The sequence below is a fragment of the Rhinopithecus roxellana genome, chromosome 13 (assembly GCF_007565055.1).
Source record: "Rhinopithecus roxellana isolate Shanxi Qingling chromosome 13, ASM756505v1, whole genome shotgun sequence".
Taxonomy (NCBI): Eukaryota; Metazoa; Chordata; class Mammalia; order Primates; family Cercopithecidae; genus Rhinopithecus; species Rhinopithecus roxellana.
In genome coordinates this window covers 79,688,646-79,745,817 of record NC_044561.1, presented here as the reverse complement: position 1 = coordinate 79,745,817, position 57,172 = coordinate 79,688,646, and the positions used below count along the sequence as shown (strand labels likewise).

At 44.5% G+C, this 57,172-nt stretch overlaps 2 protein-coding genes across 3 annotated transcripts; both read left to right on the top strand.

Annotated features, from left to right (window-relative positions):
• The first annotated feature begins 20,302 nt into the window (after window positions 1-20,302).
• On the top strand, window positions 20,303-23,653 carry LOC104666921 (cystatin-12). The gene is made up of 3 exons (XM_010369079.2): window positions 20,303-20,497; window positions 22,443-22,553; window positions 23,612-23,653. The coding sequence occupies exons 1-3, from the start codon at window positions 20,303-20,305 to the stop codon at window positions 23,651-23,653; spliced, it is 348 nt and encodes a 115-aa protein (XP_010367381.2).
• Window positions 23,654-34,546: 10,893 nt separating this feature from the next.
• On the top strand, window positions 34,547-39,468 carry CST8 (cystatin 8). Of its 2 annotated transcripts, none has more exons than XM_010369078.2 (4): window positions 34,547-34,627; window positions 34,969-35,342; window positions 36,414-36,527; window positions 39,282-39,468. In XM_010369078.2, the coding sequence occupies exons 2-4, from the start codon at window positions 35,112-35,114 to the stop codon at window positions 39,363-39,365; spliced, it is 429 nt and encodes a 142-aa protein (XP_010367380.1). In that variant the 5' UTR covers window positions 34,547-34,627; window positions 34,969-35,111; the 3' UTR covers window positions 39,366-39,468. The 2 variants fall into 2 exon arrangements, with proteins under 2 accessions (XP_010367380.1, XP_010367379.1); XM_010369077.2 differs by having other exon boundaries at window positions 34,561-34,786; window positions 39,282-39,463.
• Window positions 39,469-57,172: the final 17,704 nt, after the last annotated feature.

Genomic DNA, 57,172 nt, shown 5'->3' with positions numbered 1-57,172 from the left:
GCATTTCCTCTTGGTTGATCTCGCCAGTGGCCCGTGGGTTCTCTTCCTGTCGCCCACTCGCCCTCCTGGCCCTGCATGGGGAGGTAAGCAGTGTGAAGAACACCACGTCCTCCAGCCCTCTTGATCTTGTCTTTTTTCCCCTCTGCTTTTTCTTCTTGTTATTCCCTTCCCACTCCCCTGCAGGCTGGAATACAAGCTCTTCTCCAAGCCCAAACCTTGACCTCTTCCTCTGTATTCATAATTCTTAACCTTAGCAGATGTAAGAATCCCCTTTGAGAAGCTAATGGAAGCTGTGGCCCACTCCCCCGAAGACAGAGAATGTGCCCCTTAATGGGGAACAGGCTTCACTTGGAAATGTCATCAAGTGTGGCTTTGTCCTTACTTCCTAGTGTTCCTTTGCATGGACTCGGCCATGCTTTTTGTCCCCTGTGACTTTTCAAGTGACTCCCAGACAATATACACAGTCTCAATCCAGTTATTGAAATGCTAGTTTTTGGAGATGGTCAAAACTTTGAACATGATTTAAAGTTGCACTTCTCCCTCCTGGAGACTTGCATTTGGGGAGGAGTGCTTGCTTCTTTCTCTTTTTCCCTATGTACCACATGTCCTCTACCTCTTCCATCTCACCATGGTTTTTAGGGCCCCTCTGTGTCAGAACAAGCAGAGGAGGAAGATGTAGAGGACTGGAAAATTCCTACTTAACTGCAGCTGCTGTGCTTGCCAGCCTTGGCAGAATTTTAAAACTGGCTGTTCTGGGGTCCCTTCCTGCCTCTGCCCAGCCTCCATTGCTAGCAGCCCCTCCTCTGCAGCTACCCTGGCAGCTGTGCTCATTTCCTGTGTTGCTACTTACTAACAACAGTGATTTAAAGCAGCACCCTTTGATTATCTTGCAATTCTGGAGGTTACCAGCCATTCAATCAAGGTATTGGCTGGGTCGCATTCCCTCTGGAGGCCCTAGGGGAGAATCTGATTTTTCTACTTGGCTTATGGCCCCTTCCTCCATCATCAAAGCCAGCACAGAGTCTCTTCAGTTCTCTCTGACCTCTAGTTATCCCAGCATGTCTCCTTCTCTGACTCTCTATCTCCCTCTTCTAAGGACCCTTGTGATTGATTACATAGGGCCTCTTCAGATAATCTCACATCTTAAGATCCTTAACTTAATCACATCTGCAAAGTCACTTTTGCCCACAAGGTAACAAGTTCACAGGTTCTGGGTTTAGGATGTGGACATCTCGGGTGGGGTGTTATTCTGCCTGTCATGGCAGCACAGAGGCTCTCCGTTCTGGCTGCCGGTTGCTCTTGCCTCATCCAAGACTGCTCTGGTTCTTTTGGCTGAGGTATGTGGAGCCCTGTTGACATCCCTACCACCTCAGTTCCTTCTCTGCTCTGGACCATCTCAACCTAGCTGCTTCTTGGCTGCCTGGCCAGAAAAGCAGGAAGTCAGTCACCACTAGCTTGGGCGAGGGTCAGGTAGATCACCTCCCTCAGTACTTCCTCTGTTCCCGACTCCTGGACATTTCATTTTCTCAACATGGGTGAGCAATTCAGGTGGCTTCTCTATCCACTATGAAAAATTTTACGTTCTTCTCTGACACCTGATTTTGAAACTTGTCCTAATAAAAAATTCCATTTAACCTTCAGTAACATTTACATAAAATGTTGCATATGACTTTAGGGAGGTCACAGGCCCCTGAATCCAATCCCTTGGCATGGGATTTTACATGTATATATATATGATTCTTTTTAGAGGCTAGTCAAGTGAAGCAGTGGGAGTGGAGAAAGAACAAAGGAATCCGTAAATGGTTGTGATCAATAAGTTGTAAATACCATTGTACTTGCACCAGCCTTGATGCTATTGTAGGAACCCCTTTCCTACAATCTCAGTTACCAACAATTTAGCCACATTTAATGCTCCTATAGATGTGACTTTCATGTAGTTAACTTCATTCCAAGTTCCCTTTTTGAAGTGTAATTCTATATTGCTACCTGTTTGCTGCAAATTCATTTGAAAGTCCCACTATAAACTGAATCTCCTCCAGCCAAAGAAGGGCTCATTGTCCTCAAGCCCTTCCACCGCCTCTCTGGGGTACCCCATTTTGTCTCTTTGGAGCCCCAGAGTCAGCTGCCAAGTCCCACAAATTCTCCAGTCATGTCTCAGTTCCACATCCCATCCCCTATGGCTTCTTCTCAGTAACATGGATCCATGGGTCCATGGGTTAATTGCTAGGAGACATCCATCCACAGATGCAATACTGTAGCATGTTTATCTTCCAAAAAAATCTTTCTGACTTTGCACATCCTACCAAGAGTTGGTTAAGATGCTAACATTAAAAATAGAATGGACTGTCATTTGCAGCTGTCAGAAAGACTTCCTCTCAACCTGATATAGAATACTCAGACTGCAGTTTGCATATATTTGCCGAAGTTCCTGCAGCCACAGGCATAGAGTTGCTCTGCAGGAAGATGTTATCTGGCCACCAAACTGTCATCTCACATAGATGAACATGCTGAGGAACTCGCTGGTTTCTAAAATTTTCCATGCACTCTTCAACTCCAGTGGCTTTGTAAGTTTTCAGGTTGCAATCAATGAATGTTCCTGCTCTGCTAAAGCTTCTTCACTGTTCCCCATAGCTCAGGTGGATGTGTCTCCTTGCATGCTGATTCTCGCTTGCTATTGTTACCTCAGCTTTCATGTTTCATGAAAACTGTTCTCCCGGCCAAGTTGAATGAATGCAGCTCCTTGGACTCAGAGAGGATTGAGTGGGCAATTAATCAGGAGGGTGCTGGTCTCCAGGAGAACCAGCAAATATCACTGAATTATGGTGAGGATGAGAAAGGCACATTTATCAGTACTGGCCCCAGGAAGGAAGGCTCCTGGACCATTGGAGGTGGCCCCAGTTTCCTTTGAGACTTTGGTTAAGATGGGTTTTGTTTTGTGGGTCTGGGGTCAGCCAGAGGAGTTGGAATTGCTGGGCCTCAGAGGAGAGGCTGAGCTCTTACCAGAGATTCCTCTTCCTCACCTTCCTTAGACCCATGTGGCCTCTTCTCTCCATCAAAGTGGGGTCAACATTTAAGAGATGTAGGTTTTTAGGAGTCCAAGATCATGAGCTTCCTGGGGCAGCCGAATTCCCTCCTACAAAGTCTCCAGCATATGTGCTGTAGCTCGGTCTTCGTAGGGGATTCCCCTCTGCTGAGCACTGTTGCCCTTTTCTTCCTTTTATTAACAGCTGCTCATATTCCTGGACTCTGCTGAAGAAGCAATCTCCTCCAAGAAGCGCCTTCTGATTGCCTGCGCCACCCTCTGCCCAGGCTAACATGGATGCTACTGCTCTCTGGCCACACTTCTATCAAAACATGCAAGCTGTTCTCTTTCCATTGCTCTTCGGCTCTGCCTCTGGAACCTCACTTTGAATCCCTCGGGACAACAAAGTCAGACTGGCTGGACTCACATCTGGCTCCACCATTGACCAGCTGGGTGGCTGTGGGCAAGTTACTTATATTCAGTGTGCCTCAGTCTTCTCACCTGCAAAATGGGTATAAAATAGTTCCCATTCATGCTAATGAAATGAGATAATCCAGGCAAAGAGCTTATAAAGGTTTTCAAAAAGTGTTCAATTATTATTGTTGTTGTTATCATTGTTATTTTCTGTATTTCTGACAAGTAGTGCAGTTCTTGATGTTGAATGAACCGCTGACAATGTTCACACACACACAAACACACAGACACACCCACCTGCCCAAGTGTTAAACTTTGGTTCTCTCCTCTGACTCATTCTTTGTGCCCAGTCCATCATAAGGTCCCATTGGGTCGTTCTTCAGAACACCTGTCAAAAACCACTGGCATGGTGCAGGATTTAGTTTTATTCACAACTGTATCTCCGGGGCCTGACACAAAATCATTGCTGAAAAACATGTTGGATGAGTGAAAGCATGAACACATGGATGATTGAATGAATAAAATCCTTTTCCCCGTACACTGCATTTCCACAGCTGCCTTCCAGCCCAGTCTTCACTGACTCCATCCAGACTCATGTAATATCCTGACCATTCCTGCGCTATCCACTCTGGTCTCTCCCTGCACAACGCAGCTAGTTTTATACCACTGCTGCGAGGTCTTCAGCTGGTTCCCAGTGGACTAGCAAATAAGGAACAAACTCACAAGACAACTAGTGTTTATAGCATCACTTTTGTTTATACTTCCCCAATTTGCACTTCTGCCAACATTAGATGGGAATGCCTTTTCCACAAACCCTGCTGGCCTCCCCAAGTCCCTTATAAACACCTAAAATGCATTTATACTGTTCTGGGAACAAATATAATAGGATCCTGCTTCACAGTTCAGAAGGCAAATGGTGGCTGCTTAACAGCTGAGCTTCCCCAAATGCCCTCACCAACAGGAAGTTGGGCTCCTTCTCCGGATTTAGCCAGGGTTCCCTTGTAGCGTCAGTAGGATCCAGAGGTCATAGGGAGCCTGTCCTGGCTGCCAGAGGAACATTCAGAAGTGTCCCTTGTACTTGTTGATTCCATCTGGAATTTGTGTTGGTGAAAGGAATGCCCTGGGGATTGAACTATGTATTTATTTATCTATTTATTTTGCAGATGGGTATCTAGTTTTACCTGCCCCATTTGTTGAATAGTCATCTTTCACTTTTTAATTCATAAATTTTGTAATCATGGGGCTGTCAATCGAGGAAAATGGCACGACAAGTCTCAATCATTTTTGGAGATTTATTTGCCAAAGTTAAGGACGCACCTGGGAGACAGGTGCCTTTCTCTGAAGATGATTTTGAGGGCTCGAAATTTAAAGGGGAAAAGGTGGGATATTGAGAAGCCCACAGTTTTCACAGAAACAAAAGGCACATAAAAAATGTCAGGAATCCACATTTTACTTAAGATAACACAGACAAAATGGGGTAGGGGAACAGTCAGATACACCCTGTGAAAGGAAATTAAATTTTGGGACCCCAGACTCATTTAGCCAAAGGGAAAAGTCAAGCTGGGAACTGGGTCATGCAAACCTGCCTCCACCTTTTGGTTCCTAAATAAGATGAATACAAGATGAAAGGCTACCCGCCTCCCCTGTATTCTTCCCACAAGGAAATTCCTGGTGAGGTATTAAAACTTCACAAACGTCATTGTTATCTTATTTTTAGAAATTGCCATAGCCACCCCAACATTCAGCAACCACCAGTCTGATCAGTCAGCAGCCATCAACATCAAGGCAAAACCCTCCACCAGCAGAAAGATTATGACTCACTGAAGGCACAGATTGTTAGGATTTTTAGCAATAAATCATTTTTAATTAAGGTATGTTGTTTTTCATACATGATTCTATTACACACTGAATAGACTAAGATATAGTATAAACATAACTTTTATATGCACTGGGAAACCCCAAAAAAATGGTGTGACTCACTTTATCACAATATTCACTTTATTGCGGTGGTCTAAAATGAAATGCCCAATGTCTCCGAGGTATGTCTATGTAAGAAATTGCAAAACATATCTACAGTGATTACACCATTTTGCATTCTGACTGGCAGTGAATCAGAGAACCAGTTTATCCACATTCTCTCCAGCATTTGTTGTTATCACTATTTTTTATTTTAGCTGTGTGGTATCTCATCATGGTTTTAATCAGCATTTGTCCAAGGACTAATGACATGGAGCCTATTCGCTAATAACTAGTGATCTTTTCATATGTTTATTTACTATGTGTTTATCTTTGGTAAAGTATTCATGTCTTTTTGTCCATTTATTAATTGGTGTGTTTGTTTTTTTACTATTGAGTTTTTGAGGTTATTTATTTTTTCTGGTTACAATTTTTTATATATGTGATTTGAAAATATTGTTTTTCAGTTTGTAGCTTGTCTTTTCATTTAACAGTGTCTTTGTTAGAGCAAAACTTTAAATTTTCATGAAGCTCAATTTATCTTCTTTCTTCCAGGGGTATATGCACAGGTTTGTTTTGTAGGTCAAGTTGTGTCATGAGATTTTTTTGTAAAGATTATTTCATTGCCCAGGTATTAAGTCTAGTACCCTTTAGTTAGTTTTGCCTAATCCTCTTTTTCCTCCTACCCGCCACCTTCCAATAGGCCCCAGTGTGGTTTGTTTCCCTCTATGTGTCCATGTGTTCTCATCATTTAGCTCCCACTTATAAGTGAGAACATGTGGTATTTGGTTTTCTGTTTCTGCATTAGTTTGCTAAGAATAATGGCCTCCAGCTTCATCCATGCCCCTGAAAGGATATGATCTTATTCTTTTTTATGGCTGCCTAGTGTTCCATGGTATATGTGTGCTACATTTTCTTTATTTAGTCTATCATTGACAGACATTTAGGTTGATTCCATGTCTTTGCTATTGTGAATAGTGTTGCAGTGAACATATGCATGCATGTGTCTTTGTAATAGAACAATCTGTATTTCTTTGGGTACATACCCAATAATGGGATTGCTAGGTCAAATGGTACTTTTGTCTTTGGGACTTTGAGGAATCACCACACTGTTTTCCACAATGGTTGAACTAATTTGTATTTCCACTAATAGTATATAAGTGTTCTTTTTCTTCTCCATAACCTTGCCAGCATCTGTTATTTTTAAAATTTTTAATAATAGCCTTCCTGATTGGTGTGAGATGGCATCTCATTGTGGTTTTAATTTGCATTTCTCTAATGATAAGTGATGTTGACCTTTTTTCAAATGCTTGTTGGCTGCATGTATGTCTTCTTTTGAAAAGTGTCTGTTCATGTCTTTTGTCCATTTTTTAACGGGGTTGTTTGTTTTTGCTTGTAAATTTGTTTAAGTTCCTTATAGATGCTGGATATTAGACCTTTGTTAGATGCATGGCTTGCAAACTCCATTCTGTAGGTTGTCTGCTCACTCTGTTGATAGTTTCTTTTGGTGTACTGAAGCTCTTTAGTTTAATTAGATCCCATTTGTCAATTTCTGCTTTTGTTGCAATTGCTTTTGGTGTCTTTGTCATGAAATCTTTGCCCATGCCTATGTCCTAAATGGTGTTGCCTAGGTTGTCTTCCGGGTTTTTATAGTTTTGAGTTTTACATTTAAATATTTAATTCATCCTGAGTTAATTTTTGTATATAATGTAAGAAAGGGGTCCAGTTTCAGTCTTCTGCATATGGCTAGCCAGTTATCCCAACATCATTTATTGAATAGAAAATCCTTTCCCCATTGCTTGTTTTTGTCAGGTTTTTCAAAAGTCAGACAGTTGTAGGCATGTGGCCTTATTTCTGGCTTCTCTATTCTGTTCCATTGGTATGTGTGTATGTTTTTGTACCATGCTGTTTTGGTTACAGTAGCCCTGTAGTATGGTTTGAAGTCAGGTAGCATGATACCTCCAGCTTCATTATTTTTGCTTAGGATTGCCATGGCCATTTAGGTTCTTCTTTTGGTTCTATACAAATATTAAAATAGTTTTTTTTTCAGTTCTGTGAAGAATGTCAGTGGTAGTTTAATAGGAATAGCATTGAATCTATAAATTGCTTTTTAACAATATTTATTTTAACAATATTGATTCTTCCTATCCATGAGCATGGAATGTTTTTCCATTTGTTTATGTCATCTCTGATTTCTTTGAGCAGTGTCTTGTAGTTCTCTTTGTAAAGATATTTTACTTCCCTAGTTATCTGTATTCCTAGGTATTTTATTCTTTTTGTGGCAATTGTGAATGGGAGTACATTCCTGATTTGACTCTTGGTTTGACTGTTGTTGACGTATAGAAATGTTACTAATTTTTGCACATTGATTTTATATCCTGAGACATCATTTTTATGACTCCCTAACATAAAATGAGAGATATGTAATCTTTTTAAAAAGGATCATGCTTTTGGTGTCATGTCTAAAAATTCTAACTTCATGCCATGAATATTCTGCTCTAAAACTATTATAGTTTTATATTTTTATCTATGATTCAATTTTGAGTTAATTCTTGTATAATGCACATATGATGAAATTTAGTTTTAGATTCATTTCTATTGCATATAGAAGTTCAATGGTTCCAATACCATTTATTGAAAAGATTGTTCTTTATACATTGAATTGCCTCTACACCAATGCCAGAAGTGAGTTGGCTACCAGTTGGTCTATTTTTGGCTATTCTGTTCTATTCTATGTTTTGACTGTTCTATTCTGTTCTTACATATGTGTCCATCACCTTATAAATACCACCATCCTCTAGTTCTATAGGATTTGAGGTAGACTATTGGGATTCTCATAACATGACACATATAATCATACATATTTCTGTATGCAAATAGGGAGATATATGCATACAGTTGGGTGATATTTTTATTCATTTTATTCATTTGACAATCTCTTTTACTTTAGATCACTTATATTTAATGTAGTGATTGATATGCTTGAATTTTAGGTCTACTATCTAGAGGCCCATGCAGTTCCTCAGCATATGAACCCTAGGAACAGCTTTAGCTATCATATCTGTCTTCTCTAGCATCCATGTTCCCTTCTAGCAAGGTTCCCTAAGACACTCACAGAGTGTTTTGTCAGCTGCCAGGAAGAAAATTTCTATTATTTTTTCACATGGTGAAATAACTGTGCTGATGCTTGATCCTGTTTCTGATTATAGATCAGTGATGGAAGAAAAGGCATTTTGTTTGTTTGTTTCTCTCCAGATCTACTTTTCAGAGCTCGCAAAATGATGAAATATTCTAACGCCAGATGGCTACTCTGCTGTGTTTTGCTGGTTTCAGTGGTTCTCTGGGAATGATGGCTCTCAAATGTGATACAAGAATTGGACCCCCAAAGAGAGATATTTTGGACAGTTGAACTCTGCAGAAGTCTAGCAGGCAGAGGCATAGCTTCCAGAGTGGCTAACATTAGCCCCTTGTGCTCTTAGGCAGAACAAATGCTCCAAAAGGAGGCAGTAATCCTCAGGTCAGCTGGGAGACCAGAGGAGACCAAGCAGGTCAGCAGTGGGGATGTGGGGGAAGGGGTGCTCTTCCCTTCCACTCCCTCCTCTACTGCCAGATTGGGCACCAGAAGACAATGCCAAAGGACACATTATAGGGAGCAACTTGCCTTCAAATCATAAGCTTTCTCTTTTGTGATTCTGAATTCTCCTGAGTGCCTAATTTTTTGATTGTGGTAAAATGTGTATAACATAAAATTTGCCATTTTAAGCATTTTAAAGTGTACAGTTCAGTGATGTTAAGTACATTCATCCATGTGCAACCCTCACCGCCATCCATCTCTAGAACTCTTTTCATGTTGTAAAACTGAAACTCTATACTCATTAAACAATAACACCTCATTCTTCTCTCCCTCAGCCCCTGGCAACCCCTAGTCTACTTTCTGTCTCTGTGAATTTGATTAGTCTAGATATCTCATATGAGTGGAATCACGTAGTGTTTGTCCTTTTGTTACTGGCTTATTTCACTTAGGTAACCTCCTCAAGGTTCACCCATGTTGTAATATGTGACGGGATTTTCTTTTTAATGGCTGAATAATATTCCATTGTATGGAAATGTTACATTTTCTTTATTCATTCATTCATCCATGGACACTTTGGCTGCTTCCACCTGCCAGCTATTGTGGACAATGCTGCTGTGAACACGAGTATGTGGATATATGCTCAATTCTGAATCTCTGATTTTGCACCTTTTGTAATGAAGCAATCCCAAGAGAGGGTTGAAGAACCTTAATGGCAGGAGCTCTGAGCAGGCAGCTCTCTACTCTGCCCATGAGTCTCTAAAGGATCCTCCAGGTATATGAGCCTGTCCCTAGGGGCCTGACCAACTTCTTGGTTAATAAGAAAAATTTTGCCAAGACTGCAGATGACCGCAGAAGCAGCAGCTCAACTCAGCATGTGCCTGTCAGCTTTTTGATGCTTAAATCCTTCAGCCTTGGGACCCAGCATGGTCTCCATGGTGAGGACTCAGTGGCAGATGCTACTCACTGCCCTTTGGAGAGACACTGTGGTAATAGACACTTGCCTTGATGTAGGAAAGTTTCATCTCTGTCCTGCCTGACTTGGAGCAAGACCTAAAGTGGAGGGCACCAGGGGCAGAAAGGGGATGAAAGGTCTTGACTTTCAAAGCTGCTTGGGAAGATGCATTTTCTCTGCTTCAATTGAGGGGACAAAAATTAAAGTTCAGTGCCTGTTAAGGAAGAAGACTATGGTAAATATCCCAGGATTTCAGGTGAAACCATGACAGGCCACATCTTAGGAGTCAAAGTGAACTGGAAATAGACCATTTGAAGAAGCCCAGATTTTAATCTTTGAACCGAAAGAAAATAATGAATAATCTCGAATGCTATAGTCAGTAAAAATACTCGTCAAAAATGAAAGCAAAATAAAGACATTTTCAGAACATCAAAAAAGAAAAAAAACTCAAAAATTTAAAAGATGAAAATGGTTCAGAGTGTGTTCTTTGTTTACGGTAAACAACTATAATAAAAATAGTTAAAAATAATTTTAATAACTCTAGCTGTAAATTTAACAGTGTATTTAAAAACAATTCATGGATTAAAAAGTCACAAAATAAATAAAAAATTCTTTGAATTGAAAGATAATAACCATATGACACATCAACATTTCTGAGACATTGCCAAAGAAGGGCTTAGAGGGAAATTTATAGTCTTAAACCCATATATTAGCAATATTTTGGGGACACCTAGAAGAGAGAGGATGGAGACTTGGCTGAATCCCTAGGATAGGGGGTCCCAAAGAAGTAAAATTTTTTTAGAGAAAAGTCAGCTTTTGGAAAAAGTTACATGATATATCAACAAGATCCAATTAAAAATAAATACTAAAGAGAGATTTTTGGCGGTAAAGGAAAATGATCCCAGGTGGAAGCAAAGTAATGCTGAAGGAATGGGGCACAGAAGAATGGTAAATATAATTGATAAATCCACATGAATACTAAATGTATAAAACCACAGTAATATTGTTTTGCAGGCTATCAAATATGTAGAATTTAAGTACGTGACAACAATAACATACAAGGTAGAAGGGGGACAAACGGGTAATAGTGCCCTAAGGTTTCCCCACCATCTTTGCAGTGGTAAAGGTACTAATTTATGGTAGACTCAATTAAGTCAACGATACTCATTATGATCACTAAAGTTACCACTAAAAGAAGAGGTAAAGAAAGGATAACTTGGTTGGGCACAGTGACTCATGCCTGTAATCCCAACACTGTGGGCCAAGGCTGGTGGATCACTTGAGGCCAGGAGATCAAGACCAGCCAAGTCAACATGGTGAAACCCTGTTGCTACTAAAAATATATAATTAGCTGGACAGAGTGGCTCACATCTGTAGTCCCAGCTACTTGGGAGGCTGAGGCACGAGAATTACTTGAACCCAGAAGGCTGCAGTGAGCTGAGACTGCACCACTACACTCCAGCCTGGGCGACAGAGCGAAACTCCATCTCAAAAAAAGAAAAGAAAAAAGGGGAGGATAACTAAAAGCCACTGAGGAGAAGAAATTGAATAAAACAAGAAACAGGGACAAATGAAATGAATAGAAAACAAATAGCAATATGGTAGCTTTGAACCCAAACATATGCTAATATTAGTCATTAGTAACTAATAATATGAGTAATTATAAATGGAATAAGCATTCCAAATAAGATGCTTAGACTGATTTAAAAAACAATTTCCTGCTTATAAAGGCACATATTAATTAAGACATCACATTAGAATAACAATATGGATGAAGATATTCAAGTAAATAAGAATCAAAGCAATGCTAGATGTTTTTACGTCTCTGACATCAGACTTCAGAGCAAGTGGCATTACTCAGCATAAACTGATACATTTTATAATGATAAAATGGTCAGCCACCAAGAAAGTGTAACAATTCTACTTGTATAAGCACTTGATGACATAGTCTGAAAATAAATAAAGCGACAATTGTCAGAAAGAAATAGATAAATTCACAATCATAATCATCATGAGAAATTTTAACATACCCCTCAGTAACTGGCAGAAAAGGAGACCAAAACCTAAACCAAAACCAAACCAAACCAAACTCAATGAAACAAGACAAAGTAAAAAGACTGAATATGGCCAGGACCGGTGGCTCACACCTGTAATCTCAGCACTTTGGGAGGCCGAATTGGGCGAATTACCTGAGGCCAGGAGTTTGAGACCAGCCTGGCCAACATGGCGAAAACCTGTCTACTAAAAATACAAAAGCATGGTGGTACACATCTGTAATCCCAGCTCCTCGGGAGGCTGAGGTATAAGAATTGCTTGAACTCAGGAGACAGAGGTTGCAGTGAGCTGAAATCGTGCCACTGTACTCCAGCCTGGGTGACAGAGTGAGACTCTGCCTCAAAAAATAAAAAATAAAAAAAAGAGTAAATATATAAAAAGTTTCAACAGAATGGACTTACTGATGTATATAAATATCTAACTTTATATCTATAAAATGCAGAATACATATTCTTTTCAGCTGCATATATTGATAGAACATTGGTTATTCTTGACAAAAAATAACTCAAATATTTCAAAGAAGGGAGATAATGAAATGGTGTTTTCTAACTGTAGTGGACTTGAGTTAGAAGTTGATAAGAAAAAAGATAACTAGAAAATCAACTATGGTTGGAAATTAAACAATACAGCTATAATAGCCCACAGGTTAAAAAAAATGTCATAGTGGAAATTAGAACTGGTTTCAAAATGAGGGAAAACCAATAATCAGCCTGGGAGGATGAAGCCAGTTGCACCTTCTGATGGAGGAAGGTCTGGCAGCAAGGAAAATGGACTCTTATAGACATCCCCCTTGCACCCTGCCGAGCCCCACTGGCCACACACTCTGGGCTCCCCTGGGCCCAGCTGGCGATGTGGGCTCCAGCCAAAGTCACAGGGCAGGCCTAGCAACTGCTTCCACTCTTCAGGAACTGGCTCACCAGAGGTCTCAGAGATTTCTTGGTACCTGGTGAGCCTTACCTGCACTACGTGAGGGCAAGCCAGGTGGGCTGGAGACCTCCACTAGGTCTTCTCAGGGCTGGGCTGCAGCTGGAGGAGGCTTTCCTGAAAAGGTGTAGGCAGCAGTCTTGTTGCACACATTCCTGCGAGTCCAAGGTTATGTGACCTCATGCTCTGCCTTGTTTGGAAATAACAGACAGACTCTGTGGGGGAGTGGAGAGAGGCACTGGATAAGGTGCTGCTCAAAGGGAGGTGCTCAACAGCTCAGGGCCCCTGGTGGACAGGGCTGTGTGGGACCCAGAGCTGAGAAGGGTGTCACCAGCAGCAGCTGCCTCCACTCCTCCACCCGGTGTCCCTGGCCCCCAGTGCGGACGCTGAGGATAGCCATGTGGTGGAAGGTGACCCTGCTTGTGGCACTCATTGTGCTGAGCACCCATATCTGGACCATTCAAAAAGAATTCATAGACATCAGTATTTTATGACCTCAAAAGAGCTTGCTGTGGCTTGGTTCAATGAGGACATTATGGAAGAGTACATGTACAGGTTGCTGGAGGTACAGCGAGCCCAGCAGAAGGTGGGTGCCATTTCCAGAACACTCTTCTCCAGCTGAATAGCCTAGAGCCAGGGGTGATGGCAGCAGGGGCTCACATGGGGGGGGGGGTCCCACGTCTGTACCACACTTCTGAAGACAGGGCTCAGGGAACCCTTCCTCCTGTGGAGGGCACACAGCCTTCCTGATCTTTACCCATTTCCTTGGCCATCTGCCCCTTCCTTGGGTTGCATCTCCATCCATGGACCCTGGGAGGCTGCAGGAACCCTGGGCACAGGGGGTTATGCTGCTGCCCAGCCACAGTGCCCAGGGGGGACTTCACGCCAGCCCAGGAGGGGAGAATGCAAGGAGGGGCAGGGCATATGTGAGTGTTCTTGGTGTGTATGGGAATATGAGTATGTGAGTGTGTTATTGATATATGTAAAAACATGAACGTGCTATTGGTGTGTATCAAGGAGTGCATGTGAGTGTGTTGGTGTGTTGGGGCATGAATGTATGAGTGTGTTAATGAGGGCTGGGCATGAGTGTATGTTGGTGTGTGTCAGGCATGACTATGAATGTGTAGGTGTGTGTCAGGGCATGAGCGTGTGAGGGTGTTGGGCATGAGTATACGTTTTTGGTATGTGTTGGGCATGCATCTGTGTTGTGTGTGTAGGGGCCTGAGTGTGAGTGTGTTGGTGTGTGTTGGGCATGCATGTGTGAGTGTGTTGTGTGTTGGGCATGAGGGTGAGTGTGTTCTGTGTATAGGGGCATGAATGTGTGAGTGTAAGTGTGTTGGTCATGGGTGTGAGTGTGTTGTGTGTGTTGCATATGAATGTGAGTGTGTTGGCGTGTGTTGGGCATGAGTGTGTGTGTTAAACATGAATGTATGTTGTTGGTGTTTGTTGGGCATGAGTGCATGTTTTTGGCAGGTGTTGGGCATGAGTGTGCGAGTGTGTTGTGTGTATAGGGCATGAGTGTGAGTGTGTTGTGTGTGTTGGTCATGAGTGTGAGTGTGTTGTCTGTATAGGGGCATGAGTGTGTGTTGTTAGTTTGTGCCAGGGCATAGCTGGGTATCATCTCATCCCCAACATGGATTGCTGAGCCCCTGACTGGGTCAGGTTTCTTGATCATTTCTAGGCTGTCCAGTGAGACCTGTGCCCTAGCCTGCCCAGACTTCCTGTCTGGATTGGTTTTCTCTCTACGTTTGGGTATTTCTTGAGTTTCATGGACTTCTGCATAAAGGAATGGAAATAACTTTTAATCATTTCTTATAGAAGCCTAAGAAACATTCACAACAGCATGGTGCAGCTCTGCATTCACCTCGATGAAAACTGGCAAGGTAGACAGTTACGAGCAGTCAGCACCCACATGAAGCAGAATAGTGCCATCCCCCAGAACCCCCTCTGTGATCCCATCTAGATTCTATCCCTGCAAGGAGTCCTGCTGATCTAGTTTCTAATCCCAGGCATTAGTCTCCCCCATTTCTCACTCTGCGTAAAAGGAACCACCCAGTGTGAGCCCTCTGTGTGTGGCTGAGGCTCAGGTGTAAGGCGGAGGCAGTGTATTGTCAGGTGTGGCTGCGGCATGCGCAGGCTTACTGCTGCATAGGATTTGATTGTGTGAGTGTGTCATACCCTATATGTTTATCACTGTCAATTTGACTGTCAGGCATTAGCCATTGGGAATATTCCAGTGTGTATCTGAAGTGCACTTAGTGGACTCTCTTCTATTGACCTGCAGAGAGATTGTACATGGCCCTGTCTAGCCCTATTTATATGACACGCACATGACAACCTTTTATCCACTTTCCTACTTGTTTCTCTGCCTTTTTAAAAAATTCATGAAAAGAAAATACTTAGCAATTGTTTGTATAATTTCTTCTTGACAAACGTGCACAATGATATTTTTAACAGACTTGGAAATGGGCCTCACAATTTGTAAAAACTATGATGAAGACGTTGACAATTGACCATTGCAAGAAGGCTCAGGAGAGAAAAAGGTTTGAGAATAAAATCAACCCCAAAGCGTCATGAATCTCTCAGGAATGGATAATAATATCAAGGTGGGCCTTTGCGAGGAGGCTTAGAAAGGTCATCAGAGGTGATCCTGGGGCAGAATGAGGGTCCCTGGCCCTCTCCCACCTGGTGTCAGGGCTCCCTCAGTGAAGTCAGAAGGCTGGCATGTAAGCAGACAGAGCCTGGCCTCAGTGCCAGGGAGAGCCCTCTGCCTACAGCATGGTTGGCTGGACATAGCAGGCACCTGCAGATTCTACATGGCCTCTGTCCCCGGACGAAGCTCTCACTTTGCTTCCCAGCCCTGTGCCTTCCTAAGACCCTCGAGATCCAGGCAGATGATGTTCTCCCTGTGGTCCTCACTCTTCTTTTGTTCTTGGGGATTGGAGGACTGTCTAGTTTCTCTGGTCGCTCAACCTGTCCCTCTAGTTCCTGTGTGGTAAGGATGTGTCCTAGTCAGTCTGAGTTCTGTCACCATCCTCCCATGACCCATACATGATCCATAAGAGTTCAGAACTTGAGGATGCCCTGAATCAGAGTTACAGGAGCAGCAGGGCTGGTCTTGCCCTTCCATCTGTAGCCTTGCTGTCAACTGTTGTGCTCAGTTGGTGGTCACCCAGAGGGACCATCCCTTGGGAAGTCCGTTCTCTCCTCCAGAACATACAGGATGAGAGCTGTTCATCCAGCATCATGGGTGCTAGGGAGATTGTGAGTGGACAGGATGCTTCAGGGGTCAGGTGATGGCCCAACCAGGCATGCTTTCAGGAATCCCCAGGCTCAGGTGTGAGCATTCAGCCACCTGCGTCTCTTGTCCTGGTGGAGGCTTGGGCATTTCAAGTGCCATTCCTGGGTGACTGTTTTTGTTTTTCATTTTTTTTGTAGGTTTTAAATACATCTTGACCCCCTACTACATGCTAAATGCTCTCAATGCATTACATTTTTCTGATTTGTATGTTATATTTATTTTTTTTCAAGTGCACTGCACATTTGTCATGGATGCCTGACCTTGGTTTTCCCAGTTCAACCTCCTAAACATCACCTGTAATGTGGAAACAGGTAGTGGCAGAGCCCCTGATTTTTCACAGCAGAAGTCATCTCTTCCTCTACAGTATGAAAGTTTGTAGTTCTAGGCCTATGCTGCACTAGCAGAATTAAAGGCATCTTAGCTACTTCTGGGTCTGTGAATAGTTTTGCACTCTTTCCTATTATTTATTTGCCACGGATGTTGCTGGCAGTGATAAGCAAGGGAGAATTCATTATCATCGTTACCTTGGCTGCAGGTGCAGAGTGCTGAATAAACAAAACTCCCCAGTTGACTTGAGGCAGTTCATGTAGGATCCCTCTGCCAGTTGGTTGGTGTATCCATCCATCCATCCATCCATCCATCCATCCATCCATCCATCCATCCATCTGTTCCTTCATTTATTCATGCACTCATTCATTCACTCATTCTTCCATTTCTCTATGCCATCAACCATCTACTCAAAAGGAATGCAGACAATTTTGTTAACCACACATGACCCTTCTGTTTCCATCTCAGGAACAGGCTCACAGAGGGTGGCTCTTCTGCAGAGGGGCCAAGCCCAGGCCCAGGGGTCAGAGACGATCACTGAAGCTGACATGAGGCTCTGCCCTCTGTGGACACTGAGGGATGTCTTCTTTAGGGTTCAGATGACAGCTCAGAGGATGACAGCTCCAGTCCCCATGTCCCCCATGCCCCATCTGGTGCATATGTTCCCCAGCTGGGACTCAGCCCGGCCTTCATGTCTGTCGGCACCACTCACTGCCCCTGGGAGAGGCACCGTGGTGACAGACACCCATCCTGATGAGCAAGCTTCTCTGCTGGGGTCTTGGTAGGGGAGCAGCCTTGGAGGGGCAGAGAAATGAGGGTCTGGGGGGAGGGGGGTACATGGATGGGCCAGAAAGGCAATGCAAAGCCCTCTGGAGGAGTCTTTCAGACCTGAAGTGCTCCTCTATCCTAGGTTTTGGGGACTTTGATTTGAATATTTCTTGGTAGGAAGTCTGCGTTTTTCCTGTCTGGCTCATTCCCATGAATTTGCCATAAGGGTTGATGGGACAGAATTTTCAGAAACAGCTCTGGGAAGCTCCATCTATCACGGTAAAAAGATGAGGCAGCTTTGGTCCTTTGATCCACCTGTGTGCAGGATTTGTAACATCCCCTCACAATTTGAGAGGACATATTTATATCACCAAGAATGTGTCTGTGTGGTCAACGAAACCAATCTATTGCTGACCCTTGGTTTTGAGTGCACTCAGGCTGCAAGGGGTGGAGCCCTTGTTGATGGACCTCATGCCCACTGTTCTAGACAAGCACAGTGGGTTCTGGTCAGCATTGCTCACTGACGGAAGCACCTTTACCTTCAATTCCCAGTTCACAAGGAAGGCCTGGTGTCCTGCTCTTTTTCAATTTAAAGTTATAATTTGAGGTCAGATGCAACTAAGTGCACCAGGCAGCATTCAGTGTTCATGCCGCACTCTTTAGCATTTGGGCTCAGATGCTGGGTTATTTGAAAGTTTCCTCCGATGATTCTCATGAGCCTCTAGTTGGGCACCTTGGTGAAAATAGGCATGACCAGTTCTGACTATGGCCTCTCTCTCTTCCGATTTTATGAAATTAGAAACATGGACTTTTGGGAACTAAAGGGCACAGTTTTGCTCAATTATTGAATTTACAACAGTTCTGTGGTGCCCACTCTTAACACAGCCTAAAAGTATATAAAGAAACACACTGCAGGGCTAGAAGAAAAACCAGCAGCCCCATCATCCTCATGGGAACGTTTCAGGGACCTCTCTTAAGAACTGCAGAACCCACCAAGTAAAACTCAGAAGAGGCTCAAGAAATTTAAGAGTTCACTAAACATATTTGATCTTTGTTATACAGAATATCACCCAACAACTGGAGAACATTCATTTTTTTCACCTGATAGAATATTTATCACAATTGAACATATTCTTAATGAATTTCAATCACATAGAATATGTTCTCTGTGAAATTTAGGTAGAAATTAAGGACAGAAATATTTGAAAATTCAGCTACACGCCTGTAAAGAACACATGGACTAAAGAAGTAATCCCAGTGCAGATTAGGCTGTACTTTTAAAATACTGGAACTGAAACCTGAGTAGCAAACTTATGGGATGCTGCTGATGCCATGCTCTGAGGGTTGCCTCCAGATCTGGAAATGCACATGCTAGAGAATGAACAGGATGCAACTGATGACCTCCCCTTCAATGTCAAGAATCAAAGAAATGTAAACTGAACTGGTGAAAAAGAAAGAAGAAAAAAAGAAGAAAATCATAGCAAAAAGGCATAGGTGAGTGAAAGAGAAAGCAAAGACTGACAGAAAGGATCAACAGTTAATTTTTTGAAGGTCTAATAAAATATCTAACCCTGGGTAAGGGAGAGCTGGAATTGGAGAAAGTGATCACAGCCCACACCAGCAGTGAGGAGGGGCCTCAGGACAGATCCTGCCAACCTCGGAAGACAACAATGAGACATTTTAATCAGCCTGCTGGCAGGAATGGCAAAGATGAGCAAGAACTGGGAGCTGTAGCTTCCCTGACAGGAGGACACATGGGGGTTCAGGCACACTTTGAGCATGATCAACCTGACAGGGCCACTGTGCTCCTCAGGCCCCCACTGTCGGCCACTTTCAGGTCAGTGCTGTGTGGAAGTGCACCTGAGCCTCTGTGTTTCCTCCCATTGAGAAGCTGCAAGAAGGTGGTCATAATTGTGTTCATCATTCTGGCCACATTCTCATCTCTTCCTGTGTCAGCCCCAGTCCTGCCCTTACTACCGGTCCCCAAGGCAGTGGCCCAAGCTCTGAGACATTTTTTGAGATCATCAATCTACATACCACATAGCCAAGGTAGGGTCAGTTGCTCCAGCACAGGCCCCCTTGTGCACGTTGGTGCATTCAGATGCGGTGCAGGCACCTCCATAACCTCCCAACCTGCTCATCCCCTGGCCCTGTTTACCTCCCAGAGGCTTCCCCAGGAGTCAGATAGAGCTCGGATCAGTTCCCCTCAGGACAGTCTGACACGGTGGCTCAGTGCGTGCCCAGGGGACTACAAAGAGGCAGCGCTGGGTGAGAACACATATTGGCCAGTGCTCCCAGGGCTTCTCCCAGCCCCTGGCCCCGTCTCATGTTCATGGTTGCCTTCCACACCCATCCTAGCAGGGCTCTAGCCTTGTATTTGGCTTCTTTCTGGCCCCTGTGCTGAGAGCAAGTATTGCAAGGCCACAGAGCAGGAGGGGGACGTGGCAAGTTGGTTAGCAGGTGCCAGAGAGGGTGGAGAGGATGATCCCAGCCCCCAAAGCTGGTCCCTCCCCACTGTACCCTCCCGAGGCTCCCTGAGGTCATGGACTGCAGCCAGGGTCACAGGCAGACATGGCTCTTCCCTTAACTGCTCAGGACTCAGTGCCCATTATTATTCCTAAGTGTTCCCATCACTCTGCCAGTCCTGCAATGCAGCCCCGTGAAGGCAAGGCAGGTGGGCTTGAGACCTCCTCCCCAGTCTTATCAGGGCTGGGCCAGGGCCAGAGGAGGTGGCCCTGAAAATGTGAGGGCTTGTGTGTAGCGTGCATGCCTGTGGGTCCAAGGCTATGTGACCTTCTGCTGGCCTTCAGTTTGGAGATAGTGGGAAGAACGCTGTGGAGGAGTGGAAAGAGGCACTGGACAGAAGTACTAGTCAAAGGGAGGCTCAGCAGCTCAGGGCCTCTGTTGGGCAGTGCTGCGGGGGGTCAGAGCTGGGAAAGGTGTCACCAGCGGTGGTGGCCACCTCCCCCTCCACTGAGTTGGCCTCCAGTGCCAACTCTGGAGACAGCCATGCAGTGGAAGCTGCCCCTGCTTGTGGGGCTCATCGTGCTGGGAACCCATGTCTGTAGCTGCAAATTTGTAGACATCGATAAGAACTTAAAGGATTTCGCCAGTGCTGTGGAGTATGCTGTGTTTCAATTCAATGAGGACCAGGAAGATGAGTTTGCCTACAAGTTTCTGCAGGTCCACCGGAGCCAGCGCAAGGTGAGCAGCTGCTGTCTCTCCCCATGAACCGTACATTCCCCGGTGCCAGGCCAGGGCTGGGTGGATCCTTGGTCTGCAGGAAAGAGCAATGGCATTCCAAATTCTGAATGCATATAATTTAAATATAAGGTATCATTAGGAGAGCTCCAGCTTTCTATTTTGCTTCCTTAGTGAGGGTAGCCCCTGCAAACAGGGCATGGGTGCAAGCGTGTTGCCTTGTGTTGGGCATGAGTGTGTGTGTTGATGTGTGTCAGGCCATAGATGTGAGTGTGTAGTTGGTGTGTTGGGGCATAAGAGTGTGTTTGTGTTGGTATATTGGGACATGAGTGTGTGTGTGACTATGCAGTTGGTGTTTGTTGGGCATGAGCATGTGAGCATGTTGGTGTCAGAGCATGGGTATCTGTGTTGGTGTGTGCTGAGGCATGAGTGTGTGTGTGTTGGGTTTTGGGGCATGAGTGTGTGTGTTGGTGTGTGCTGGGGCATGAGTGCGTGTGTGTTGGGGTATGAGTGTGTGTGAGTGTGTTGGTGTGTGTTGGGGCATGAGTGTGTGTGAGTGTGTTGTGTTTTGGGGCATGAGTGTGTGTGTGTGTTGGGGCAGGAGTGCATGTATGTTGAGTGTTGGGACATGAGTGTGTGTGTTGTTGGTGAGTGTTGGGGCATGAGTGTGTGTGTTGGGGCATGACTGGGAGTGAGTTGGTGTATATTAGGGTATGAATGTGTGTGTTGATGTGTTGGAGCATGAGTGTGTGAGTGTGTAGGTCATGTGTGTTGGGGCATGAGTGTGTGTGAGTGTGTTGATGTGTTGGAGCATGAGTGTGTGAGTGTGTAGGTCATGTGTGTTGGGGCATGAGTGTGTGTGAGTGTGTTGATGTGTTGGAGCATGTGTGCGTGTGTAGAGGCATGAGTGGGTATCATTGTCACCTGCATGGATTGCTATCCCCAAGGGATGTCTGCTTTCTAGACAACTTTCAGGAGAGATGTGAGTTCCAGCCTGGGAAGATTTCCTGGTTGGATTTGATTTCTTTCTCTCTGGGTGCTTCCTGAGTTTTATGAACCTCTATTTACAGAAATGACCATAACTTTTAATAACTTTTTATAGCACCCTAATAAACATACTGAAAAACAACCTTAATATTTATTTCAATTAATATTCTCAAGTACTTTTGTGCGGTCTTTACTCACATAAAGGACACAACAGTGCAGCCCCCAGGACTCCCCACCCCAGGTTACCATCTAGATCTATCTCCCAAGGGATAGTGCCATTCTGTTTACACTGCCTGCACTGCTGTGTAGGATTCAATCTTGTGATGGTCCACACCCTGTGTATTCATTGTCCTGTCAATATGACTGCCAGGTATTAGACATCAAGAAGAGTACTACAGGAAAGACTCTAGTGCAGGCTTTAAGTATAGTGAATGGATATCTGTTTTTGTAAAAAAAAAAAAAAAAAAAAAAAAAAAATGGAGAATTAAGAGAAAAATTTGATCAAGCCTGTAATCCCAGCACTTTGGGAGGCCGAGACGGGCAGATCATGAGGTCAGGAGATCGAGACCATCCTGGCTAACACGGTGAAACCCTGTCTCTACTAAAAAAATACAAAAATCTAGCCGGGCGAGGTGGCGGGCGCCTGTAGTCCCAGCTACTCCGGAGGCTGAGGCAGGAGAATGGCGTGAACCCGGGAGGCGGAGCTTGCAGTGAGCTGAGATCCGGCCACTGCACTCCAGCCCGGGCGACAGAACGAGACTCCGTCTCAAACAAAAAAAAAAAAAAAAAAAAAAAAAAAAAAAAAGAGAAAAATTTGAAACAAGAAACTTGAAATAAAAAATAAGAGAAGAAAGATTGCACAGGATATGTATATCTTTATTCACATGAATATTAACATTCACCTCTTCTGGCAACTTTTCTATTTGATTCTGTTTTTCTCATTCCAATTTCTTCTTGACAGAGATTGACGTTCATATATTTAATGGACTTGGAGATGGGGCGTACAGTTTGTAAGAAACATGATGAAGACATTGACAATTGCCCATTGCAAGAAGGCACAGAAGAGAAAATGGTTTGAGAATAAAATGAACCCAAATCATGAATCTCTCAGGAATAAAAAATAATGTCAAGGCAGGCCTTTGGGGGGAGGCTTAGGAAAGGCATCTGGGGTGATCCTAGGGCAGAATGAGGGTCCCTGGCCCTCTCCCACCTGGTGTCAGGGCTCCCTTAGTGAAGGCAGAAGGCAGGCATTTATTTGACAGACAGAGCTTGGCCCTCAATGTCAGGGAGAGCCCTCAGCCCACAGCCCAGCTGGCTGGACACAGGTACCTGCAGATTCCGCAAGGCCTATGTCTCTGGATGGAGCCCTCACTTTGGGTGCCAGCCCTGTACCTTCCTGAGACCCTCAAGATCCAGGCAGACAGTGTTCTCCCTGTGGCCCTCACTCTTCTTTTACTCATGTTCTTGGGGACTGGAGGACTGTCTAGTTTCTCTCGTCACCCAACCTGTCCCTCTAGTTCCTGTGTGGTAAGAATGTGTCCTGGTCAGTCTGAGTTCTGACACCATCCTTCTATGACCCACACGTGATTGATGGGATCCTGGAGCTTGAGGGTGCCCTGAATCAGCGTTACAGGATCAGTGGGGCTGATCTCACCCTCCAACCCCCAGCCTCATGGGCAGCCTCCCTTTGGGGTGGGTTTACAGCTGCTGTTCAGTTGGTGGGTGACTGGCAGGGCCATTCCTTTAGTAAGCCCATGGTTTCCCCCAGAGCACACAGGGTGGAGGCAGCTTATCCACCCTCATGTGCTCTTTGGAGGCTGTGAGTGGACATGATGTTTCAGGGGTCAGATGATGACTCAACCAGGCATCCCTTCGGAAATCCTCAGGCTCAGGTGGGAGGATTAAACCACCTGTGCCCGTTGTCCTGGTAGAGCCTTAGGCATTTCAAGCCCTGTTCCTGGGTGACTGCTTTTGCTTTTTATTGACTTATTTTTGTATTTTTAAATATATTTTGACCCCCTATTGCATGCTAGATGCTCTCAATGCTTACGTTTTCTAATTTGAGTCTTACAATTTTTTTTTCAGGTGCGCTGCACTTTTATAGTGGATGTTCGACCTTGGTTTTCCCAGTTCAGCCTCCTGAAAAGCACCTGTGTGGAGAGAAGGTGGTGACAGAGTCCATGGTTTTTTGCAGCAGAAGTCCGCTCTTCCTCCAAAGTGTGACAATCTGTAGTCCTAGATCTGTGCTGCCTGGCAGAATTAAAGGCATTTCAAAGCACTTCCTGAGTCCCTGAGCAGTTTTCTCTCTCCTATACTGTTTATAAGCCATTGATAAGCAATGGTGAATTTATTATCATCATTATTACTTTGGTTGCAGGTGTAGAGTGTTAAATAAATCAAACTCCTTGGTTGATTTGAGGCAGTTACTGTAGGGTTCCCACCAGTTGGTTTGTGTGCTCATCCATCCGTCCATTAATTCTTCTATTCCCTTTCTCCCTCCCTCCCTCCCTCCCTCCCTCCCTCCCTCCCTCCCTCCCTCCCTCCCTCCCTCCCTTCCGTCCTTCCTTCTTTCCTTCCTTCCTTCTCCAGTTTCTCTATGCTCTTATCCATCTACTCAAAGGAATGCAGAACATTTTGTTAGCCACATGTGTCCCCTCTGTTTCCATCTCAGGGACAGGCTCACAGTGTGTGGCCCTTCAGCAGAGGGGTCAGGCCCAGACCCAGGGGTCAGAGGAGGTCACTGAAGCTGATAGGAAGCTCTACCCTCTGCAGACACCGAGGGCTGCATGAATCACAACTCAGAAGATGGCAGCTCCAGTCTGCATGTCCCCACCTGATCCTGATACCTGTGTTACCCGTCTGGGACCCAGCCAGGGCTTCATAGCTGTCAGCATCACTCACTGCCCCTGGGAGAAGCACTGTGGTGACAGACACCCATCCTGATGAGCACGCCTCTCTGCTGGGGTCTTGGTGGGGGATCAACCTTGGAGGGGCAGAGAGATGAGGGGATCGTGTGGTGGGCGGACATGCGTTGGACAAAGAGACAGTGCAACAGTTTCTGGAGGAGTCTTTCCGAACAGAAAGGCTAGGAAGTCTTTACTCCTCCATCCTTCGTTTGGGGGGTGATTTGAATATTTCTTGGTAAGAAGTCTGCCTTTTTCCTGGCTGGCTCATTTGCATGAATTTGCCATAAGGGCTTATGGGACAGAATTTTCAGAAACAGCTTTGGGTAGCTCCATCTGTCATGGCAAAAAGATGGGGCAGCTTTGGTCCTTTAACCAATTTCTGTGCAGGATTTGTGTGCAACATGCTTCCACAATTTGATAGGGCATATTTATATTACCAAAGGTGTGTCTGCATGGTTAGCAAAACCAATCTGTTGCTGGCCCTTGGCTTTGAGAGCACTCAGGCGGGGAGGGGTGGAGCCCTTGTTTATGGACCCCAGGCCTACTGTTCCGGACAAGCACAACCACACCCTCCCTGAGCTCCGGTCAGCATTGTTCACTGATGGATGCACCTTTACCTTCAATTCCAAGTTTACAAGGAAGGCCTGGCATCCTGCTCTTTTTCACAATATGCCAGTTGTTTTCTCCCTTGATCCACAAAAAATCCCACTGGTTTCATTTTATATTTCTCTTAGGGATCAAGCATCACCACTATTTCTAGAGCAACAGAAAATTTGGGCCTAAATCGGAAATACATGAAGTCCTCAGGTGTTCAGTGCTTGGGGCCATGGCTGTGAAGTGGTTCTTTAAGGTACTCCAGTATTTTAGAAATCGTGTTTACTGCAGTTTAGTATTTTGTCCATGGTCTGTATTCTTTAGTTCCGGCTCTCACAGAAATTAAAAACATGGCCCCATTGCAGATTTCACTGAGTTGGTGGTGTCCAGTAGTCATGAGCTAAGTAAGCAGCTTTGATAGGGTTAGTAAATTTTGTGCCTGCCACTCTTGTTAGTTATATCATGACCTCAAATTAGTAGAGTTTTGAATAATGTGTCAATATCCAAGATCAGCCAGAAGAATCCACGAGTCTGTCTTGTGTCCTGGAGAAATCTCTCTGGATTTGGCTCAGTCATTAAGTGGCCTGAATAAGTAGGAAGTAAAAATTTATTTGAAAGTTATAGTACACAAAATTGACACATATTTCTAAATTCTAGATCTCTGTCAAACCCTGAATGTTTTCTACATCTTATTGGGTGGCATGTTTTGAAGCAGCAGGGCTCTTTGGAATGCATTTGCTGAGACCCCTCCTAAAATTAGGACTTAATTGAAACCTCAGCATTGGAGTGAGGGAGTCTGAAGAGAAAGACAGGAGAGCTATGGCCCCACACACCTGACACTGTAAAATACGGTCACTGAAATCATCTCCTTTAACCCTCACCACAGCCCCCTCCCCATCTTCATATTAGGGCACCGAGCTACTCTTGTGGTTAATTACTGGGATTTTCTGAAATTGAACTCAGGGCCAAACGAGTTCACTACCCATATCACCAACTGCCCTTCTAACTCTTGAGTTTCCAACCACACGGATCCACAGGCATTCAGCAAAGAACAAATCAAAGGCTTAGGAACACTTGCAACTGCCACTTATCTCCTTTTTCTGATGTTTCCCAAATGTTATTTTTTTCAAAACAAAATCACCCACTACAAATCTGCTATCATTTATTTCCTTTCTCCTGTCAGCCCAGGAATGCAATCAGCGGATCAAAGTAACAAATCTATCTGTCATGAAGAACAGCTTGTCTGGTCTCCAGTCATGCTATACTCATCTTTTGCCCCATCTGCACTCTGAGCTCCACAGACCCTGAATGGCCTCCTCCCATTCCTCTTCCAGCCTCCTGGCAGCACCCCACTTGAAGAGTTCTGCTGCTTTTTAAATGATGATACCCATTATCTCTGTAATGGTCTATATTTTACACAGACATGTCCCAGGCTTACATCCTGTGAGTTGCTAGAAAAATCTAAAATGCCGTCTAAATCATACATAACCTCAAATTAGTTCTATATTTTAAAATGTATTTTAAAATATAAAATATATTTTATATTTTCTATATTTTAAAAATACAGTCTGTAATTGATTGGAAATGCGAAAAAAGGCTGGTCTTTCAAAACAGATTTTGAGAAACACAGGACGTTCTATTGGCTATGAGGTTTATCTTCACACTGATTTTCTGTTCTACATATTAATTCAGACATGGCCAATGTCTTTGTCTACACTGTCATGTATCTATTGACTTCTTATGTCTTCTGTGGATCAGAAATCCTTAATTTTATAATTTTTAATGTGGGGCGTGGCATTTTATACTAAACATTTTTAGAGTACTCTTCAAGTCTTTTCCTCTCTGCTTATTTTTTGTCTTCTTGACCTAAAAATTTTTGGCTTCAGAACTATCAAATAAAATGTTGGTCACTTATCTTTTTTTCTCTGCAGTTCTCTTATTTTTTGCTAGATATTTGTTAGACTACAATGATGATATATAAATGTTTTGATGACTGTATTTTCTTGTCCTATTTTTTCCTTTGTTTATTTTTGTTCCTGTATTAGTTTTCTATGCTATATAACAAATAACCACAACATTAGAAGATTATTTATTATTTGAGTTTCTCAGTTTCTGTGGGTCAGACTTATCTGGGTCCTGTGATCAGAGTCTCATAATGCTGAAATCAAGTTGTCAGTCAAGACTGTGGACTCGTCTGAGGCTTGGGGTCCTCCTCTAAGCTCATATGAGTTTATTTTAGGATTCTCAATTCTATTCCATTGATCTCTCTATATAACCTTATGTTGGTACCATACCATTTTGATGACTGTAGCTTTATAGTAAGTTTTGAGTCTGGAAAGTATGAGTCCTCCAACTTTGTTCTTTTTCAAGATTGTTTTTCATAGTCTGGGTTTCCTGCATTTTCTTGGGTGGATGGGTCCATGGAGTTCCCCAATCTGTCATCCTGAAAGTAGAACTCTTCTCTAGATTCTCCTTTAAGGACTCACTGGTTAGGTAAGGTCCATGCAGGGAAATATGCCTTTATATTTTCTCAGAGCAACGGATTGGAGACTTTAATTACATCTATGAAATAGTGTCACCTTTGCCGTATAACCTAACCTAATCCCAGCAATGATATTCCATTATATTTCTATGTCCCACCCACAATCAAGGGGAGGAGATTATACAGAGAGTGTATCCCTGAGGGGATATCTTGGTTCTTTCTTTTTTTTTTTTTTTAAGATTTCTATCTACCACCGTTTCTTATTACTTTATTTTTTGCTTTCAGTTCTGTTTTGCCATAGATTAAGATTGATAGTCTAATTTTTTTTGGTTCAAATTTGTCCAAACATTTTTCCAACATTTTTTGAAAAAACATTTTGGGCATCTTTTTGTTTTGATAGTCTTTTATAGACACTATGCTGTGGGTCTTTTTCAAAAATCCAATCTGTGAGTCTCAATATTTTATTTACTGAGGTATTTTTATTACTGTTATACTAGATATCTTCTCTGTTATTTTCAAGCCTTTCTGTTTACTGTATTTTCTCATTTTGTGTTTGTACACCCTCCTACTGATGTGCCTTTGGATGGATAAGCTGAAGTTCCTTCTGCTTATTCGACTCTGTTTCTGTTCCTGTGGTTACTGCTCACTTAGCTTCAGGACCATTTTCATGCTCATTTCCCCTGTGGCCTCCAGTTTCTGTCAAGATGGTGAACTAGCACAGGCTGCTGGCTTCTTTCTGAAATCAATGTTAGAGAGACTACAGAAACGAGAAGGAAACTTAAATTCTAGTGACCATCAAAGAATAACAAAACAAAATCTATGTGAGACTCCTGAGTGACTAGAGGCTACAGATTGGCTCTTGTTTTGAAGCAATTTTTCACCATCGAAACTGGCAGCAAATTCTAAGACTGCAGGTACCAGGGCCCCAGGAAAGAACAGGACAGTGCAAGATTCCTTTCAGTAACAGGAGTTGATGACAACCATTGGGGTCAAAAGTCTATTTTCAGGGAGTTTCATGGCCCATCCCAAATCTCCTGGTATGGTGGTATGAACGGTTGAGACTATTCGAATGTTGAGGAGGGGTAAATATATTTTGCATGTAGAGCTTGTAAGTGTGATTGAGGATCTTGGAATGGGGAGATTATCCTGGATTATCTGGGCAGTTCCAATGTAACACACAGGTCCTAATAAGAGGGAAGCAGGAGTGTCAGAATCAGAGTCAGAGATAGAGATGTGATGGCAGAAGCAGCAGAGAGTGAGAGAGGGAGAGCAAGCGAGAGAGGTTTGAATATACTCCACACCTGGCTTTGAACATAGAGGAAGGGACTGTGTTAGTCCAGGTTCTCCAGAGATAGAGAATCAATAGCATATTTATATATTTATTGAGGGCTCTGGCTCACACAATTATAGAGGCTGAGAAATTCCATGACCAACCACCTGCAAGCTGGTGAAGCAGAAATGCTGGTGGTGTAATTCAGACCGAGTCCGAAAACCTTCTTTCTGAAATTACTGCTAGAGACACTACAGAAGTTGATGGTGGTGTCTGAGCCTGAAGGCCTAAGAACCAAGAGCTCTGATATTTGACGACAAGAGAAGATGATGCTCCAGCCCAAACAGGGAGAATGCATTTGCCCTTCCTTCACCTTTCTGGTTTATTCTGGCTCTTAACGGATTGAAAGATGCCCATCCACACTGGTGAGGGCAGATCTTTTTTTGCTCTGTCACCCATTCAAATTCTAATGTCTTGCAGAAATGTCCTTATAGACATACCCTCACAGAAATAATGTTTTACCAGCTATCTGGACATTCCTCAGCCCGGTCAAATTGGCATATAATGTTAACCATCAGAGACCAGGAGCTGAGAAATGTAGTCAGCCTCCAGAAACTGGAGGGGCAAGGAAATGCACTTTCCTTTAGAGCTTCCAAAAGAAATACAGCCCTGCCCACACCTTGATTTTAACCCAGTGAAAGCCAGTTTGGACTTCTGACCTGCAGAACTGTGAGATCATACATTTGTGCTCTTTGAAGCCACCAGATTTGTGGTAAGTTGTTACAGCAGCCACAGGAAATGAATGCAAGTGGATTCCAATTTTGGAAGACTGTCAAAATTGCTTTATTAAAAGCATTTTTTAAAGTTATTCTTTTTTATTTTTAATTTTTTAAACTTCATTTTATTTTGGAGGGTACATGTAAAAGTTTGTTATATAGGTAAACTTGTGTCACGGGAGTTTGTTGTACAGATTATTTAATCATCCATACATTAAGCCCAGTGCCCAATAGTTATCTTTTCTGGTTCTCTCCTTCCTCTCACCCTCTACCCTCAAGTAGGCCCCAGTGTCTGTTGTTCCCTTCTTTGTCTTTGTAAGTTCTTATCATTTAGCTTCCACTTATAAGTGGGAACATGCAGTATTTGGTTTTCTGTTTCTATGTTTGTTTGCTAAGAATAATAGCCTTCAGTTCCATCCATGTTCCCACAAAAGACATAATCTTGTTTTGTATTTTTTATGGCTGCATAGTATTCCATGGTGTATATGTACCACATTTTCTTTATCTAATCTGTCATTGATAGGCATTTAGGTTGAGACCATGTTTTTACCACTCTGTAGAGTGCTGCAATGAACATTTGCATGCATGTGTCTTTATGATAGAATTATTTATATTACTTTGAGTATATACCCAGTAATGGGGTAACTGAGTCAAATGGTAATTCTGCTTTTAGCTCCTTGAGTAATCATCATATGCTTTCCACTGTGGTTAAACTAATTTACACTCCTACCAACCCTGTATAAATGTTGCCTTTTCTCCACAACCTCGCCAGCATAGGTTATTTCTTGACTTTTTAGGAGTAGCCATTCTAACTGGTGTGAGATGGTGTCTCATTGTAGTTTTGATTGGCATTTCTCTAGTGATTAGTGATATTGACCTTTTTTTCATATGCTTGTTGGTCACATGTATGCCATCTTTTGAAAAGTGTCTGTTCATGTCCTTTGCCCACTTTTTTAATGGGGTCATTTGTTTTTCTCTTGTAAATTTAAACAAAGTTCTTTATAGATTCTGGATATTAGATCTTTGTCAGATGCATAGTTTGCATATATTTTCTCCCATTCTGTAGGTTGTCTGTTTACTCTGTTGATAGTTTATTTTTACTGTGCAGAAGCTTTTTAGTTTAATCAGTACAATTTGTCAATTTCTGGCTTGTTGCAATTGCTTTTGGCATCTTCACCATGAAATCTTTGCCAAAGCCTATGTCCAGATGGTATTTTCTGGGTTATCTTCCAGGGTTTCTATAGTTGTAGGTTTTACACTTAAGTCCTTAATGCATCTTGAATTCTTTTGTGTAAATGGTGGAAGGAAGGAGTACAGCTTCAATTTTCTGCATATAGCTAGCCAGTTATAGCACCATTTATTGAATAGGAAGCTCTTCCTCCATTGCTTGTTTTTGTCAACTTTATCAAAGATCAGATGGTGGTAGGTGTATGGCTTTATTTCTGGACTCTCTATTCTTCTCAATTGGTCTATGTGCCTGTTTTCGTACCAGTAACATGCTGTTTTAGTTACTGTAGCCTTGTAATATGCTTTGAAGTCAGGTAACTTGATTCCTCCAGGTTTGTTCTTCCCACTTAGCATTGCCTTGACTATTTGAGCTGAATTTTGGTTTCATATAAGTTTTAAAATTGTTTTTCTAATTCTGTGAAGAATGGCATTGGTAATTCGAGAGGAATAACCCTGGATCTGTAAAGTGCTTTGGGCAGTATGACCGTTTTAATGATATTAATTCTTCCTATCCATGAGCACGGAATATTTTTCCATATGGTTGTGTCATCTCTGATTTTTTTGAGCAGCGTTTTGTAATTCTTGTTGTAAAGATCTTTCACCTTTCTGGTTAGCTGTATTCCTAGATATTTTATTCTTTTTGTGGCAATTGTGAATGGGATTGCCTTTCTGATTTGACTCTTGGTTTGGCTGTTGTTGTTGTATAGGAATGCCAGTGATTTTTGTAAGTTGATTTTGTGTCCTGAAACTTTGCTGTAGTTGTTAATTAGCTGAAGGAGCTTTTGGGCCAAGGCTATGGGGTTTTCTGCCTTTTGCAGTGGCAAGTTTAAACCTCGAGGACACTATCCTAGGTGAAATAAGTGAGATGCAGAAAGACAAGTACTGCATGATCTCCCTCATATGTGGACTCTAATAAAAAGTCGAATTCATAGAAAGAGAACAGAATGGTGATTACCAAGGGTTTAGGGGTGAGGAGAGAGGGAGATATTGGTCAACTGGTACAAACATTCAACTGTAAGAGGAACGAGTTCTGGAGACCTCATGTGCAGCATGGTGACTATAGTTAATAATAATGTATTGTATACTTGAAGTTCACTGAGGGAGTAGATCGCAGGTGTTCTCACCATAAAAAAAAAAAAGGTAACTATATGAGGAGATGAATATGTTAATTAGCTTGATTGTGGTAATCATTTTGCTATCTGTCTATTTCAGCATCACATGTGCACCCTATAAATAACTTTTTATTTGTTAATTATACTTCAATAAAGCTGGAAACAAACAAAAACCCTGCAACTACTGCTCCCCAAAAGACCATAGACATCTCAAAATGAAAGAAAACTAAAAAATGGAAATATTTGAAGAAATTATAGAGATACATTTCCTAAAATTAGAGGAAGACAAAAGACCTCAGGTATAAAGATTTGGTATCAATAAGCTCTGCTACATAAGAAACAGCCTCAAAACTGATAGCATGCAGCGGTGAGGATTTACCCTCCTTGAAAAGTGTGCAAAGCAACAGGAGCAGCTCTCTGAATATGTTCAGAGAAAGCCCAAATCAAAAATTTCTAAGCAATATCCACATGATGGTGTGTGTGTGCATGTGTGTGTGCATGTGAGTGTGCATTCTTGTGAAAGCCAGAGGAGCATGAAAGTGTTAGGGGTATATTATTTGGATCTTTTACCTAGTTATCAACCACCACTACATACTTCTCCAAAGTCTAAAACCTAGAAATACTGCTTTGCTTCAGTGAATGTGTGTGTATCAGTCAGCTGTTGGCCCAGAAGTGCTGCATAACAAACCACCCCTACCCTGTAGCTAACCACAGTGAGCCTTCATTTTCAGGCACATAGGTCTACAGGCTGACTGCCCCTTGTCTGGTCCAGGAGGCTTGGCTTTACTTCAGGGTGTCACAGCTGGTCTCACCAAGGGGAAGTCTGCTCTACATGCATCCTGGGGCCCAGATCAGGTGCTCCTAGACTCAGTGAGTCTCTATGAAAACATGGTTAACCCTGACCAATAATACAAATAGTACAAATCAAATCAATGGAACATAATCGTCTATCCCATGAAGAAAGGCTTGACTGAAGGCAAAGATATGAAGAAGCAGGGATTGTCACAGGTCAATACTTCTCTAATCAAACTGGGATCTGAATATTAGCAGCATTTGGATCACATGGGGAGCTAGTTAGAAATGCAGAATCTAGGCCTTGCCTCAGACCCACAAACTCAGCACCTGCCTTTTAACAGGAGTCCCGGGTGGTTCATGTGCACATTAATATCAGGAAGTTGCAGATCCACTACACCGATTTTCAAACTTGGCTGCAGATTGGAACCCCTGGGGAACTTTAAAAACAGCTGGCTTCCTGGACCCTGTTCCAGAGATTCCGATTTTATCAGTGAGGTATGCCCTGGTGTTTTAAATCTTCATCAGTACCTTTAACACACAGCAGGATTCGAAAATCATGAATACGTAATTAGGAAGTGATGAACATTTTGGCAATAAATAATACATTTAAATTTGCCTGAAACTTTGTATCAATTTTCCATCTAATCTTTTATTACACAAAAGTACTTGTGTAACATCATGAAGATATTAGAAAGGGATTGTTTGCTGCAATAGTGTTTGTAACAGCTGAAAATGAGAAACATCTGAATAATCCACTCATAGGGAAAAAGTTTAAATACAGCATAATGCATTTGCACTCTGCAATGCTTTGCCACTTGCCTGACAGATTCCTGCCTATATGTATTTTCTGTATGTTGCCCTGGCTCATAGAACCCATTGATCTTTGAAGCCTAGGAAGAATGCTCGTCTCTCTGCCTCACCAGGAACTTTCTGGACACTGATTTGGGATTTTCACAGAAAAGCAGAAGCTATGAGAGCTTAACAGGTGCATGCCCCCCTCCTCCCACTAAGGGCCAGGCCTGGGCATCAGAGTGGGCCATGTGACCCTCACCCTGGCAGGACAGGGCAGGGGGGTACTGTTGGCCCAAATCAAGGGAGTTCAGAGGCCAGGCATTCAGGAAGCCGGACCCATTGGCACAGGTGAGCAGAAGACGCCAGAGGGGCCCTGTATTAGTCAGGGTTCTTTTAAAGTGACAGAATGAATAGGATATACATATATATATGTATATACATGCATATATGTGTATATATAGTTAATACTTAATAAACTCCCCTTTTTATATATATATATAAACAATATATGTATAAAATATATATATATATATAAGAGAGTTTATTAACTATTAACTTACATGCTCACAAGGCCCCACTATAGGCTGTCTGCCAAACTGAGGAGCAAGGGGAGCCAGTCCGAGTCCCAAAACTGAAGAACTTGAAGTCTGATGTTCGAGGGCAGGAAGTATGTAGCATGGGAGATAGATGTAGACTGGGAGGCTAGACCCGTCATCTCTCCTTTTCACGTTTTTCTGCCTGTTTTATGTTCGCTGGCAGCTGATTAGATTGTGCCCACCAGATTAAGGGTGGGTCTGCCTTTCCCAGCCCACTGACTCAAATTGTTAATCTCTTTTGGAAACACCCTCACAGACACACCCAGGATCAATACTTTGTGTCCTTCAATCAAATCAAGTTGACACACAGTATTAACCATTGCAGGCCCCCGACTCTGAGGGCAGAGCAGGAGGCATTTGCCCGCTCTCTGTGCCCCTGTGAGAGCTGTTTAGACCAAAGGCCTGAGGCTGGCAAGTGGGAAGTGTCCTCACTGGGACAGGACACAGGTGCTGAATTACATCACAAAGCGTAACCTCCCTGCAGGGCGTGGACTCAGAAGGGCAAGAGAGACTGGAGACCAGGACCCACAGAGATCCTTGACTGGGCCACACGCATGAACTAAGAGTGCCAAAGACCCAGGAGAACCACAGGTCAGGTCGTCACCCAACCCCACAGGGAGTAAGAGGGAGCTGCAGGCAGAGCAGGCTGAAAGTCCACCAATGGCTGAGACCACAAGGCCTCTGAGGCAGCCACAGTTTTCATGATCACACCACACAGGACGGAGAAGCAGATAACAAGAGTAACGTGCGCAGGGGTAGGCATAGACGCATCGGGGCTTAAGGGGAAAGGAGCTCTCCCTAGACACACAGATTGCTCTCAGGATAAAGAGGGGAGGCTGGTAGAGAAACCCCTTAACTGGCATTCTTGGGTGGGTTTCCTTAGAGAAAGAGAGGGCTAACCCCAAGAGTGACGCTAACGGCCCTGTCTTGAATACAGCTGGGCTGACGCTAACAGGAGGCAGTGTGTGGCTCGAAGATTCTTGAATCCAAAGCAGCAGCCGTGGCCACCCCATCCTGCCCACAGCTCCAGCCCTGAAAGGACGAGGAGGAGACTTGACTGTGCCTCTTGCCCAAGGGACCATGCCCAGGTGCCGGTGGCTCTCCCTGCTCCTCCTCACCATTCCCCTGGCCCTGGTGGCCAGGAAAGACTCAAACAAGAATGAGACGGCGGTGTTGAGGAAATTAAAACCCGTCAATGCCTCAAATGCCAACGTGAAGCAGTGTCTGTGGTTTGCCATGCAAGAATACAACAAAGAGAGCGAGGACAAGTATGTCTTCCTGGTGGTCAAGACACTGCAAGCCCAGCTGCAGGTAAATGTGTCTCTCCATATAGGTGGACATTTTCATGTGGCGGCACAGTTGAAGTCAGACTGAAAGAGTGGCCATATGAGAAAAATATCCATATGCAAAAATCCTAAATATGTGAATGCTTAACAGCGTAGATGCTTCCACAGCATCAATAAGGCAGTGCCACACACAGAGTGCCATCCACGAATGCTTGGGCTATTGTTCTAAGTCCTTTGCATAGACTAACTCATTTAAACCCCAAACTTCTAATCAAATGTTCGTGTATTTGCTAAGGTTGGGAGACAAATAGAGCGCTAGCCATGAGAAAAGATCTGATAAAGAAAGGTGAGTCCAGGTGAACCCGGACCCAACTAGCAGAGACACTCCTTCATCTCTTGCTGTAATCCTTTAATGCCAGATGCAAACAGATTTAAGTGGGCATCACAAGTAGCCTTGATTGCATTCAGTCACTAATGAATTCAACAAATAGTAATGTCCTGCTATAAACCTACTGCTGTTCTGCTCACTAAAGACTCAGCAGAGAACAAGACAGGCAAACTCATGTCTGCATGGGTCCTTATGGACTGTGTGTTGAGCTGGTGGGAAGGGCTTTGGGTGGGGAAACCCTAGAGGGTGGGAGGTTTCACTGGAATCTGGGGGACTGGGGCCTAATGTGGCTGAAGGGGCTGTCCCTGGTTGGGCCTGTGTGAACCTGAGCATCTCAGGCCCAGGAGAGCTGATGGTTCTGGAGAGCCCACCTTTCTACTCTCAGTCCTCACTGAGCATGCAGCATGCCCTGGGCTTGGGGACAGGAAATGGAATGAGAAGGCCTTGCCTTCAAGGAGGTGACAATCTGCAGAGGAGTCTTTACCCAACTGTCTGGCTCCAGGAGGCTATGGAGTGCTGACTGGTCTTGGTGTGCACAGGGCTCCAAGCAGTGGGTATCTTAGCCTTCCGCTAAAGCTCTGTCGTGGGGTGAGGGAGGAAGGAAAGTGGAAAGGACGAGAGTGAGAGTAATTTTTTTTTTTTTTTTTTGCCAAAACTTTTTTAAAAATACAACTTTTTTAATACAATTGCATAACTGCTAACCAACAGGTCACAAATCGTCTGGAATACCTTATTGATGTAGAAATTGCCCGCAGCGATTGCAGAAAGCCTTTCAGCACTAATGAAATCTGTGCCATTCAAGAAAACTCCAAGCTGAAAAAGGTAGGTGATGAATCACCTGTCCATGACGGCCTGGGCAGCTCTGAGCCCAAGAGAGAAAGCTGAGGCATGCAGACCTTCTCTTTGAGGTCTGGGTGGCTCCCAGTGTTTAGCCCCAGATAGCCAGCCCTGTGGCCTTTAGAGCAGAGGATCCAGGGCCACAGAATGTGGTGGAACCCTCTGAGCTTCTTTCTCATCCTTCATCCTGCAGAAAGGATGTTGTCAAGACCACTCTTATCTCAAGGGCTCCATTGACTTCTGATCTTCTGATGTAGGCACACCGGACAACAATCACCAAAAGCCTGTCCTCTCGGGTCCAGACCAGCCACCCGCTATTGCTGGGCCCACAGTCACTCATCCTTGTACAGGCACAAAAGGAACTTCATTCATTCACTCATCCACTCATAGAAACTTACTGAGCACCAGGTGCTGCGTGCTTTGTACCAGGTCTATTCTGAGTGCTGAAGATTAAGCAATGACTAAGCCAGATGGTGGCTCCACCCTCCTGGATTTACAGCTGATTTTTGCTGGGGTCAGCCCAGGTTTCCAGGAAGGCTGGGGCAAACCCAAAGACTCCCAACAAAAGGAGGACTTGGCCCAGGGGCTTTTGGCTTCAAGCCTGTATCTTTTTATCTTAGAGCAGCTCACATGCCAGTACTCGGTCCCAGACTGATGAAGGCCTGAGCATTCTGCAGGTTTGCCCAACAGGTGCATCACTGCCCCTGTCTTTACATTAGTGGTTCTCCAATGTGAGCAGGCGTCACAATCACTTGGAGATATTGACAAACCCTGATGACTGGGTTCCACCTGCAGAGTTTCCAATTCAGTAGGTCAGGAAATGGGGTCTGAGAATTTGCATTCTTAATGAGTTCCCAAGTGGTGCTGCTGCTGCTGCTGCTGCTGCTGGCCTTAGGATCATTTTGAGAACCACTGCTTTAAGCACTACCATGGCACAGGAAATTGCAAGTACGTTTATGAACTGCTCTGTCACTACGTTTGATGAAATCTGCCTCTGTATGCTCAAATGAAACAAACCCTATCATTTCCAGCTCACAGTATGTCTGTCAGGACAAACATTTCAGCAGTGAGCTTGTCTGAATGCCATCTGATCTTTTAAGCTTGTTTTATCTTTTACTGGTAGTAGGAGTATGGTTGTTTTAAATTTATATTTTCTCCTGGGCTTTTAGGGATTGTAGGAAAGTTTTTGCTTTTGGCAGTTTGTAGGAAATATTAAACTGCATTAAAGAAAATTTTTTCCCAAGGAGCCCACTTGTGTCTAAGATTTCCATGATATGTCTCAGGTTTTAAACACACACGTTTAAGCAGACATTTGTCAATAATAAAAACTTTCTCTTTTTCCAAGCAGATGCTTTTGGTTTCCCAAATTTGATGTAATCTGCCTATAAAGTCATCTTGATCCAATACTTTTTATTGCAGATTTTCAATACTCAGCAGGGACTAAACTTTCTTCTTTCTGACTTTGTCTGCCTCTTAACTCCTGGAAGTGCCCCAGTGATTTCAGTCTATTTGACATGGCCTTTGCAGTTTGTCCAGGACCACCATCTCTCTGCCTCCCCATCTATCGACGCATCCATCCACTCATTCATTAATCTGTCACATACACATAGGTTATTTTATTTGTCATTTTAATGATATTTTGAAATAAAAGCAGAGTTCTTTGGAAGAAAAGATATGTTATGCCCTAAAATTTTATAAATTGCTCTTGACTTGTTATTAGAACAAAAGGGATTTAAAAATTTTATTTTAGATTCAGGGGTACACACGCAGGTTTGTTATAAGTAAATTCGTGTCACAGGGGTTTCATGTACAGATTATTTCATCACCCAGGCAGTAAGCAGAGTTCCCAATATGGTATTTTTTTCTTATCCTCTCCGTCCCCTGCCTTCTATTCTCCAGGAGGCCCCAGTGTCTGTAATTCCCTCTTTATGTCTATGTGTTCTCATTGTTTAGCTCCCACTTATAAGTGTGAACATGTGGTATTTGGTTTTCTGTTTCTGCATTAGTTTGCTTAGGATAACAGTCCGCAGCTCCATTCATATTACTGCAAAGGACATGATCTCATTCTTTTTTATGGCTGTGTAGTATTCCATGGTATATATGTACCACACTGTTTTTTAAATCCGTTTCACCATTGACAGGCATTTAGGCTGACTTGATGTCTTTGCTATTGTGAATAGTGCTGCAATGAACATACATGTGCATGTGTCTTCATGGTAGAATAATTTATATTCCTTTGGGCAGGATTCCTGGGTTGAATGGTAATTCTGTTTTTAGTTTTTTGAGGAATCACCTCACTGCTTTTCACAATGGGTGCACTAATTTACACTCACACCAGCAGTGTACAAGCATTCCCTTTTGTCCACAACCTGGCCAACATTAAAATGGATTATTTAATCAATAAAATAACGTACTTTAGCTAAGAATTAGAATTGTTTTATTTACATTGCATTAAAGAGAATTAAAATAATGTCAAGTTTATATCTGAACTTGCACCACAATATTAGGATTATTAACATTTCTTGTCTTCCTGTGGTTAAAATAGAACAGAGATCCCTCTGGGAAACTGCTGATGGCTATGAAGTCTGCAGCTTCCAACTCTGCAGATTCCTGGGAGCATCGCTCGAGGGTGGTGACCCATCTCTCAGCACATTCCTAAACTGACATCTAACAACAGGACAATGGGTTTTCTGTTTTTTTCGGCACTCTACCGATTTTTATTGTTGTCTTCTTTTTCAGAAATTAAGCTGCAGCTTTTTGGTAGGAGCACTTCCCTGGAATGGCGAATTTACTGTGATGGAGAAAAAGTGTGAAGATGACTAATGGTGTTTTGGGGCATCCGTCCAACCTCCGCGACTACTGATGCATGAAAATAAAACAATGGCAGGTGGGAGGCTGTTCCCAATGTGCTTTCTTCATGCGTGCCTCTCTGCTTGGTGTTCTGTCTTTTAGTTTCATAGTATGTGGGGACAGAAGATGGGCATGTCCAGCTCCTCTTTCCTGGCACCGAACACAGCCATACCCCTTTGGTCAGCTTGATAGTAGACCCATCACCAAGTACAAAGGATAGGGTGAGGCCTGATTCCATTCCCTACAGCATATCAGAGGAGGAACCCCTTTTGCTTGGGTAACAATCCCTTATAGAGGTCTGCACTCAGTGGGCGCCAACTCAGCAGGTTCCATCTGGATGCTTCCTTTGGCCTGAGGCTCTTCCTGTCTAAGAGTCCTGAATGGACAGGTCATTTGGGCTGGGGGACCCCTGTGGCAGAACTAGTAACCCTCCCCTGTGGGATCTCTATAAATTGGGGGATTTGTGTATCTTCCTATATGTGTTAGTCTGTTCTCACACTGCTGATAGACATACCTGATACTGGGTAATTTATAAAGATAAGAGGCTTAATTGACTCAGTTCCACATGGTTAAGGAAGCCTCATAATCATGGCAGAAGGTGAATGAGGAGCCAAGTCATGTCTTACATGGTGGCAGGCAGAGGGCTTGTGTAGGGAAACTCCCGTTTATAAAATCATCAGATGTTGTGTGATTTATTCACTACCACAGAAACAGTATGGAGGAAACCACCCCCATGATTCAATTATCTCCAGCTAGCCCTATGCTTGACACGTGGGGATTATTACAATTCAAAGTGAGATTTCAAACCATATCACTGTGTAGGTAAACAATGGCCACAAAGAGAGATGGGTGGTGGCAATAAATCTTGAAAGATAAGCTGTGTTGCATTATTTGCATGTGTCTGTTCATGGGTGTACATGTGTGCCTGTATGTGTGTGTGCATGTGTGTGTGTATGTTTGTGTGTGTGCGTGTTGTGTGTAGAGAGAGAAGGAGGAGGGAGAGAGCGAAGGGGGACTTGGAGAAGGAAGTAGCCCAACGAGGACAAGAGCAGGAGATAAAATTCTCTTGAAGAAAGTAATTATTAAACAGATGTGTCTAATAGAGATTTGTTTAATGGGTGGAGTTTCGTTTTGCAAAATAAAAAGCTCTGGAGGTTGGATGCATGACAATGTGAATAGACAGCACTACTGAACTGCACACTCAAAAATAGTTCAGATGGTACCTTTTGTATGTATTTTACCATAATTAAAAATTTTTTAAATAGATGTATCTATTTTAAACATAGTGTTGGGTATGACTCAAGAGGCTAATTGTATCTCCAATGTCCATTAGGAGAAGCCAGGTTTTATCTCCCATGGCTTGCTTGGTAGGTGGTAGGGATTTCAATATTGCTGCCCCGGACAGGATGAGGCCATGAAACGCCAAGGCATCCAACTTCTTTTTCCTCTGGTTCCTCTGTCTTAGGCAATGTGTGTTTCGGGAGTTAGAGACTCCCACCCTGCCTTCAGGCAACAGAGACAAGTGGAATTTGCCTTGGAAAGCCTCTGCTGTTCCTAGCTGTCTCCTCTCCCTCCTCAGCCCCTGCCTGTGGTCTGCATCTGTGTGCCACTCCGGTTATGCCCACCCTGCTTCCTCTGTTGAGGCCCCACTCTGCTCACTTGTTTGCCTTCTCAAATCCCCAACTAACAAAGGAACCAGGATGGGGATGCGACACATATTTTATGACTTGAGCTTAATACACATATCCTGATTGAAAGTGCTTCTTTCCTATGTGCTAGGAAGACCATAAGAAATTGCCCTCCCGTCCCTCTACCCCAGACACAGGAAGTCATGAGCCATGAGGAACGCAGACTAGAGAAGACCGCAGCCCAACCTTCCAGGGGCTCCCAGTGGCCGCATGGACCTACAGCTCCACATGTCTTTTCTGGTTTTCTGGGATGGGAGTGTCTTAAGAAAGACAGTATTTTTGGAACATCTTGAATTGTCTTTCCTGATAGACAGGTGAGAGGCAGCCTCAAGGACTCAGATGTCGGGAGAAGATAAGGATCAGCAGTGTGTGACCAGCTTGGATGCGGTGCAGTGGGAGTGACGCCCACCTGTGCTGTGTACAGATCAGCTTCCTGTATGGCCCTAGAGACACATCATGTATATGTGTTTCTATGCACAGGTCTATTTCGAAGTGCATTTCTATTTATAGTAAAATTTTATTTAATTTAATGTCATCTCTTTTCAACCTGCCTGTCCTAATCTCTTCCTTTCATTTTCCCTCTAAACACTGCCAAACTGAAATAAAGTGCAAAACAAGCCTCATTTTTCTTATCCAGCGTTTAATGTCTTTTTGCTAATATATTACAGGAGAACACACAACATATGTGCATGCACTTGAACTCACTGTCCACACCTTTTGTCCACCACCTTTCCCTGACTTTTCCAGAAATGAGCCCACTGTCACAGGGCCTGCTGGCTTCTCTTAAAGGTCATGGGGAGCTCTGAATGTCCAGCGCTGTCTGGGCCTGAAATGCAGGAGCACTGGGAACACAGGAGATCATGGAGCTCGAGGCGATGGGCAGAGGCAGGCAATTCGTGTGGTCTTGGATGTTGCCCAGGTTCGGGATTCACGGCGGGGGTCCTTGCCCTCTACCTTGCTGTCCTCCTTGCAGGGTTGCATGGCCTGTCCACCTGATGACCAGTCATGACCATACTGTGCGTGAGAATAAGCAGGAATTCAGCTGAGGACAATCTTGGGCAGGGCCGTGGGGACCCCGCAGTCTGATGGGGAGTGAGGTCTGTCTCAATCTGTTTGTGTTGCGATAAAAGCTTGTTTGTGTTACCTGAGGTGGCTAATTTATAAAGAAGAGGTTTATTTGGCTGACAGTTCTGTAGGCTGAAGAAGCAGCATAGCGCTTCTTGTGCAGGAGAGAGAGAGAAAGCGTGAGAAAGAGAGAGAAAGGGGAAGAGTGGGAGGGACAGAGAAAGAGAGAAACAGAGAGGAGAGGGAGGAGAAGGGGAGAAGGGGAGAAGAGAGACACAGAGAGAAGCAGGGAGGGAGGTGCCAGGCACATTTTAACACTCAGTCTTGCAGGGGGAAACTCTCTCATTACCTCGAGGAAGGCCCCAAGCCATTCATGAGGGATCTACTCAAGCACCTCCCAGCAGGCCCCACCGCCAACAGATGGGGATCAAATTTCAACATGAGATTTGGAGGGGACAAACATCCAAACTATATCAAGATGCAAGGTGTTGACCCTGCTGGAACCAGGGGTGGGCTGCCTGCGGACCACAGGGACAGCAGCAGCATGGAGCTCAGAGCCACAGACTTGGGAAGGAGCCCGGTGTGCTCTGGTCTCAGAGGACGTGAGTGCTGTCCCAGCCTAGCCGGTTTCTACCTGTAGGGCCTTCACCACCTAACTTAATCCCATCTGCTCACACATGACCTGGGAGAGCGTCAGGACTGCCTGCCCACCAGGGGCCTGGTGGAGCGAGAGGTAAGAGGGGTGGGTCTGGGAGCAATGTCCCATGTGCATCCTAGGAGGGGCCCTCCTTCTCCTACGTGGTTGGTACACTTAGACCATTAGATGCATTTGTAAAATCTGCAAAAATGTCAGGGACAGACAGTCGTTAAGACTTGGGAACAGACGATGCCCCTGAGAGTGTGGGGGTGCAGATGGCAGCCAATCAGTGTCCTCTGCTGATTCTTTCTGGACCTCTGTGTGGTGGGGTGGCTGGACAGAGGGGGTGCAGGTAGGGGGTGCACAGGGGGTGAGCTCTGGGGGACCTACTTGTGCCTCAGTGAAGGGGACTCTTTTGCTCCCACCCCCAGGCCATGTTCCTTTCTTCTTGCTCTCCTCTGTGACTCTGTCCAGAAAAAAAAATTGCTTGAAATTTGGAAAAAGGCAGAGGGAGATTAGCAGAGTTTCCACCACCATTCTGGAACATTGCTCAACAGGCCTACTGCTGGTGATGGAGTTATCTAGGGAATGCACCTCTGTTTGACTTGGTCTTTGTTATTGATTTAAGGCAAGACTCGAAAATTACCGTTAACTTGTGGAGCTTTTTGTCCAAGTGAGATGCCAGTGATTTCTGTGCAGCAGAAAAGATCTCCCCAGGTGCTGTGGTTTTTTAGGAAGTGAACCAGTTATGTAACTGACCTGGGATTTCCCCTCATGCCCAATAACCACGATTCCTCCAGTTCTCCTCCAGCCAGCATCCCTGTACCTCAGCCAGGGAGACTGGGGCACGCCTCCTCAGAGGCCTACCACTCGCTATAGAGGGGACAGGGGTGAAGGGTGCAAGTGATACACAGAAAAATACCCAATGGCCAAGAGATGCCTTTGATGGACATGCACGTTGGCCCCTTACGTAGGGGCTTGGCAACTGCAGGGCCACCTGGGAGTCAGCTGGGGTCCAGGGAAGGCGACTCTGAGAACGTCCTATTTGGATCCTGCCCAGGGAAGAGAGCAAGTGCTCTGACTCTGATGATGGCCACCCATTGCCAGATGGGAACTTTTCGGTCATGCACTTATGATGCCTGAAGGCAATAAAATGAGCAACTTGTCACCGGAGCAATCATTGTTCCTTTTTTCTGGTTCCAAACTCCTTCAGATTCCTTGTTTTTAATAACACACCTACATCCTTAAATACAGAGACATTCTGAGTGAGCCACTGGGGACATCCTCTGTGTGGACACGCTGGCTTTCTGCTTTGCTAACCATATTGCTGGAGGCTTTGTCACCTACACTATGCTGTACCTTGACCACCCAGGTGAAGCTGATAAAACTCCAAATCTGACAATCTGACAGTTCAAGACTCAGTGAGTGAGTCCTGTTCCAGAAGCAAGGTGACAGAACCTCAGGGCATGGAGGTAAAAGCCACACCTGCTTGTGGAATTCTGCCTTGACTTCCATTGTGGATGAAAGCAACTCTACTGGTGTAGCCACAGAAGCCACCTGAAAGCCAGCACTTGCTGAAGTGTCCAGGAAACCAGTTCAGGGTGGAGAACCAATGAGACCAAATAGTTTGGAAATCACCTCTGTACATATCATTGCTGTTTTAAAACAAAATTAAAGAAAGGGGAAAGCATGGTGCTAGTGTGAGACAAAGTAGCAAACATGAGAAGCCTGTGTACTCTTGCATGCTTGCAGCAGACTCTTACAAAGCCCCTGACTCTGTGACAACACTCAGCTCTCCCGAAAGACGCTTTGAAGACAAAACAAGATAGAGTGCCGCACAGCCCCCGCATCTCTGGCCTGAGCCACTATGTTCCTCAAAAGATAAACCATGCTAGTCGCTGCTTCCTGCTGCATATGAGATGATGCCTGCTGGGGTTAATGATGATGCTTCTGTCATCTATAACCAGGTGGATTCTTATACTCAAACCTTCACATGATTCTGCTTTACCGTAATGTCTGAGCAAGTGTGATGTGATTTTGCACATACTGAACCTCCACACTTCATATATAAACTGTCGGCTAAAGCCCTATTTCAGAGCCGTTTGATGGAACTTCTCTAGAGGGCTGCTCCTGGGCTGTAAACCTCCATCTATGGTCTTCAGTAAGACTCCTGAACAAAATGAACTTTAATTCTTGAAAAACTTGATGTTTTTCTTTAGTCAACACTAGAAAATGGTCAGGTATCACTACTGTGCTTTTTCTCATGATGGAGAATTTACCAATCTAGGGGTTGGCTCCTACTGAAAAAAGAACAAATTACTTTCTACAAAAGAAAAATGATTAATTACCTTTTTTTTTTAAAGGAGCAATCATGGAAGAAGAAAAACCAGTTTCCCACGGCAGGTGTCTAACAGGCTATGTTGGGCAGATACTGACTGATGCATTGAAAAAAATACCAGGGTAAATGTATAGTTAATAAATTTTAGCAGCAAGTGATAATAGAATGGAAATATCAGGTAGCATGCACAAACGCATGAGAGGGAAATCCAAAGGAATGAAAATTTACCCAAGCTAAAACCAGGAAATAAAACACAGTAATAGAAACAATAAATGTGGGTGGATTTTATAAACCAATAGACTTGAGAGTCTTAGACTTTTATTAGAGTATAAAACTCACAGGATGCTCATAAAAGCCACATTGACCACAAACTAATCCTGACGTTTGTGAAAATTTGCTCAGGATGAAGATGTACTGAACAGCTGCTAATTAAAGAAAGTAGGGGAGAAAATATTAATATCAGGCATCATGGAATTTAGGCAAGGAGTGTTAGGTGGAGTAAAGAATTATGTGTCAACAAAACATACTCTAAGACACCAAGAAAATACAAATAAAATGGCCCAAAATGACACACAAGCCAATGTCAGATTATAAAAATGAGAAAATCACAAATAGAGCTAAAGACTGAGAAATCTTTCAGAAGTACAAAAACATTAAGGCTATAAATGAGGTAGATAAAGTAAAGAAGCCATTATTTTCCTAGGTACATGCAAATGAAGGTGTGGCTCTCACTCACGGTACTGGAGGAAATCAACAAGGGCGGAAGTACAGGAAAGACAGAGATGTCTGAGGACTGTGCCCTGGCCACTCCCAGGTGAGAGGCGGCCAGCAAGAGCACTGAGGCCACAGAGACGTGCTGTCCTCGAAGGGAGGGAGTGCCCACCTGTGCCGGACATGGCGGGCTGGTCAAGGAGGATGTGTGCTGAGAGCTGACCACGGGTTCAGCCTTCCCACGTCATTTCTCACCTTGGTGAGAACGTGGATCACAGACTGGAGTAGGTCGCAGAGAGTGCAGGAAGAGGGGAATTAGAGACCATGAGGACAGACACTTCTTTTGAAAGATTTTGCTGTAAAGGTGAGGAAAAAAAGAAACTTTGAATCTGAGGAATGTGAGTCCCTTTTAATTATCAAGCCCAGAGAGGCATTGAAATGTGCTAGCAGACACAGTAGCCATGTCTCCCTCCCACTTTGAACTAAATCATGACCTCCTGAAGCCGCCAGCTATGTGAACTCTGAACTAATGGATGCCAAGTAGCTACAAGGTGCCATGTGCCGGACACCACTATCCATACCCTATATAGTTCAACAGTGTAGAGCCAATCATCACTCAAAGTTCTTTCTGTGAACCAGTGAGAATTCCTGGCAAACACCTTTGTATCTGCCCACTCCTTGTCTCCTCTTGCCTTTAAAAGCCTGCTTGTAGCAAAAGCTGAACAGGAGCACTCTTCCCCAAGACAATGTCCTGGGCTGCTGTCCTTGACCTTGGCCCAAATAAACTCTCTATATTAATTTTAGCTCAGTTTCTTTCTTTAGGTTGCCAAAGAGAACTAGAGAAATTTTGGAGAATTTGAAAAGTAAGAGGCCAAAGTAACTTTATTTATAGATATAAATGTTTACCTTGAAAATGTGAAAATGAAATTCTTTACTATCTAATGCATATATAGAAAATATACGATAAAAATAACATTTATAATGCAACAACAACAAATGTATAGAATATACCCAATGACAAGCTTTAGAATGACTTCAAGGAGGGAAAACTGAACTTTTATTGATGGAACAAAAAGTCTGGCAAAATGGAAAGACAGATCGTATTCCTGACAGGAAGATTTAACATTAAATATGTCACAAGTACTAGTTTCCACGAAGCTGGGGAGGCTGGGAGTTTGGGGTGCTCACCACAGCTGCTCACAGGAGGGCGAATGGAACCTGCAATCAGGAGGTGTTCCGGAGCTGGAGGACTTCCCTGTGATCAGACCACGCACGGCTACTTTGATAATTGCCCTGTGACTACCTTTTCTTGATTGGGGTTCCTTGAATTCTGAATTTGAAGCTCTTTTGTGATTGTTGTGGGCAATCTCCTTGTTTGAGATGACCATAACTCACCCCAGAGAAATAGCTCTGGTAGATCCCACAGGCAAGAAGCATTCTTTTTTTTTTTTTTCTTTTCTTTTTCGAGACAGAGTCTTGCTCTGTCGCCCAGGCTAGAGTGCAGTGGTGCAATCTCGGCTCACTGCAACCTCCGCCTCCCAGGTTCAAGCGATTCTCCTGCCTTAGCCTCCTGAGTAGCTGGCACTACAGACATGTGCCACCATGCCCGGCTAATTTTTTGTATTTTTAGTAGAGATGGGGTTTCACTGTGTTAGCCAGAATGATCTTGATCTCCTGACCTTGTGATCCGCACACCTCGGCCTCCCAAAATGCTGGGGTTACAGGCATGAGCCACTGGGCCTGGTTGCAAGAAGTATTCTTGACTGAGGCTTCTAAATGGACAAAGATATACGGAACAACTGCTAATTTTAAAAAGTAGGAGAAGAAAAATGAAAACCACACACCAGCCAAGGGCTGCTCAGGGCAAGGGATTTCCCTTTGCCTCAAGCGAAGCCCTCAAGCCCAGGGTTTCCTTGCTGGAAGCCCTGGGATGAGGCTGGGGTTTCCAAAGCAACCTCTCTGGCCAGTAAGTCAAACACAACTCCTGTCTTTGGGCCAGGCACTCTAGGGACAGGCACAGAAGAAGGAAACCAGCTGGAACTCCTGCCCAGATTTTTGTCACCCCGAAGGCAAGATTCTTTCTTTCCTAATGGTGCTAAACATATATTCGTGCATGGATGTTTTGGAAAGAAGCATAGAGTGCTTACTGACATTTAAAAATAAAGGCCAACAGAACTCTCTTCACCCTTTCTTGTAAATGTTACCTTGAAAACCCAACCCACTTTTGAAGAATAAGAAAGAGTGGGGTCGATCGTGGGGCCACATGTGGTCTAATTTGTGCTGATTCTGGCTCATTCCCTGAGGAACACCCTTATTGAGGTGGATCCAATGGAAAATGAGATGTCCTCCATTAGACTTGCTGCACAGATGGGGGCCATGGATCAGCAGCATCGGTGGCCCTGGGGGCTTGCTAGCAATGCTGAATCTCATGCCCCATCCTGGATGCACTGACTCAAAGTCTGCATTTTTTTTTTTTTTTTTTTTTTTTTGAGACGGAGTCTCGCTCTGTTGCCTGGGTTGGAGTGCAGTGGCCAGATCTCAGCTGGCTGCAAGCTCCGCCTCCCAGGTTCACGCCATTCTCCTGCCTCAGCCTCCGGAGTAGCTGGGACTACAGGCGCATTTTAATGAGATCCCAGGTGGTTTGTGTGCACATTAAAGCTTGAGAAGCACTGCCCTAGAGTCTTAAAAATTTCTGCTGAATATCAATGGTAAACCACTTAATTCTACACATTAACATGCAGGACAATTGACATGTTAAGAATATTTAAGACGTTAAATTATTTAAATCTCCCAGTTTTTTTGTTTTTTGTTTTTTGTTTTTTACAAAGATCCTATATACCGTTTTGCTCCTAAATAGATTCCAAATGATTTTTAGTTGTCGCTGTAAGTAGAAATTTTCCCCAGTTGCTGGTAGTTTGTGCCGGAGAATGTTGTGAATCTGATTACATTATAACATTTTGCCACTTTTCTTACTTCCTGGAATAATTTAAGTGAAATACTCATTGACTCCTTTGATGGTAAGTCAAGGGGCTTAGGGATTACTGGGAAACAAGAGGGTCACACGAGGACACACAGCACTCCTATGCGAGGACACCAACTCAGACATGGTGAAGTTGGGAGCTGCGGGGCTCCCAGACTCCTCCTTCAGGTATGGGATTGCCTATAGGTGTGTGGAGAGTGACGGACAGCTTCACTTTCCTCTGGGACCTACCAGTTTTATAGAAAACCATGGTTTAAAGGAACCCCATTCCCCATTCCTGAAGCTTATGAGGATTCCATGGTTCTAGGATTTTAGAACTTTCTATACCCCATATTCTGATTTTCAAGACACCTCCTCCTTTTTTTTTTTTTTTTTTATCTCTGCTATATTCTTCAGAAATCCCTGACATTCTGCAATAAAAGAGCATCATGGTATCACACAGATTTTTTTTTTTCTGTAAAACAACACGTAATAGCATAGCAAAAAATTTAGAAATAAAAGATAATTTACAAATCCCTCATGCTAAATTTCTGACTACGCATCATATATAGCCAGGGAAATGGTCCCTTCATAACTCCTGAGTCTTACCTCTGGCTTTTCCTTCCTTTCTCTTTTAGTGCCATCAACACAGGGTCCCAAGAGTTCTCAGCCACATCAGCTCCAAGAAGAACTTGCTTCATTGAGGATTTAGGGGAGCTGTCTCATTGGCAATGAGAAGTTCTCCCTCCAGCCCCAATGTTTTAAGGTTTGGGGTGCCCTGGCTCTTGGAGCTTTCATCTACGGTCTAAACCTTGATCACCATAAACATTAGATTGGCAGTTCTTGGAGCTTGCGTGACTGCATGTATATGCCTTGTTCACACATGTCCCAGTATTTTTACTTACCCTGTTGAGGGAGCTTATTCTTTCCTTTGAATACATTTCACTCCCACCTGTAATAAACTCCCAGTTGGTCTTTTTACTTTGGTATCTTTAGGTGAATTAAACATTTCATTTTTAATAGATATTTCATATTTGTGCTACATCCTTCTGAACTCCAGAATCATATATATGCGTACGTGTATATGTGTGTGTAGATATATATTTAGAGTATATATATTTTATACATATCCATAATAACTCGATATTCATTTCCACTCTGGGGTTGGGCTGCATGGTTCTCACTGACAGGCAGCTCTGGGTCCTGGGAGTCTGCCATTATTGGACTCCGGTAACAGGCTCCCTAGCCCTTCCACTGATGGCTGCATTTAGCTAATTTTGGGGAATGGGAACAGCAGGAAACATGAGGGCAGCTGGAGCCAGTGTTGGGGTATTTCTTCCTGGCTGCTGGAACCCAGTTAACAGCAGCTGCATTCTTCCGCCAGGGGCCAGCACTCCTGCTGGGCAGTCCCTCCCACCGCCTACAGCAACCCCCAGTGCTTGTGGCAGGCAGAGCAATGCTTCCAGAGATGTGTACATCCTGAGCCCTGAAATCTGTGGATATGTTATGCAACCTGGCAAGGGGAAGTTCAGGTTGCAGAGGGAGTTAAGGGTGCTAATAGGCTGACCTTAAAATAGGAAGATTATCTGGATTATCCAGATGGGCCCAAATTCCTTAAAAAATGGTAGAATGGTAGGGGAGTCAGAGTTGAAGTGATTCAATATGAGAAGAACTCAACTCACTTCAGGCTTGAAAGATGGAAGAAGGCCGTGAGGCAAGAACTGTGGGCAGCCTCTAGGAGCTGGGGAAGGCAAGGAAACGGGTTCTTTCCTAGAGCGCCCAGAAGGAATGCAGCCCCCCATCACACTGCCCGGAGCCCAGTGAGCCCGTCCTGACTCTGATTTTCAGAGCTGTGGGAGCACAAACTTGTGCTGTCAGCTGCCAAGGCGGTGGTATTTGTTCAGCAGCTGTGGGAAACTAACACACTGGGCTTGGCCACCGCTGCACCCTTCACCCATGGGGCCTAGGGATGGTGCACGTGCCCCTTTCGCTGACTGTGGGTCCCTTACCCTCCCTTGTAGGCTTTCCTTGGCAAATATCCCTCTGTTACCTCTCCTCAGATACCCTGTGGAATTTGTCTCCAATTTCCTGGCAGGACCAGGAATGAGATGGGCAACTAAGGGGCGAAGGGTCAAAACGACCTCGTCCCTCTCCAGCATCCTCTAGCTCAATCAGTACCCACTGTATAATTATTGTCACAAAACCACAGCCAGATAATTCCTTTATTTTCCTCATCATCAAAGGGCCATAAAATATATTTAAAGCATAACTCATACTATCTTTGTCGTTACTTGGTGCATTTTTCTCACTCTCAAAATTAGCTGTTTTTCTCTTCATAGACCAAAGAGAAGTAACAAAAATAAACTTGTGCTGACTTCACAAGCTTTGGCTGGATGTGCTGGGGCTGGGTCAGCTCAGCACCATCGCCCTCTCACAGGGTGAATGGGAGCCCCTCTCTGGGCCTACCTAAGCGTCTGCTCTGCTCTTTCCCATGGAGGGACTGGTGTTGGGCCTCCGGAACGGGAGAGGCGACTTCAGTGTCTGGACAGCCTCCTGTGCGGACCTGGCAGCATTGCTGCTGGTGGTGATGGCTTGACAGTGCCTTTGTGCTCCCACCCCGCCCAGAGCTGTTAGATGCTCTCCACACAAGGCCTTCCACCCTCCTCTGCTCCTACACCCCGACCCCAATCACACAGGAAGCATCCCCATCCTGGGGTCAGTACTCCCTTTTCAGAAACTCCTCTCTCTCTCTCTCTCTCTCTCTCACACACACACACACACACACACACACACACACACACATACACCCACACCCACCCCATTGTCCCTCCTGAGCCAGGGCTGCTCCCCAGTGACTGGCAGCTTCCCACCTCCCTGGCTGCATCCTGGCAGGTTCAGTCCAAGCTGTGGAAGGACCAGTGCCTGAGGAAGCCATGTGGAACAGAGGACGGAGGGAATGACCGGGGCAACGGGGCGTGATTAAAGGAGCCATGTGGTCTGAGTAACTGCCCGCAGCTGTGAGGCCAGTCTCGGGTAATGGGAGGTGAAGAGGCTGAGGAGTGCGGGGAAACACTCTCCCCTCAGTATTCTATCCATGTTTTCAGGCAGGCAGTGTCTGGCTACCTTGTGGTCAATCCTAGCTAATAGCTTTCTTTCTTAGCCATGTTTTAGCACAAGGAAAACGAGTTTCCACATCTTGGCTGGGCCACGGGAGCCAGGCTGGTCAGTAGGAAGTAAGGTCAGAGCAGAGGCTGGCTCTGCAGTAACCTCCCAGACCCTGCATCTGAGTTCCAGGTCACTGACCGGGAAAAGGGCAGAGGTGCAGCCACAGGCCAGCTCAGAAGGCAGCTCCAGTTTCAGCTCTGCCATGATCTGGCTTTAAGGCTTTGCCAGGCAGCTCAGCCCTCGGTGGCACACCTGCAGCTTGGGAGGAAAGCTTGCCTCCCACCTCAGACAGGGCTGCTGGCCTCCCGGGAGGGGGCAGTGTGGACAGGCAGAGCAGCTTCAGTGGCCTTGGAATGGGAGGGCGGTGGCCTTTCTCTGTCTAGGCCATGGATGTATTTGGACACTTTTGTGAGTCACTGATGGGGTCAAGCCAGGGACCTGGGACAGATAGAAGAGCAGCAAGGTGCCCATCCCTGCCTCTGCTGCCTCCGCCACAGGTTGGCTGCAGACTTCCTTTCACCAGAGTTGAGAAATGTGACTTCTCAGGTCCGTTTTGTTCCTGAGCTGACACAGAGTTTGATTGTTGCAACTTCAAAGTAGGCCAGGGACAAAGAGAGACTACAAATCTCTTTTCCAAAGAACAGAAGGTTCTCAGATTGGGGTATAGGGAGGGCTCGAGTTCAGGAGCCCCCAGGTTTTGCCTAAACACAGGGAGCATCTGCAGCTCCCAGGCTTCCATGGATGTGAAGATGTGTGTGAGTCTGGTGGCCTCGCTGAGGAAGACAACTATGGGAGAGTGAAGATACTTTTCCATTTCCTCCCCAGGGCCCATCCCCTGTCCCAGTGATCTCGCCACCAGAGACACTGCAGTGACAGCCCTCTGGGACTTTGACACAGCAGGCTGACCCCAGTGGGTGCGCATGTGCGGGCAACCAGCATGCTCTGCTTCCAGAACCCTGTCTGCCCTTCCCTCCAGGAGCCTCAGGGCTCACACTGGGGCCCTTGCAGGAATAGGTGCACATGGGAAGTGTGTCCTGTGCCTGCTGAAGTTCACCCAGCCTCACCTTGCAAGTAGGAAAAGCACAGAACATGGAGACTCTACTCGCTGCAAAGGAGGAACGTGACCCTGTGGTGGGGCCAGCTTTAATTGCTAAATGTTACAGCCAACTTCAACTATAAGACAAAACCCAGTGCCAAGCTGCAGTTAGAGAATTGCTCAAAGTCCCCCCATGCTTCCCTGGACAAAGGGAGAGGTGATCAAGACAGAAGTTTCTACAGGGTCTTTCCTAATTCAGCAATCCCTAAAGCAAGACTTGAGGGCCCTGCTGTAAGGAGAATCACTGAATCAGACTATCCTATCTGCTCCATAGAGATAACTGAGTGCCAGAGAGGTTAGACAACTTTCCCAAACATGAGTTGCAGCCCGGGGTGCTGACCATAGGCCCATGCCCATGCTCACGGTGAGCCTGGCTGCGCTGGGCGCTGTCCCCAGCTGGGGCTGCACATGCAGCTTAACATCTGGGAAGTGGCCAGTCAATGATGGGTCTATGAAAGAAGGGGTGGTGGAACTGTTTTCTTTCCCAGGCTCATTTACTTTGAAAGGGAACTAATCCAAATGTGACAGAGTTCTCCAGGTGTGGATGTGGCAGCCTCTTGGGAGACCTGCCTCTCAGGAGACCCCTAATCCTACAGATGGAGAAGGGCTTTAGGTGGTTTCTGGAGAAATCTCGGGGAAGTCAGAGGGAAGGGGCTGAGGCCTAGACACAGACAGAGAAATCAATCAATCATCACTAAATAACTTATTTCAGTAGCGTCATCTGGGCCCTCCAGCCTGAGGTGGCTCCAGAAGTTCTGCAGAGAAGGGGCTTTCCCACAGCAATCCCGGGAGAAGTTGGAGGCCTTGTCCTGATCTGCTTTTCCATAGAGTGTATAAAAGTGAGAGGGATACAACTGTTCACATGCAGAAATAGATGCTCCGCTGATGTATGCAACCTGGGAAGTAGGGGGGCCAGGTCCTCGCTCATACCATGAGCCCGCCATGCTCCTGACATGCACCAGTTTCAGTGGGATTCGCTCCCTGTGTTCAACTTGTGATGCCGGTTGTGAAGTTTCCCCCACACCCACACCCACTATGTGTTTTGTTCCTTCTCCCAAGCCCTGCCTACTAGGTCAAAATTGACGTGAGCTGGCAAAGCTGGCAACGATGGTGGCTGTCATTCTGTAAACAGTCCTGCTGTTCCTGGTTCCAACAGAAGCCTGCTCTCTCCAGCCCCAGGCCCAAGGCAGGACTGCCTTCTTCCATCCTCAAAGCCAGCAATGCAGCATCCTCACATCTCAGCCTCCCTCTCTTCTCTTTCTTGTGTCCCATTTTCTATAACCCTGTGACCTCCCTCTTCCCTGTACAAGAACTTGTGTGTTTGTGTTGGTTCCATCTAGATAATCCCAGATAATCTCCCCATTTCAAGATCCTTAAGAGTAATATTTCTTAATACATAAGAGTTAAGCTATACAAAAGAACTGGAATGGAGAACTTCCAGTTTACTAGAAGAGGAAAAGAAAATCGATTTTCCAAACATCAGTAAAGGGAAAAAATGATAGAAATCGTGATTACAAGAAAAGAAAATAAATGAGTTGTAAATGGATTAAAAGAAAGTATTAGTGACCACAAAAATGTGAGTAGATTAAATTTCTCTACTAAAAGACAGGTAATTTCATATTTGTTAAGAAACTAAGGTCCAGTAATATGTTTATAAATGATATCTGTAAAATGAAATGACCATGAAACATTATATGTAAATAAGTTGATGAAAATAGGTCTCAGGAACTAAAATAAAATGCTGTTCTGGAACGTTTTAGAAAATGGACTAAAGCCAAAAACTGAAAGAACTGATATAAAAGTTAGAAAAGAGGAGGTTAAACATCTCTTTGTGTACAGTTACTCACCTAGAGGACTTAAGACTCAGGTGAGAAGGCTGCCTGGTCAGTGGACCCCCAGGAACGACCTGAGCAGGTGGTGCCCCTACCTTTCACGCTCGGTGGAACCTGGCACTGACCACTATGTTCAGAACAGGCTGCTCCCACAGTAGGCCTCAGAAAATATTTCTTGAAGTACTAAGTAAAGCCACCATTTAATGTCATAAAGAATGATTCATGTGGAAGATGTAAAAATTCTGAACCCAAATGCACCCCAAATTATATAGATGCTTTAAAACAGAGCCAAAGTGGACAGAATCATCACCAGGTGACAGGGAGGCAGCCCCAGTGACAGCAGGCATCTTTGCATGCACCTCTCATAGTAAGCAAGAGCTGGCAGATGCCAATCAGGAAGGGCTGGAAGAGGCGGGGCACACAGGGAGCACCTTCATCCTGGGGATGCCTGTGGAGTCCGTATCTGCCCCCAAGGGGGTTGAGGAACAAGGACGGATTTCCCAGGAGACTCCAGCCCATAATTGGGAATTGACTGCGCATTGAAGAAATCCACCTGGGCAGGGGAGGAGAAGGAAGGCGGAGGAAGAGCACAGCCCAGGGAGGAGGAACACCCTGAGCCTCAGAGGCCCAGGGCGTGGGCGGGTTGGGGGCACCTCCGGTGTAGGAGGTCTTCCTTCCTTCCTCCTCTGTCCTCCCAGGCCAGCTTGCTGGCTTCACCTGACCACTTGCCTGGCCTCAAAGGCAACCTTTTGTTACTACATTTTCCCCATTTGGCTTATACTTTTCTTCTGGTTTCTTTCTCTTCCCTCATTTCCTTTTCTGCATCCCTCTCACCTCTCTCCACTGGGCTTGTTGTTGGAATGAGCTACAGTCCTGTGCTGCATAGGGACACTTCCATCAGCGACGGCCCACATGTACAACGGTGGGCCCAAGTTATAGTGCCATGTTTCCATTGTACTTTTTCTATGTTCAGAAATGTTTGGACTAGACGTAGAAACACTTACCATTATGTTACAATTGTCTGCAGTATCCAGCAGTTACACGCTGTACACGTTGGCAGCCTAGGAGCAACAGGCCATACCATACAGCCTAGGTGTGGAGTAGGCTCTATCATCCAGGTTTCTGTAAGTCACTCTATGATGTTCACACAACGACAAAATCACCTAGTGATACATTTCTCAGATATAGCCCCGTTGTTAAGCAAAGCATGACTGTATATGTCAATCATTATCTCTTTGTACTGATTTTTTTTTTGGTTCCTCATTTTAGGAATCTAAAGAACTACATATACTGCTCATGTACTCTCTCCCTCTCCATCTTCCTCCTCTCTCTCTCTCTCTCTCTCTTACAAACACACACACACACACACACACACACACACACACAAATGAACAATTCTTTTACAGGACTGGGGTAGCTTGTTGCATTTGCATGCTTATTGACTATTTGATTTTCTGGAATTTCTCCCAAGCAAGACATTGGGTATGTACAAGGAGCTATACACAGGACAAGAATTATGCTGTTAGTAATAAAAGCAAATGATGAAAATAACACATATGCTCAGAATAGGGACTACATGAAATCAGTTATGGAACATTATTCAGCATTACAGGTGAAAAAGGAACTCTTTGTATAATAGGGGTTGGAGGGGGGCAACAACAGGTCAATGAGCAAATAAGAGTATTGCTGGTATTTCCAAGTGTCAATGGAATGCAAACTGGGGTAGTGGGCTGGAGACTGGCTGGCAACCAGAGGTAGGATATGGACCACCTGATACAGGTGCAACTTGCAGGTGCTTGACAATCCATTTAGCCAAAATTCCACCCTTCACATTTCCTACCCAAATCTGCTTCTCCTCCACTCCCTGTTTTAGCACATCCCACCACTACCTGCTGCTGAAGCCATTTATTGTCTGGGGGTCACCTTTGACTCTTCCTTCTCCAGGCTGTGTTAACTCAGTCAGCTCCATAGCTCCAGGCATGGCTCGTTTTCCCTTTTGCCTGTAAGTACTGTCAGGCCTCTGAGCCCAAGCTAAGCCATCATATCCCCTGACCTGCACGTATACATCTAGACGGCATGAAGCAACTGAAGATCCACAAAAGAAGTGAAAATAGCCAATTCCTGCCTTAACTGATGACATGTCACCACTGTGATTTGTTCCTGTCCCACCCTAAATGATCAGTTGACTTTATGACAACACACTCTCCCCACCCTTGCAATAATGTACTTTGTGATATTCCCCTGCCCTTGGGAATGTACTTTGCATGATATACCCTCCCACCCTTGAGA

Excerpts from the sequence above, each read along its gene's own strand:
- LOC104666921 (XM_010369079.2), top strand. The coding sequence starts at position 20,303 with ATGCAGTGGAAGCTGCCCCTGCTTGTGGGGCTCATCGTGCTGGGAACC. Across the intron at positions 20,498-22,442 it reads TCCACCGGAGCCAGCGCAAG|AGATTGACGTTCATATATTT; the intron begins GTGAGCAGCTGC and ends TCTTCTTGACAG. Across the intron at positions 22,554-23,611 it reads AAGGCACAGAAGAGAAAATG|TTCAGCCTCCTGAAAAGCAC; the intron begins GTTTGAGAATAA and ends TGGTTTTCCCAG.
- CST8 (XM_010369078.2), top strand. The coding sequence starts at position 35,112 with ATGCCCAGGTGCCGGTGGCTCTCCCTGCTCCTCCTCACCATTCCCCTG. Across the intron at positions 35,343-36,413 it reads CACTGCAAGCCCAGCTGCAG|GTCACAAATCGTCTGGAATA; the intron begins GTAAATGTGTCT and ends GCTAACCAACAG. Across the intron at positions 36,528-39,281 it reads AAAACTCCAAGCTGAAAAAG|AAATTAAGCTGCAGCTTTTT; the intron begins GTAGGTGATGAA and ends CTTCTTTTTCAG.